This window comes from Anomaloglossus baeobatrachus, chromosome 1 (genome assembly GCF_048569485.1).
Source record: "Anomaloglossus baeobatrachus isolate aAnoBae1 chromosome 1, aAnoBae1.hap1, whole genome shotgun sequence".
Classification (NCBI taxonomy): domain Eukaryota; kingdom Metazoa; phylum Chordata; class Amphibia; order Anura; family Aromobatidae; genus Anomaloglossus; species Anomaloglossus baeobatrachus.
In genome coordinates this window covers 486,491,348-486,563,436 of record NC_134353.1, presented here as the reverse complement: position 1 = coordinate 486,563,436, position 72,089 = coordinate 486,491,348, and the positions used below count along the sequence as shown (strand labels likewise).

Here is a 72,089-nt window from a genome sequence, read left to right as displayed (position 1 = left end):
ATTAGTGTTTTCGGATCCCAGTAACATCAGAGTGCTGATACAATGGGGGAGAGGTTGTATGACCTCAGGATTTTTCCATATCAGAAGTGCTAGTATATATTAGGGTTTTTACGGCTGAAGACAGTTGCTCTTTCCTATCCTTTCCTATAAAGATAGTTTGGGCTTCACCTTTGCTGAAATCTGTCTTTTCTGGCTTTGTATTGTGTTTTCTATATCACCGTAGCCTTTACATGTTAGGGGCTATCTATCTATCTTTGGGGACTACTACGAGGCAGATTAGCTTTCTTAGATTTCTATCTGTGAGAATATTTAGTTCTCCGGCTGTGTCGAGACAATTAGGTCATCGTAGGCTCGCCCCACAGCTAGTGTTAGTTGTGTGTCAGGATTAGGTCTGCAGTCCGTTAAGTTTCCAACCACTCTGTTACCTTTTTGGGATTCCGCATTTTTTGATCCTCCTCAGTCCCTGAATCATAACAGTGAGGAGCTAGGGGGAGTTGGAGCTCCCTGGGAGACGTTAGCTAGGTCGCAGACAGTGACCCGGAGACCCGGTCGCAGGGTATTAGAAAGGGGTGCCAGACTTAGTTTGGGAGAACAGTCGGCAGCGGAAAGTCTAGTAACCGAACCGGTACCAAGCACGGCGGAGTACTGGACCCTAGATCAGGGATTAGCTTCATGCAACCTGGTTACAAAAAGAGGGGGAGGAAGGGCACCGCCTACTGGGATCTCCGGGTATACAATTAAATATGCCAAGAAAGAAAAAGAATATACCCACAGAGGGATCACCAAAAAACAATTGTAAAAATAGAAAATCTTTATTACAAATAGGAAGACATATGGAACTCCATACTGGGAGTGAACACACAATGAACAATTAAAAACATTTAAAACATACACAGATCCCCTAAGCCAAAGCACATATGGGATAAATACTAGATAGATAAATATTGTACCACACCCTTAACAACCAACAATCTTATGGCTTGCTATATCATATACATAATGATGTTAGTCATGAAAAAATGATATACCTTATATCAGCAACACAATAATCAAGGTTGACAGCACTTATAGGCACAAAAAAAAACAAAAAAAAACAAAAAAACAACTTCATAGACATGTGAAGGAATTGTATAGCATCTATAATACAAAGGCAATTCCTATGGATCTTTCAGACCATAGGGACATATAGACAGGAACCCTGAATAAGGCTTGGCTGTATTCGATAAGATGTGTAAGCGAGGTTCAGCATACCACTCCTGCACCGAAAATGATAGTAATAGAGCAAATATGATATATTTGACCAGTACAAAATGCTAAAATAGGACAGAACCCCGCTTAAACAATCATTCCTAAAGGCTAATGCATCTAGTTGGAGCATACACACAGCACATAAGGCATAAGGTAACTAGCACATGCAGAAAATGCACAATGAATACATGCTGTTTGCTGTGTGGGCCGATCAAAGAAAAAAAAAAAAAATTGCCAAACAGCCTCTTCAGCCGCCCAGGTATAATAAGGTCCCAACTCACTGTCCTAGTTTACCACAGAGCAAAAGCCAGGTTGCAAGGAAGGGTGGGATGCTTTGGCAAAGTTACCCCACGCGTATCGCCCCCAAACAGGAGGCTTCCTCAGGGGAAGAAAAATAGACAGTGTGCAGTCCAGAGTGTGTCCTATTTAAGTCACAGAGCAAATTAGATAATCACTCACCAGCCTGCAGCTTTGGGAGGTGCAGTGTTATGGTATACAGCGTTTTGTTTTGTTTTGTTTTTTTCTTTTTTTCTCTTTTCTTTCTTTTTCTCCTTCTTGTGCATGGCGGCCGCCATTTTGGCCGAATCACATGATTCGGCTGCAAATCCCCTCCAAGTCTCTACGGCGCATGCGTCCTCCGGACGGTACTAATCTTAATCAAAACTTATCTTACTTAAGTGTGCAGGTCCTTATAAGTAGAACATGACTGTATATGAATAGAAACTACAGTTTTTTGCAAAGTAAATTAGTTTACATATAAGTATGATGAATCAAATTCGGCGGCGCATGCGCACTAGCAATTTATTGGGACTTAGTGCATAGCTTGTAATGTCACGGCACATCTTCACATCAAGTGCCGGTAGCCACCACCAACAGGACCCCAATAATATAGGGTGTTTGTTAATACTTATTTGGCGGCCCCAATATGCAATAGAGTATTAAACATTAAACCCCACGATATATAGGTAAAGTTAATCCAATTCTGGCCGAGTCACATGATTCGGTCCAGGACCCTCCCCACAACTATATACAGCATGCGTTTACAAGGACGCTATATTCGCAGTCCAGACTCATAATGCTCAAATATACAAGTCCTTGCAGATAGAGCGCAGTGATATACGGATGGAACAATACATTTATTGGGTAAAATGACTTTACAGAGATAAGACATATCACACTCGATGGTGCATGCGTACTAGCAGTATATTCAAACTTAGAATGTGGCTTAAAATGTCACAGTACCCTTGTACTGGAACTGCTAATAGCCATCACCAGGAATCCCTAATGGTACATAAAGCTTGTTAATGCTCATTTTCCAGCCCTACTCCAAGTGTACAGAATATTGTAGGTAACTTCCAAAAATGTGTAAATAGAGTTAATATATTTTAATAGTAGCTGATAAAGCATATCAGGCTCCATAGCGCATGCATGATAATAGACTATTAAAACTTAGAGCATAATTTAGGATGTCACAGTACAACTGTATAAAAGATACCGGTGACCACCACCATAAATCCCCAGTAATGCAAAATACTTATTGATGTTCATTTTACAGCCCCATATCAAATGTATAGGGTATTGGACATAGCACCCAATAATATATAGATAAAGTTGGTATAGTTCTGCTCCAAAAAGGTGCAGTTTATCATCTTGTACATCATATGCGTCATATCATCTTAGTTGAAATTCTGTGCCTAGCTAATAATAACACCGCATGCCGTGTACAGGGGGTGCCAGTTGCCAATCCTGCAAGGACCTAGTCAGAAGGGAGGCTTGTTGTATTGCCCCATTGTACCCCTCAAATAGAACAAATATTTTATGACTCAGTTGCAATCCGATATTGCTCAGAGTATGTTCTAATACAGCACTAGCCATGGCAAAAAAAACCAAAAAAAACCAAACAAACAAGAAATGTTACGCAGTCCACAATGCTAATCTTACATGGTTAATAGAGCATCCAAGGCTCAAGAACACAAGAAATATTGTCAGCTAACCCTGACACAGGCACACAAATGAATATAGCCAAGAGGGAATTCAATTATAATGTCCAGAATAGTATCCCATTGCTGAGGTTCAAGTTTCGGAGTCTAAAGGACCGTACATTAACATCAAGTTGTCCAGAATACACAGGGGCGTGTCCTCTGATATGCTATTCCCCATTCGAGGCTCCAAGGTCCACACTCCTATGACAGGTCCTTCTGTTCCAGCTGTCCTCATTCAGTCCAGAATGCTGGAAAAAGTTCATCTTCACCCTTTCCATGGACAGGAACTAGCTTCTATAGGTATAAATACACGATCAATAGAGTGCTTCCAGGGCCACCAGGTTATTTAGAAGACCTCAGTTACTAAACGGTAAAGAACAAAAAAATTAAGAATTAATATATGGTCCTGGATCACAGATCTTTATAGAAACCAGTATATAACAACTCCTCATTTAGTCCATGTGGAGCCAGACTTCTGAGGTTGTAGATCCAGTTGGACTCCTTCTGTAATAGTTCTTTAGCGGGGTTTCCTCCCCTAATGCCTGTTTTGACTGAATCGACAACCATCACCTTCGCGTTGGTATAACGACCCTCATGATGTGTCAAAAAATGCGAGGCCACTGAGGTAAGTATTTTCCCTTTCTTTAAATCTGCATTAGCTGTATTTATATTGGAGAAATGTTGTTGGATTCTCTTTCTTACCTCTTGGCTTGTCTGGCCTACATACAACTTTGGGCAGTCGCAGATGAGTACATATATCGCATTTCTGGAACGGCAGTTAAAATAGGAGCTGCTGGAAATCCGCCTGGGAAAAATTGATAAAAGAGCATGATCACTTGCTTGCATGTACGGACATACTGAGCATTAGCCACAGGGAAAGGTGCCTCTCAATCTGGTACCCGTTCCCAGGCTCTGTACCGGTCTCTTAAAGTGGCTACTGGAGAGAATGCCTCCCAGATTTCAGGCCCTCCTTGCCACCAGACTCGGTTTTTCTTCCAAGAAAGGGACCAATTTTCTATCACTGCGTAGAATGTCCCAATTAGATTGAAAGAGTCCATACAGGTCCTGCCACTGATTATTAAATGCGGTGATCATACTCACTGTTCCTCCCCTTTGTCGTATTTTTGGTTGTAGTAGAGTCTCCCGTGTTAGGGCCTTGCAGTCCTGCAGGGCACCTGAAACCACGTTCTTTGGGTACCCCCTCTTCCGAAATCTATTGGACAGATCAAGAGCATGTGACTCAAAGTCATTAGGCTTGCTGCAATTCCTTTTAACTCGCATAAATTGGCCCTTCGGAATACCATTTTTTACGTGGGCCGGATGGAAACTGTTGTAATGAAGCAGGCTATTTGTAGCCGTAGGCTTGCGGTATAAAGTAGTACAGATTCTGTCTTCCTCTCTGGACACTCGAAGATCCAAGAATTCAATTGAAACCTGTGAGATGCTCGAGGTCAGCTTGATGTTTAGATTGTTATTGTTCAGGGTGAGTATAAAATCCTCACATTCTTCCACTGTGCCAGACCAGAGGAACAGTATGTCATCAATGTATCTGTACCATCTAATGACATTGGTTTTGAAATTGTCCATAGTATAAACTTGTGTCCCCTCCCACCACCCTAAAAAGATATTAGCATAAGGGGGCGCACAGCATGCCCCCATTGCTGTGCCGGACGTCTGGCGATAGTAGGTCCTATCAAACAAAAAATAATTCTTATCCAAGACTAGATGGAGTAAGTCTAATAGGAAAGAGTCATGCTTTCTGTTGCCGGTTGTCTTTCGATCCAAAAAGAAGGAGACCGCCTGTAAGCCCAGGGTGTGTCGGATTGAGGTGTAAAGTGACTCTACATCCAAGGTGACCAAAAGGGTATTAGGGGGAACACTAAGACTAGCCATCTGCTCTATCAGGTGTGTGGAATCCCTGACATATAAAGGAGAGGATTGCGCCAATGGTTGTAGGTAGAAATCTATATACATGCAAGGTCTTTCAAATAAACCACCTATTCCTGAGACTATCGGCCTACCAGGAGGTTCCGGTCTACCTTTGTGAATTTTAGGTAGCATGTAAAAGGTTGGTGTGACCGGATACCTTGTGGTGAGGAATTTCCTCTCTTTCAGAGATATAATGCCTTGGCCATGGGCTGCAGAGGTAAGTTTATCCAAACTTTTTTTGAAGGTGACTGTGGGGTCTGAGGGCAAGGCTGTGTAACACTCACTATTTGAAAGTTGTCGTTTAGCCTCTCTGACATACATGTCTGTTGACCAAAGGACAACGTTACCTCCCTTGTCCGCTTCTTTTATAAGAAACTCCTTGTTCTCTTTGAGTTTTGTTAGGGTCCGTCTTTCCTCTGATGTTAAATTGTTAGCCCTATTATTGTCTGGACGAAGACCCTCGATCTCTCTGCAGACTTTATTGAAAAAGATATTAATGGCCGGGCATAATGAAAACGGCGGAGTTGCCTGTGACAATAGCCGTCCAGAAAAAGGTATCTTCTTACCTTGCATATTTTCATTCTTTTCCAAGAGGCCCAAAAGATCTTCAAAGACTTGTCTGTCCTCAGGTGGCAGTGTATCCACAAGCTCTGGTTGGCTGTACAGATATTTAAACATGAGCTGCCTACAAAATAAATAGAGGTCCTTCGTTACTGTAAATTTATCAAGCTTGCTCATCGGAGCAAATGACAATCCCTTGGAGAGTAACGTACATTCCACCTTAGATAGTTGATAGCTAGAAAGGTTTACAATCTGCAAATCAAGTTCGTTACCTCCTACCAATTCCGCCTCCTGCTCCTTGTCTCCCTTTGTGGTGGGGTCTGCCATAGCCGATTCCTCCTGCCTCTCCTCCCTGGATTTGGGTTTCCGGCGACCCCTCCTGGTACGCCGTCCACGTCGCTTGAGTCCGTGGATAAAAAATCACTTGATGATGGTTCGGTTTGTCACCTTAGCTATGTTCGAAGCCTGGTTTATTGGTCGGCGTTTATTCCCGCGATGCGTCCACCTGAAGGCCCTATTCTCTGCGTAGTCACCCTTATCACGCTGAAATTTGTTTTTCTTTCCCTTAATAATGTCTTTTTCAAACACGTCAAGGATACTTTTCAGCCTGTTCTGGAAAGGGGTCACTACTGTTACAGTATCCAACTGAAGCAAAATATGCTCCTTGTTCTTAATTTCCTCCTTCAGTTCTATCAGGAGGGAACGGTCATGTTCAATTAACATGTCCATAAGAATAAAGGAACATGTTTGTAGACCCTTCTCCCAGGTAAGTCTGAACTGACCGTCAGTCTCCCAGGCTGGAAATATCTGAATACGTAATCCCCTTGGGGTGATTTTCAACTTCTTATATTCTTCTAGAGTCCTCACATTCCACCATGTCTTAACTACCCTTTTATGTAGATCAATTAATTCCTGCAAAAGCTGCTGGTTCTCATCACGTAAATCTGATGAGACACCTGCTACACTCGTATCTGAGGCTGTACCAAATATGTCCAAAGATTGATTGGACCAATATTGCTCTCTTGCTGCTAAGTCCATATGTTTGCAAAAATTATGCACCAATAAAGCACAATGTTACAAAGCAAAAAATAGTTTTGCTTAGGCGTGCCTCCTTCCAAGAACAGTGACAGAATGCACAAAAGGAACCACTGGTTACAAAAAGAGGGGGAGGAAGGGCACCGCCTACTGGGATCTCCGGGTATACAATTAAATATGCCAAGAAAGAAAAAGAATATACACACAGAGGGATCACCAAAAAACAATTGTAAAAATAGAAAATCTTTATTACAAATAGGAAGACATATGGAACTCCATACTGGGAGTGAACACACAATGAACAATTAAAAACATTTAAAACATACACAGATCCCCTAAGCCAAAGCACATATGGGATAAATACTAGATAGATAAATATTGTACCACACCCTTAACAACCAACAATCTTATGGCTTGCTATATCATATACATAATGATGTTAGTCATGAAAAAATGATATACCTTATATCAGCAACACAATAATCAAGGTTGACAGCACTTATAGGCACAAAAAAACCCAAAAAAAACAAACCAAAAAACAACTTCATAGACATGTGAAGGAATTGTTTAGCATCTATAATACAAAGGCAATTCCTATGGATCTTTCAGACCATAGGGACATATAGACAGGAACCCTGAATAAGGCTTGGCTGTATTCGATAAGATGTGTAAGCGAGGTTCAGCATACCACTCCTGCACCGAAAATGATAGTAATAGAGCAAATATGATATATTTGACTGTTAAAAAATGTACTCTTAAATATATTTTTCGTCAAATACGTAAAAGCGCATGAAAGAAAGAAACTTCAAAAATGTAAAAAATAAATGTATTTTATCTATTTAAAAATGGTTGCCAGGGTTCAGTTACAGAAAAGAAAAATAATATACTCTGATAGCTTATGTAAAAAGAGTTCATTTAGTCCATACTGAACAATGGGAAGTCTTTACCCATCTCTCTTTGGCTCCTGAATGGCAAGGCATGGGATGTCATCTCTTAGGCCGGACAGCGTGTCTTCATCTCTGCAGCCTCGAGTCTTCTCACAGCAGGCAATGTGGAGGAGCGAGCCAATAACCCCCTCCATCGTGTATTATATACCAGCTGCTCAATCCATATAGGGTGTTCTAGTGGAACATAGTTGAATATAGTTCCACATTACGTAACCTTCTGGAAGCTTCGGGAAGCTTCGGGAAGGATTTATATATATCCTTCCATGTCAGTACACAAGTATACTCAATATAGATATTTTAATACTTATCCCTTATAAAAACTTAATTAATAAACTATGCCCTCCAACATAAACAGAACTGTGAATTTATATGTCTTACTATAACATATTTGATAACTAGATGTATTAATTTTAATGCTTTTTAACAAACCCCCCTTGAAGCGGGTGGAGTAACCCCGAAAATTAATTAATACATCATTAAAATAACAAATCTTATTTCCTTATTTGGTGATAATGGATTAATATCAATAATAATGATGAATAATAATTAATTTGCATTATTCATGTTGTAAGTTCAATAATATAATAATGTGGATTCATGTTATGATAGGCCATGACTGATCAATCATATAAAAAAATATATATAACTATACTTCGCTAAACCTAAAAAGAAATGCAAAAACCAAATCCGGTCACCATATGATGTCCTCTGAGTTGATGTCTTCTTATCTCCGATGTAATCCGGCATAAACACAGTCTCTTAGAAATAAATCCTTTGATAAAAATGGATGGTTACCAATTTATACAGTCCCATATTGCGTTTATCATTGTTAGATCAAAGTCCATAAACTTTATTTTTTATTGCAAAGTCCATAGCCAATGTTGATAAACCACAGTTCATGAGTGTAGAAGAAGAATAGCAAAAGTCTTTGATGTCTGTGCAGTGTGATTTACACTAGTCACCTTTCATGCTGCCTGTTGTCAAATAACCCAGGAACAGATGTTAAGACGTTCTTGGTCAGCACGACAGGGGTTAACTTTAACACGTCCTTGCTCTTCTTAGTAACTTGAGGGAGGTCTTAATGCACAGACCATGTGTCATTGTCCATCTTGGAACCATAGGAGCACTATGTTTGAGATGCAAGCACGGTAAGTGTATTTTGCATGTTACACAGTCTTATTTGAGACGTTACCTTTTGGACCTTTTTGCAGAATCCCTTTTAACTTTAGGAAAAATATAAAGTCGTTTTATCTTCTATAATCTTGATTGAAGACTTCATTCCCTACCTAAATACCAAATATGGCAATAACTATCACTAATAAATGTCACAGCGTATCATAACTCTAATACTATAATACCATGTCATTATTATTATCGTAAAAGTATTAATATAATTGATACTCAGAATGATAAAATACTGCATAATGGTATAGACAATAGTATTTTCTTGTAATGACCTTTTTTGTCATTGGTGCATTACCCTTCCAAACCCATAGGTGGCAATGTGTTGAATGTAACCAAAATATAATATAAAATATGAAACAATATAATGTGTACCTATAACATGTATCATATTATAAATATGAAAGGCAACAATGTGGCTTATTAGTTAGATCATTTGTAAATTATAAACCAAAGCAAATAACCTTTTAGAAAAGACTGGATGATACCATCAAAACACAACAATACCCATTATAAATTATTATTGATTAAAAATATAATATATATTATTTGTAAATATAGGAAGGTAAACCTAGATGTACCTTAATCTTCCATCTTTATTACTCTAATTTAATTTATTTGATTTGTCTATTATTTATTAAATAACCTACTATAAGAAAATGTGTAACTATAAGTGATATTTCACCCTTATTGTGTTAACATACTAATATAAAAATAATGTATTACCAGGAAGTAAACAATTGTATATATTGATGAAGGAAGTATCTTTTCTTCCAAAAAAAATGGAACTTTTCCCTTTTAATATGATTCATATTTAATAAAGTAATATTCTTATATTAGATATTACTGAACTAAATATTGAAGTGTTTTCTCAATTGAGATATTTAAAATCTGAAGAAAAAAATAAAATTGTAGAATTAAGATTTTGATTAAAAATGTGAATATTAAATAATAATTAATATAAAAAATAGGAATAAAAAGAAAAATGAAAATCGGAATAAAAATAAAACTTGAAATAAAAATAAGGCCTTCTATGTATATAACACCTATGTCTTTAATAATACATAACCTTAATGTTACCAGATAACCTTATAAAATTACCAAACCTATCAGTAACCAATAAAAATAATTAAGTCATGTAACCTTGCAAATAATACACTTCTCTTAGTATATAAATGCATTCTGATATACTTTATATAAATGCATTATGATATACTTCAAATATACTTTTTTATTCCCAATTCTTCCTTTGTACTTGAAATATTAATTATTAAAGTATCCTGTAAACACATATATTTATCAAATATAAATGTGTGTGATTGAGACCAAACCTCTCCCTTTCAATATCATGAAATATGATATTATAAAAATTAATATGTTTAGATTAAATTAAATTCAAATTTGTGTTGTAAATCTTCAAGACCATTTATAAATATCACTTCCATTTTTGAAAAGAAAAATGATTTCCAATCTATGTACCAATAAAAAAAGTGACTAACACAAAAGACATAAAAAAAAATCAAAACGTTATAACCTTATTCTAGAATGTAACTCTTCAGAATAAACCCTTAATAAAAAATCCTAATATCTCTATACTAAAGAAATATGTCTAAGAATAATATATATATATATATATATTCGGTATAAATTCCTTCATTTATACTTATGTACTATAACTTATTATCTAAAAGTATACATACATATAATATAATATAATATAATATAATATAATATAACCTCGAAGTTAAAACAAAAATTCCCTTTTTTTTTTTTTTTCCTGGATCCAAGTACTCTGACTTTAGCATTTGCAGCTGCTCAGACAATCAATCATTCATAGACACATCTATGCACACAAGACTGTAACATATACTTTCACATAAAAACATTGACGGACACAAATCCCTGTATTCCCAATTATTCTATGCGCATTTCAAAGATTATGTTACTAATTTGAAGTACTTCTTGAAAAATACAAATTCCAATGTATTACATATTGTACATTTGACCATGGAACTGACAGACATTTATTATTAGCTTTAGTACATCAAGTCACATGCTCTAGTACGTGCAAGGAACACCATTCCAAAACAGCAAGCAGTTTTATACCACTCCAAAGCTCAGATTACATTTCTAATAACTCTAAAGAAGATATATATTCATTAAAGAAACATTAAAGTAATAGTTCTCTGGCAATTGGTACCTGAGGAAATAATAATATTAATCGTGCTTTCGCGATTAATCTTACCCAATAAAATATATGTTACCTGATTGAGGACAAGAACATATGTATAAATAAAAAGTTAATACTTCATCAATCTGCTTTACTGATAAATTCTGAGGGAAATAAAAGAATAAAATTATTATCATATTTATGATAAAAATGAAACACTTTGAATCTGTTACTTTCTCCTATTGTTTTATTTTAAATATTATTATTCATATACAGAGATCAAATTATTAATTTATAACATTAAACTATCATTTGACTAAATGAAAATATGACCTTGATTTACTACCACTACCTTTAATATATATATATATATATATATATATATATATATATATATATATATATATATATATATATATATATGTGTGTGCATAGATTCACTGTATATGAATAAACATATTTATCAAACAATAAAATTAATTTACCCAGAAATCCACTTTATTTAACTGAAGACCATACCTAATTTTTTCTTCAAAGATTCGATTTATTAGATTCCCTTTGAACTTATAGGAATCCCTGAACTTATGTAATTCAAGGTTTTCTCTTATTTGAGAGAGAATGTCTCTCTCTGAAAAACCACCCAGCTGTTGCTGGCTATCAAATCCTAACCCAGGGAAAGAATCTGTACAAGACACCTGTTTCTGGTTTTCAAAGCTTTTACTCATCATTTGTCTGGGATCCTCAATCCCAGTGATCGATCCCGTCACTGGTGACAAGGGTTTTTCCTGTGGAAAAAGACTTTTAGATGACAGAAATTGGGGTGGATTGTATGGTTTATAAAACGTATGCATCTTCCTCCGAATTGCATATACCCTGTCACAGAAATATCTGGATCTGGGAGACACTGTTGGTTTTTCACGGAAACTCTCCCTTTTCCGTGTTGGTTTTTCAGAATTAATTAATTTCTGTCTTGATTGACTTTGGCGACTTCTAACAAAATTGATAAATGTCGTACATTCGAATAGGGACTTTTTTTTTAATGCCACTGCACAGGCTGCATTATCAAGGAAATTAAATTTCTTGATGAATAAACGTATCATTCCATCCAATCTGACATTTGGAATGACCGCCCTATACAAACGTTCAAAAACGGACATAAATGAGAACGTACTCTCATTCTGTTCAATTTGTAATTCCTTCAACATCTCATAGTTTGGATCAGATTCATTCCTTGCACAGAAGATGAGATATTTCAGCCTTATGATATCGTTATCATTTGAACAATCAAATGTCTCATTGTCAGAAGACTTTTTTAATGCCAATTGTCTAAAGAAATGCTGAGGTAACCACATACGGAATAACTGATTCGTCTCACTATTGGTTAAATTTAACTTCTCGATGGAACTTTCAAATATCTCTGAATTTCTGCAAACATGTATTTTAGGATTATATGCGGGAATTAATTTGCATATGTCCAATACATTTTTTCTAAGTGTAATCCCTAACTTAGCCTGTTCTATTTTTAGAAACTGATCGTCGCCATTTTCTCTCTCCACGTGTCCTTCTCTGACAGCTTTCTGCCTGTGTCCCATTCTGGCTCCTCCCCCTTCTGGCTTCACTACGTCATTTCCTGCTTCTTTCTCAGTATCTTGAAAGACACCTTGATTAGGTAACACGTGTCTGTCGCCATTATCAAAATTCTGATTTACAAAATTACAGTCTAAATCATCTGACTGATCATTTACAACATTACAGTCAGAATTCACAATATCACTGACTGACATTCCAAGTTCTAAGCAGTCTTTGGATTTCTCTGTCACTAACTCTCCTGACAATTCAGGTTGTCTATTTCCACCATTTTTACACTTTTCTACGATTAACCTGTGAAAATCATAGACTAAATGACAGACATTTCTGATTTTCTGTTTCTCTCTATTAAAAGACCTTACACATTCTATACGTGAATTCTCAAGTTCACACTCCTCATAAAAGCGTAACCAAATCTCTTCTACATTAGAAATATCTGGATAAGTGAACTGAAGTTTACTTTGCTTAACATATGAAGAGATAAAATCCATTTTCTTACCTGAAATGATCAGATGATCTGATGGATGATCCTGTAAGACTTGATTCACCTTGTTCAGCACGTCCAATACTTCTTATGGACTGACTTTATCTTTCTTGCTCAAAAATACGTCAAAAGTTAACTTCTGTAACTTTGTAAAGACTTTAAAGTTCATTAAAAAAACATTCATGCAATCTTGACTTATACGTATTTCCTAGGTTCTGCGTGATTTTTTATAAATTGTCGATTCCTGATCCTTTGCAGGAGATACTGGACTTCGACCCCCCTTATGCAAAGTGAAGGAACAACAAAAACGTAAAAAATTACGAATGGGTGGCTCACCAAAATGTTAAAAAATATACTCTTAAATATATTTTTCGTCAAATACGTAAAAGCGCATGAAAGAAAGAAACTTCAAAAATGTAAAAAATAAATGTATTTTATCTATTTAAAAATGGTTGCCAGGGTTCAGTTACAGAAAGGAAAAATAATATACTCTGATAGCTTATGTAAAAAGAGTTCATTTAGTCCATACTGAACAATGGGAAGTCTTTACCCATCTCTCTTTGGCTCCTGAATGGCAAGGCATGGGATGTCATCTCTTAGGCCGGACAGCGTGTCTTCATCTCTGCAGCCTCGAGTCTTCTCACAGCAGGCAATGTGGAGGAGCGAGCCAATAACCCCCTCCATCGTGTATTATATACCAGCTGCTCAATCCATATAGGGTGTTCTAGTGGAACATAGTTGAATATAGTTCCACATTACGTAACCTTCTGGAAGCTTCGGGAAGCTTCGGGAAGGATTTATATATATCCTTCCATGTCAGTACACAAGTATACTCAATATAGATATTTTAATACTTATCCCTTATAAAAACTTAATTAATAAACTATGCCCTCCAACATAAACAGAACTGTGAATTTATATGTCTTACTATAACATATTTGATAACTAGATGTATTAATTTTAATGCTTTTTAACATTGACCAGTACAAAATGCTAAAATAGGACAGAACCCCGCTTAAACAATCATTCCTAAAGGCTAATGCATCTAGTTGGAGCATACACACAGCACATAAGGCATAAGGTAACTAGCACATGCAGAAAATGCACAATGAATACATGCTGTTTGCTGTGTGGGCCGATCAAAAAAAAAAAAAAAAAAATTGCCAAACAGCCTCTTCAGCCGCCCAGGTATAATAAGGTCCCAACTCACTGTCCTAGTTTACCACAGAGCAAAAGCCAGGTTGCAAGGAAGGGTGGGATGCTTTGGCAAAGTTACCCCACGCGTATCGCCCCCAAACAGGAGGCTTCCTCAGGGGAAGAAAAATAGACAGTGTGCAGTCCAGAGTGTGTCCTATTTAAGTCACAGAGCAAATTAGATAATCACTCACCAGCCTGCAGCTTTGGGAGGTGCAGTGTTATGGTATACAGCGTTTTGTTTTGTTTTGTTTTTTTTCTTTTTTTCTCTTTTCTTTCTTTTTCTCCTTCTTGTGCATGGCGGCCGCCATTTTGGCCGAATCACATGATTCGGCTGCAAATCCCCTCCAAGTCTCTACGGCGCATAAATCCTCCGGACGGTACTAATCTTAATCAAAACTTATCTTACTTAAGTGTGCAGGTCCTTATAAGTAGAACATGACTGTATATGAATAGAAACTACAGTTTTTTGCAAAGTAAAATAGTTTACATATAAGTATGATGAATCAAATTCGGCGGCGCATGCGCACTAGCAAAGTTTTCCACTTTCTTGTTGTTTTTTCTGCTTTAATACTAAGGCTTGATTCCTATTTTGTCTGTGTGGAGTTCTTGGTGGAATGGGATAATTTCCTGCTGGGAGTGTCTGTATACTTAGCTCCTTGATTCTGCAAGGTATTGTTTTGTCATGCTTGGTATTAATTCAGTCCCTTATCTGTATTAGTGTTTTCGGATCCCAGTAACAGCAGAGTGCTGATACAGTGGGGGAGAGGTTGTATGACCTCAGGATTTTTCCATATCAGAAGTGCTAGTATATATTAGGGTTTTTACGGCTGAAGACAGTTGCTCTTTCCTATCCTTTCCTATAAAGATAGTTTGGGCTTCACCTTTGCTGAAATCTGTCTTTTCTGGCTTTGTATTGTGTTTTCTATATCACCGTAGCCTTTACATGTTAGGGGCTATCTATCTATCTTTGGGGACTACTACGAGGCAGATTAGCTTTCTTAGATTTCTATCTGTGAGAATATTTAGTTCTCCGGCTGTGTCGAGACAATTAGGTCATCGTAGGCTCGCCCCACAGCTAGTGTTAGTTGTGTGTCAGGATTAGGTCTGCAGTCCGTTAAGTTTCCAACCACTCTGTTACCTTTTTGGGATTCCGCATTTTTTGATCCTCCTCAGTCCCTGAATCATAACAGTGAGGAGCTAGGGGGAGTTGGAGCTCCCTGGGAGACGTTAGCTAGGTCGCAGACAGTGACCCGGAGACCCGGTCGCAGGGTATTAGAAAGGGGTGCCAGACTTAGTTTGGGAGAACAGTCGGCAGCGGAAAGTCTAGTAACCGAACCGGTACCAAGCACGGCGGAGTACTGGACCCTAGATCAGGGATTAGCTTCATGCAACCTGATAATTAACCTGTGGAGGATAGTCTCTTTATGAACTTTCCCCAAGAACTCAGAGATCAAAGGCATCAACCCAACGAGGGGGAGAGGGCTTTCCAGCTTATGCGGCCCACTGAAATCCCAAGTGTCAGCCATTGAGAGCACAGCTCCTCTATTTAATTATAGGGAGCGGGACCTCGACAGCTTCAGGCCAAGGGGTCACTCAGAACATCTAAATTCTAGTGCATGGAGGCAGGTTACAGACCATCAGCAATACCAACAGGAGCGGACTCCCGGATGAGCTCCCCTGAAGTGGCAGCGGCACCCAGAGACTTGGTTTACTACTGTGTCATAGTCTGCTTTAAGGTCGCATCAACACCAACCCGGCCTGAGTGAGTACACTGCCTTCCCCTACGTCCAACCTGCACTACATTCCACCATCCAAAGTCCCTGGGCCTCCCCTACCCATGGAGGGAACGTCATCTGGCTGCCCGCTCCATCTCCCCCCGGGTACTCCCATCAGCAGCGGCAGTATTCCCCTTACCGCGAACCATGGGTGGCGTCACGAACATTAATCCCCTATAAATAGCCCCCTTTCATTTTCCGATGACCCTGATACCCCGAGTCCGGAGACCCTCGAGCCATGGCAAACTCGGATCCGAGTCTTCAAACTGCTGCAGGGGTGGTACAATTGCACCTGACATAGAGAGCTCCCCGCTGCTTCCAGGAGCGGACTCCCGGACGAGCTCCCCTGAAGTGGCAGCGGCACCCAGAGACTTGGTTTACTACTGTGTCATAGTCTGCTTTATGGTCGCATCAACACCAACCCGGCCTGGGTGAGTACGCTGCCTTCCCCTACGTCCAACCTGCACTACGCTCCCCTACACTCCACCATCCAGAGTCCCTGGGCCTCCCCTACCCATGGAGGGAACGTCATCTGGCTGCCCCGCTCCATCTCCCCCCGGGTACTCCCATCGGCAGCGGCGGTACTCCCCTTACCGCGAACCATGGGTGGCATCATGAACATTAATCCCCTGTAAATAGCCCCCTTTCATTTTCCGATGACCCTGATACCCCGGGTCCGGAGACTGCTGCAGGGGTGGTACAATTGCACCTGACATAGAGAGCTCCCCGCTGCTTCCAGGCATAGCATTGCCCTCCAGTGAGGAGGACAATGCCACTGTGGCTCCCATGACCACTGGAGTGACACATATGACCGCGTGTTCAAGTTTCTGCCAGTATCCAGCAACTTCTCACAGCCATGGACCAACATTCCACAGGCCATAATAAACAACCTGATCAATTCTGTGTTGAGGAGATGCGTAGCACTGCATGAGGCAAATGGTGGTCACACCAGATTCTGACTGGTTTTCTGACCCCTTCAGACCCTCCCAATGTACTGTAAAACTGCACATTTTAGAGTGGCCTTTTATGTGGTCAGCTGAAGGCACACCTGTGCAATGATGATACTGTCTAATCAGCATCTTGATATGCCACACCTGTGAGGTGGATGGATTATCTCGGCAAAGGAGAAGCTCACTAACACAGATTTAGACAAATTTGTGAAAATGATTTTGAAAAAAGGCCCTTTGTGTATAGAGAAAATGTTTTAGATCTTTGAGTTTAGCTAATGAAAAATGGGAACAAAACTAAAAGTGTTGTGTTCATATTTTTGTTTAGTGTATATCATATATTAGAATTATTTTTCTTACACACCATTCCTGAATAATATCCATCATTCAGATCCAATTCTGGGCTAGATTTATAAAGGCAATGCCATAATTTTCAAAGCTTAAAATTCACTGCAGTATCTCATCCAAAATGGCTCATCCTGCAAAACAAAGCAGATTATTATATTTTCTTCAATTAATTATTTTCTGATGAAAGCTGCCAGTACAGCATTAGTCTTTGGCAGAATGAAGGCATATCAATTCTTAGAAAGTGGAAAAATTGGAGAAAGTAATTCAGATAAAGGGGAGAATTCACACAAGCATTTTGTAGCACATTTTTGCATATCTAAATGCTCACCAGCTCTGTAATCTTTTTGGAAAGTGGGCAGAGCTTGACATAATTTACACTACCAAAGTATCTTAAATTTTAACAGAAATGTATGTCAGCTCCTGCCTGGAGTACATTTCTGAATGTGGTATACAACGGTTGAAACTTGCATCAAATCAAATCTTTAAAGAGCAGCACACCTCTTAAAGGGAACCTGTCAGCAGATTTGGGGCCGATAAGCTGCGGCCGGGCTCTTATATACAGCATTCTAACATGCTGTATATAAGAGCCCAGGCCGCTGTGTAGAATGTAAAAAGCACGGTCGCTGCGGTGGAGTTGGGCCATATGGGTGTCTCCGTTCTCCAGTGCCGGCGCTTCCTTTTTTGGCCATCTTTATCCTCCTTCTGAAGCCTGTGTCCATGACGCGTCCTACGTCATACACAGTCGCCGGTCCCGCGCAAGCGTACTACAATACTTTAAACTGCCCTGCTCAGGGCAGATCAAAGTGCACCTGTGCAGGACCTCAATGCTGGCGAGTGTGGATGACGTAGGATGTGTCATGCACCCCGGCTTCAGAAGAAGGACAACAAAGATGGCCGAAAGAGGAGGCGCCGGCACCAGAGAATGAAGACGCCCATCTGACCTAACACCACCGCAGCGACCATTTATGGGAGTATTATAAAGTGATTTTTATGCTCTACACAGCGGCCTTGGCTCTTATATACAGCGTGTTAGAATGCTGTATATAAGAGCCCACTGGTGGTGGCCGCAGCTTATAGGCCCCAAAACTGATGACAGGTTCCCTTTAATGAATTTGGTTCATCTTGCTCCAGCACTCCATAAAGTATAAAACACTAGTCTTAACTTATCTGGACATATGTTTGGTTTTTTTTTCATTTTAATTTTTGTTGGAATACTTGCAGTGCCATAAAAGGTGAAACCATCTCTTTTTAAATGTTCTTGTTTTATATCTTTGTATATAAAGCTTATTTTACTATACTAAACAAACAATACTGGGGGATTTTTTATATGCTAAATATCCCAGAATTAATTTTCGGCAAAAACAGCTTACATGCCTTTCTCTAAATTCATTATTAGTTTTAGCCACTGTGATGGTGGTACTCACTCAACATGCTCGTTGAGGTAGCAGACGAACACTTTCACTTTAGGAGTGCAGCAAATTTTTTTCTTCCATATAAACTGGCTCTCCAACAGAATAACATAGGCCTTCTTGCGGCTTCAAAACTATTAACACGGTATGGTGTTCATTCCTGGTCAGGACAGGTTAAACACCTATCTCAGACATTACTTCCAAAAGGCATAGCAGCGTTCACACACTGACCATGTGTTAAACAAACAAACAAACACACTTAAAAAACATGATACACCCATGGGTGGGAGCTATGTACCCAACTCTCTAGCTATCTGTAAACCTGGCCCTTTCAAGATGCGAAACCAGTAAAGTCTCCAATGGAAACTAACTACCTGAAGGAGATGATCAACCAACAGTATATGCTATCAAATAATGAACAGTACAGATGAGCAATAAGAAAACTGTTATATCTTGCAACTGTCACAAAACCAGATATAGCAGCAGGAGTGGGAATCCTATGTAGAAAAGTATCAATGCCAACTCAGATGGATTGGAATGCTGTAAAGAGGATTATACGCTACCTGAAAGGAACCTTTTATCTTCAATTGAAGATACCAGAAAGTGAAGAATGCAATATGACCAGATATGTTGATGCTGACTGGGCTGGTGACCCTTCTGACAAAATTCACCTGTGGATATTTATTTTTACCTTCAGGCAGAGTCATTAGTTGGGCTAGTAGAAAGCAATCTACTGTAACAATATCATCAACAAAAGCAGAATATGTTGCTGTAGCACAAGCAAGTCAAGAAGTGATATGGCTGAGACAACTATTGAAAGATCTTGGTCAACAGAACCTGCAAACATATTTGAAGACAATCAAGGATGTATTGCACTAGCTCAGATGGAAAGAGTTAACCCAAGAATGAAGCATATGGATGTTAAATTAAACTTTCTGAAGGATCATGAAAAGCAAGGACTTCTGAATTTAGAGTACTGTCCAACTGATGACATGACCACAAATATATTTACAAAGGCTCTAACTGCTGAAAGGCATCAAAGACTGATAAAGAAGTTAGGACTGATCAAATAAGTTTTCGCTGTTGAGAAAGGATGTTGAAATAAATTCAACAAGCTACAGACATTATATGTTGGTGTAGTTACATTGCAGTGTGTCAGTAGATGATGCTGTTCTATTGGTTGATGCTTAATAATATGTAGTGTATCTTGACTGTTTGTTGTTTTGAACTGCTCTCTCTGGTAAAACTACCATCTTAAGATAAGTGGTGTTTTTCCATTGATGATGTGTACTGTTCCTGTATATCTCTAGTAAACTTTGGTTTCTTCCATAAATGTCTTACTGCTGTTACTTCTGCTGAAGCCAAACAAACCTGCAACATAATTATGGGTATCCAGGTAGGGAACTGAGGTGAAGTAGTTAGGAAAGTCCTGAGGGTGCAGATAGTGTGTTTCTATACACTTCCTGATTTACCTATAATTGGTCACAAAAGGGGGGATTGTAAGGCTATGTGTGCACGTAGCATTCTGTCCCTGCAGAAATTTCTGCAGCGATTTGAACAGCACACGTGCACTTCAAATCGCTGCAGAAAGAGTCCGTAATGAAAAAAAAAAAGCCGATTTCATGCGCTCTGAGTGCAGCCCCTCCCAGAGACAGAGTGGGGACTGCATGCAGAGCGCAGGAAAGAAGTGACATGTCACTTCTTAGAACGCGCACTTTGGGCAGCAGCCGAAGCGCTGCGCTCTAATACGCTACGTGCGCACGTCTCCTGCATAATCTTCATAGATTATGCTGGGGACGCAGGACGCATGCAGTTACGCAGCGGTGCAGATCACAGCGTAACTGCATGAAATACACACACGTGCGCACATAGCCTAAGAGAACAGAATCCATTTTGTTATTGTAGTATCCATCTTATAACTGAATGATGTCATGGGATCCAGATAACACTGATGGGCAGGGATGTTTGACATTTTTATACACACCACTACTGCTCTTATTAGTGCATAGTTGAGATGGAACTTTCCTTTGTTTCGATAAACAATATAAACTGTTCACAATGATCTAATAAAGCAGAAATCTCCAGTATACCAGAAAATTGTGTGTGCAATATTGATTTCCTGAGTGCTCGTCAAATAAATCTTAATAATTTGGAGTTCAAATTACAGAGAAGCAGTATATTTCGCTCACCGTGAACATCTGTGATAAGTATGGTGAATTTTAAGACTGGTCAGTTTCCTTGTTTCAATATTCCAGAAGAGAAAGGGTTAATGCCGTGCTGCTACAAGGAATCCAGTTAGTTGATTTAAAAATGCATTGTTTATTCAGTAAAAGCATTTCATAGATTAATGCGGGCTTTACACAAGACTGATCGTGCGATGCATCGTCGGGGTCACGGTTTTCGTGACGCACATTCGGCATCGTACACGATGTCGCCTCGTGTAACACCTCCTAGCGACGCAGTATCGCTCACAAATCGTGAGTCGTGTACTCCTCGCTAGGTTTCATAAAATTGTTTAATTAAAATGGCGGCGGTTGTTCATCGTTTCCGTGGCATCACACGTTGCTCCATGTGACAACACGGGAGCGATGAACAGCAGCTTACCTGCCTCCCACGGCTCCCGCCAGCTATGTGGCAGGAAGGAGGTGGGCGGGATGTTTACATCCCGCTCATCTCCGCCCCTCTGCTTCTATTGGCCGGCTGCCATGTGACGTCGCTGTGACGCCGAACGTCCTTCCCACTCCAGGAATTGGACGTTCGTCGCCCACAGCGAGGTCTTCCGGAAGGTAAGTACGTGTGACGGGGGTTAAACGAGTTTGTGCGCCACGGGCAACTAATTGCCCGTGACGCAAAAATGACGGGGGCGGGTACGATCGATCGTGCTATCGCACAATCGGTCGTCTCGTGTAAAGCAGGCTTAAGTGTCATTCATCAGGACAAAAAAATCAACATTGACTTGACTTTTCTGTGGGGCTGAGGTAGCCATTCTCTTCTATATGTGACACAGTTCTTGTGACTTCTCCCAACCCAAAAAGGTAAGCATTATTTTATTGTGGTCCCCTTGGTTTTACCAGGTAAGACGCTACTGCACTTTCTCTTCTCCAGCTCTTGCAGTTTCAAAGTTTAATAGTTTTTTTTCTTATATGTTGATCCAAAGGAAGACAAAAAACCCAATAAGTCATATGCTAATTGCCCAATATTAGGGGAACAGACCCATCCTGACTCCACAAACAGCAATCAGACTACTTTCCTGGATCAACATCACACCACAGAATTTGGTACCCATCTTGCTGTAAGTAATACTTAATTTTTGGAGGATATTTTCCTCTTTTTGTTGCTATGTTTATACCTCACCATTTTAGGCAACTTGATGTCAGTGAATGAGAACATACAATACGTAAAATAACAGTTGCACTCAAGTAAAGAGGAGAAAAAACAAGTATGTAGATGGTGAACATTGGAATATGGATATGCATTACTGCTAAGAAAACATGAAAAACTTTTTGTAAAATAGGAGTTACTTAGCAAATAAAGGTGGCCAAATTTACTTGTGCTCAGACACCACGTCAAGGTGTAACTCTCATCTGGGTCCTAGTCTAATTGCTATGCCTCTCTTGTCCAAACTGACCTTTTATATGGGCTAAAATAGAACCTGCAAAAGAAAAATGAAAGACACCTGAAATAAGTGGGAGGAGTGCACAGACAAAGGACATGACTCCATATTACAAACTAGAAAAATTGCCGGCACTTCCTAATCTCATAGTCTGAACTGGTGCATACTGGACATTACATACAATATCAGATGAGAGTTACACCTTGACATGGCTTCTGGGCACAAGTGAATTTGGCCACTTTTATTTGCTAAGTAACTCATATTTTAAAAAAAAAATGTTTTCTTGGCAGTAATGCGTATTTATATGCCAATGTTCACCATCTACATACTTGTTTTTTCTCCTCTTTACTTGAGTGCAACTGCTATTTTAGTTATTGTATGTCATGTTCAGTATGCACCAGTTCAGACTATGAGATTAGGGTGCTGGCAATTTTTCTAGTGAATGAGAACAGACCTCTTCAGAAGATTGAAACCCATACGAATAGATTTGCAGTCTCTGAGTGTAGCAAACAACAACGTTACAAATGGTGAGGAAATTGAACAATGGTACTGGTTAAAAAAAGGTTTTCTTATGTGACATGTTTTAGTGTTTTCTTTGATCAGTCATAAAAAACTTTGTCAATCAGAACATATGCAGCCAATAATTGATTGCATATTCCTACAAACAGCATTTAATCTTGGGCCTAGCTTCTATGTGATAGAATAATGTTTGCTAAAAAAATTAGCCTTAGAAAAAAAATTTCACTAGAGGAACAACTTGGGCTACATGCAAGAACATATATTAGTGGTTGCTTTTAGCTAATAAAATTATAATCTTCATTCCTTTTCAGAACAGAACCCCTGTTATGAGGTTTGCAGTCTTATCAAGGTTTAAGAAGATTACTCTATTGTTGTAGTGTTTCTTGTTGTCCATGCTGGTTGTGTTCACTTTTTGTATGAGTTCTGCAGAGTATTTAGTTAGATAAAGAACTAAAGGGTACTTTACACGCTGCGACATCGCTAGCGATTGCTAGCGATGTCGTGCGCGATAACACCCGCCCCTGTCGTTCGTGCGACATTTTGTGCTCGCTGGTGTGGCGAACATTATCGCTACGGCAGCGTCACACGCACATACCTTGTCAGCGACGTCGCTGTGACCGCCGAACAATCCCTCCCTCAAGGGGGAGGTGCGTTTGGCGTCATAGCGACGTCACTGCAGCGTCACTAAGCGGCCGGCCAATAGAAGCGGAGGGGTGGAAATGAGCGGGACGTAACATCCCACCCACCTCCTTCCATCCACATTGCCGGTGGACGCAGGTAAGGAGATGTTTGTCGTTCCTGCGGTGTCACTCATAGCGATGTGTGGTGCCGCAGGAACGACGAACAACATCGTACATGTGGCAGCAATGATATTAAGGAAAAAAGCGACGTGTCAACGATCACAGTTTTTCAATGATTTTTCGATCGTTGATCGTTGCTCCTTGGTGTCACATGCTGCGATGTCGCTACTAGCGCCGGATGTGCGTCACTAACGACGTGACCCCGACGATATATACAGTCATCTGTAGAAGTAAAATGTTAGAAAATTCAGCCTATCAAGCTCAGTTTTTAATATCCTACATAGTTTGGTGTTGTCAGCAAAGACTGACACTTTACTATCAATCCCATCCAGAAGATCATTAATAAAGAGATTAAAGGGAACCTGTCAGTTCATTTATGCTCTTTTAACCCAGCAGCATTCATACCTGTATGCCCAAATTATCTCCCAAACCAGCCCTGTGTAACGCTATTCACTACAATGAATCTTTTAAAAAACTACTTATAAACCTTACTGTCTTTTTGTTAATTAGGTTTGTGACTAGTCACAGGGGCATTAGTTCCTGTGACTAGCTGGCCCTTTTTCCATGTCATCACACCCTTGTGAGCCTGTCAACATGATTTCTACGAGCTGGCGTCACAGCCTTGTCAGTGTGCCTCAGAAGCCTGGTGTACTCTTCCCGGCTTCATTAGGTGCACTGCGCATGACCGGAAGTTCAGAAGATGTGTATGTGAGCCGACTTCTAAACTTCTGGTCATGCGCAGCGCACCTATTGAAGCTGGGAAACGTCCACTATGCTTCTGAGGCGCACTGACAAGGCCAAAATGAGCTGCGCGCATATGCGGGATTTCCGGAAGCTGGCAGTGATGCTGACTCATGGAAATCATGTTATTATGCCCACAGGGGCATTATTACATAGGTAAAGGGCCGACTAGTCAGAGCAACTAACGACCCTGGAACAAACACAGGCCTATTTAGCAAAGGGAAAACAAGGTTTATAAGTTATGTTTTTAGACATTCATATTAGTGAATAGCGTTATACAGGGATGGTTAGGCAGAAAATTTGGGCATACAGCTATGAATACTGCGGGGTAAAGGGCATAGATGACTTGACAGGTTCCCTTTAAAAAGAATCAGTCCTAGCACAGATCCCTGTGGTACCCCACTACTGACTATATCAAATTTAGAAAATGTACCATTTAGGACAACACTGCATTTCTGTGAAATCTGTTCTATTTAGCAAGCCTTGCTTTTGTTATAGCAGATTTCCAGATATTACATAGGATATAACGGTAATACATGTTTCATAATGGTGTTTCTTAGGGAGGCACTACATTATAGAAACACCTAAAGACAATGATGAGGTTTGATATTCCAGGATAATAGAAAACTAGCAATGAATCCTTTTTTTATCACATGGAAATTCCTGTGGTTTAGATGTAAGCCATTAGGCTCTTGTCGGCAGAAACAAAGTCTTTTTACCATATGAGCTAAACCTGGAGACCATCAGAGAATGAAAATGGGAAAATGCTATATGTTTGTCAGAGAAGGTTACTGAAGCTGTAAGGAAAGGAAAGTACTTCCTAATCATTACAAAGGTTGGTTAGCAATCCCTAGCACAGTCAGGCCCGGAATATATTATCACCCATGTGGTATATTGTATGTGTGCCCTGAAACCTCTAATTCCATTTTATAGAAGACAAATGACTTCAATAAAATTAGACTCATAATTTATCTAAGGGATAGTCCGAACTTATCATTTAGTAAGCACTGAGATAACTGACTATGACAATAATTTCCAATGCATACTGCAACTTGACAAATAATCTTGATTTTAAGAATGTTATGTTGCGGGCGGGGGCCTCTGCCGCTTCTCTTGGGGATCTGCTCGGTTCCGGATTCCCTGCTGTGGCTCGAGTGGTGACCGGACCCGGGCTCGCACGGCCGCCCGTCCTCACAACCGTCAGAAAAGGGGATATTTACAATGGAGGTTGTCTGTGACGCCACCCGTGGGTTGCGGTGAAGGATGTTGGCACTGACGCTGCCTGTTGATGCGGCGCCCCGGGGCTGATGGAGCAGGGGGCAGCAAGATGGGCTCCCCTCCACGGGTAGGGGAGGGGTAGTCCCGGGGCCCAGGGGAGACGAACATGGGAGTGATGGCTGCTGGAGGTGGCGCGCCGGACCAGACCGGGGGACAATGGTGTACTCACAGTTCAATAATTTCACACAAGTCCAGTAGTAAACCAAGTTGCCAGTGGCCGGCTGCCTTTGGAGGGTGCATTCGGGTCCCACACCCAGGTTGATGAGCAGATAACCCTTCCTCCTGCACTTTGTGTTTCTTTCTCTTTTGGACGACTTCGCATGGAACGGAGAAGTCCACTCCCTGTTCTATTTGTGTTGGGAGCTGTGGCCCGCGAAAGCTGACCCTTGGGATTTCAGTGGGTTCTTGACGGACACCCTATCCTCCGCGTTGGGCTTCCGTTTCGCTCTATCTGGGCAGTAAATTGGGACAATGTCTGGAACCTTGTCCCCGGCTGGTTAATTGGAGAGGATTTGCAACCTTCCTCGCCCTGGGGTCCAGGCACCCCGACTATGCACGGCCTCCGGACCGGATTCCCGCTGTCGGTAACGGCGGGTTACAACCCTGCCCCAGTCCACTTTAGGTCTCCCGCGACCGGATCTCCATCGCCTGTGGCTCTGCTCACTGTCTGCCACCTACCCAAGTAGTCCAGGGGCCACTACCCCTGACTACACTTCAGTAAACTCTCCACACTTCCACTTCAACTCCAAACTCCTCTCTCCTTGAACTCCAAACTTGAACTGTCTGGTTCCCGCCCCTGACTCCTCAAGACCCCTAGGTGGGCGTTCTCATCCGCCTGATCCCGCCCACTGGTGTGTCTTGGTTATCATGGGGGTGACTAGGGTTTTATCGCTGTGTGTTATGCCTAAGTGTGGGTTGTGATGGTAACAAGGAGGATGTGAACTACTTGTGACTACCTGGTTTTGCCAGGGCGTCACAGTTACAGTATTGCATATGTAGCTTTTGTTATTACTCTATTCAATCTACTACCTTTTCTGTAATATAAAGGTTAGCAAAAATCGCTAAATAAAAATGTGTCACTATGACACTGAACAAAATTATAAAGCCAACACTTTTGTTTTTGCTCCCATTTTTCATGAGCCGAACTCTAACTTTATCTATGTATACACAAGACCTTTTTCTCTTAAATATTGTTCAAAATGTGTCTGAATCTGTGTTAGTGAGCTTCTCCTTTGCCGAGATAATCCCTCCAACTCACAGGTGTGGCATATTAAAATGCTGATTAGACAGCATAAATATTGCACAGGTGTGCCTTAGGCTGGCCACAATAAAAGGCCACTCTAAAATTTACAGTTTTACAGTATTGTGGGGGTCAGAAAAGCAGTAAGTATCTGGTGTGACCACCATTTGCCTCCTGCACAACACATCTCCTTCGCATAGAGTTGATCCATTATTGATTGTGGTGTGTGGAATGTTGGTCCACTCCTCTTTAATAGCTGTACGAAGTTGCTGGATATTGGAAGGAACTTGAACACACTGACATATATACCGATCCAGAGCATTCAAAACATGCTCCATGGGTGACATGTCCGGTAAGTATGCCGGCCATGCAAGAATTGGGATGTTCTCAGCTTCCAGGAATTGTGCACAGATTCTTGCAACATGAGGCCGTGCATTATTATGCTGCAATATGAGGAGATAGTCATAGATAAATGGCACAACAATGGGCCACAGGATTTCGCCACGGTATCTATGTGCTTTGAAATGGCATCAATAAAACGCACGTTTGTTCGCTGTCCATAACATACACCTGCTCATACAATAACTCTCTCAACACCATGGGCCACTCAATTTACAACGTTGACTAAAGCAAATCATTCACCCACATACAACGCCATACACACAGTCTGCCATATGCCCTATGCAATGAAAACTGGGATTCATCCATGAAGAAAACACCATACAACGTGATAGATGACAAAAAATGTGAGCATTTAATCACGCAAGTCGGTTTTGATGACGAACTGCAGTAAGATGGAGGCTCCGATGAGGACGACGAGCATGCAGATGAGCTTCTCTGAGACAGTTTCTGACAGTGTGTGAAGAAATTCTTTGGTTACACAAACCGATTGTTGCAGCAGGTGTCCGGGTGGCTGGTCTCAAACAATCTTGGAGGTGAAGATGCTGTCCTGGGCTGGTGTGGTTACATGTGGTCTCCGGTTGTGAGGCTGGCTGGTTGTACTGCCAAATTCTCAGAAACGGATTTGGGGTTGGCTAATGGTAGAGAAATGAAACTTCACAGGCATCAGCTCTGATGGACATTCCTGCAGTCAGAATGCCAATTGTACACTCCCTCAAAACTGGCGACATCTATAGCTTTGTGCTGTAGGATAAAACTGCACATTTTAGAGTGGTCTTTTATTGTGGCCAGCCTAAGGCACACCTGTACAATATTCATGCTGTCTAATCTGCATCTTGATATGCCACACCTGTGAGGAGGATGTATTATCAACAAAGGGGAAGTTCTCACCAACACAGATTTAAACAAATTCGTGACTATTTGAGAGAAAGAGGCCTTCTGTGTACATAAAAAAGTCTTAGATCTTAGAGTTCAGCTCATGAAAAATGGGAGCAAAAACAAAACTGTTGTGTTCTATATTTTTGTCCAGTGTAGATTAGTATGATGCTCTCGTGTAATGTCCTAGACTAGTTAAACTACTAAGTAAAATTTCCCACTAAACTGCATCCCATTAAGAGTTCATAGGGGGACTGAAGAGAAGGCATGTCCTGGGTTAGTAGAGAACATGTATAACTGATAATTGGTTGTTACCGTCCCCTAGTCAAAAGGAAGCATTCATTGTCTATTCAGTATCGATTCTGATTGTGTAGGGAAATAACATATTGACAATGAACATGAGATAATCAACAGTGAGGCTGCGGCTGCCACACACTTCCTGTGATTACTCATTTGGTCCAAAGGCATGGCAAAAGAAGTCAGCGGTGATTGGACGAGGTTCTCGTGTGACGTCACAATGTCACGTGAGCTTTGAATCACGACTACCAATAGAGTTGGAAAGGTGCCAACTGGAATCAGAAGGGGTTGTCCTAGTAGTGGAAAAACCACTGAAAAAAAGAAAAAAGAAGAAGTAATGGAGAAACCAACAAAAGGGAGAGAAAAATAACATTACAAGAAAACACAACTAATTAAGTCCTCTTGATACATACTAGCAACTCTGAAAAGCCAGAGAGTTTTAGAGCAGGATCCATGGACACCATGTCTTCTGAATCATTTGCTTACACCATTGAGTTCAGCGGTAAAGTCTTCCATTGCATAGTTTGGTCATCACTTGAAACCATTCCCACAGTGCGGGGGGCTCAGAGGTTTTGCAATGTCGTTGAATAATTGTGTAAGCTCCTCCAAGGCAGAATCTACAAGCTTGGTATCACTTTATTTACACTGATCTGAAGAATCATATTACCGGGTAATTTTTACCATTCAATTGAGGCCTCTTTCACACGCACGTACCTCCGGTACGTATATGGACAGTTTTCTCACGTACCGGAGACACGGGCACACGTTGACATATGTTTGCCTATAGTTTCGGGCACACGTAAGTATTTTTGCTCCACACGCCGACGTGTCCATTTTCTCCGGCATCACAGGTGTCACACAAAACGCAAACATGTCACACGTAACACACACGGACCACACGGATGTGTTCCGTGTGACATGCACCGGAGAAAAGACATGTGTTTATTAAAAAAACCCAAACCTTTACTCACCTTCTCCTGCCCTGCAGTCTCTGCCGCTGCTGTTACTTGCTGCCGACCGCCGCTCATTATGCTCATTTAATATTCACTTCACTGCGGCCGGAAGCAGCAGCAGCGGGGAGTTGGCAGGACCGGAGCCCGAAGATCAGCACCACGGACAGCGACACCAGGGACAGGTGAGTAGAAAGTTCCCATTCTCCGTGTGTTATCACGAATAACACACGGAGAACACATGTGTGCCATACACACAGCTCACCGAGGGCAATACGCATCTTTGACACGTCCATGAAGCATGTGCGTGATTTCCACGGGCGTGTGAAAGAGGCCTAACATTGTAAAAAGAAAACTCCCAAAACAAAGATGGAATTACATCTTTTTAACATTTCATCCAACTTGGAATTTTTTCCTCATTTTGCAGTACACTAAATGGTAAAATAAAGATGTCATTCGGGGCGTGGCCTGCACGCTGATGGCGATGGCTGCTTGAAAGGAGAGCTCTGTGCTGACACAGGATAAACTGGCTCTTATCAGCTCACAGATAACAGGATTACCAGCTACAGGAGGTGTGAGTAACCCCAGCCCCCAGCTATGCCTAAGGGGAGACCTAAAAAAACTGGCACTCCAGCCAAACTGACAGACTTCTACCCCCGGGATAGGGATCTCTCCTCACCAAGCAAGATGGCGCTGGCTTCCCACTCAGCTTCTTCCCACTCCTCACAAGGAGATACAGGCTGCTTGAGAGGCTGCACAGGCATTCCTCTGACAGAGGAAACAATGCAATCTCTGCTGAAAACGCTGAGGGCTTCCCTGCAGGCTGATCTCAGAGAAATAGTAAGAGAGCTGAAGGAAGAGATCAGGTCTCTGGGTGATCGCACAGAGCATGTAGAAACTAAAATGGCTGAATTTGCAACATCACATAACAATCTGATAGATGCTAACACAGCTTTGGAAAAGGAGGTGGAGGCACTAAAACTTAAAATCAGTGATATAGAGGACAGATCCCGAAGAAATAACCTAAAAATCAGAGGGATTCCCTCATCAGTAGCAGATAAAGACCTCCAGGAATACTTCCACAAGTTTCTGCAGCTTATACTCCCTGGATGGGACACCAGAGACCTGATAGTGGACAGGATTCATAGAGTCCCTAAATCCAAAGGCATAGATCCACCTCTGCCTAAAGATGTCCTGGCTAGACTTCATTTCTATAAAACAAAAGAAGCTGTGCTGCACACACTGAGGGGAAATTCAGCCCTGCCAGACACTTTCATGGGACTAAAAATCTTCCCAGATCTTTCTGCTGCAACTCTTAATAAAAGAAGAGAATTTGCCCACCTTTCTAAACTCCTTAGAGATCAAGACATCAAGTACAAGTGGGGTTTTCCGGTGAAGATGATAATTTTCAAAGATGGAGGCACTCACATATGTCATACTCCTTCTCAGCTGGGCAAATTGCTGGATGACTGGAGAATAGCCCACCCACCAAACCCTGGTGAGTGGGAGAATCAAAGAGGCCCTCCAGAGAGGATTAACCCTGAATGGTCAGTAGCTTAGCTGGGACTCCTTCCTGCTTATGGCACCTGCTGTCTCTGCTCCTGTGACACGGGATGTCACGTAGCCCCCCTGATGTTCTCGCCTATGGCGAGCGGTTATACACCGGGCACCCTACTCGGGGAAAACCGGTGTTGTTGGAATTTTTTTGTTTTTGTTCCTCTTCTCACAAATGTTCCTTAATTTTTTTTGGAAATTTCTCTCAATTACTTGCTGGTCTAGCCCCTCTCATCCCTGATGGCGTTCCTGGGAATTCAAACCCCCCTGCGGCTCCAATATGAGAATTAAGATATTGTCTATTAATGTGAACGGACTCAACTCCCCAGCAAAAAGGTCAATGATGTGGAGAGAGGTGAAGGCATCTGACTGTGATATAGCGTGCATTCAGGAGACCCACCTTCTTTCCACAGATAATAAACGGCTACTTCATCCAAGGTTCCAACACACCTTTTTTGCTAATGACTCAAAAAAAAGAGGAGGAGTGGCCATTTTAATAAAGAACTCAGTGGCCTTTAAATTGATAAATGTCAGTTATGGAGCGGATGGAAGATATATTATTTTGTCTTGTTATATCAACAGCGTCCCTTATACCTTGGCAACGGTCTACTCCCCAAATACATCACAATTAACCTTTGCTAGGAAATTTTTCCAAGCATTCAAAGATACTGCCACAGGGGCGGAAATCATCTGTGGAGACTTTAATATACCTGTAATACGCTCCATGGACTGCTCCAACACCAGCATCCCACATGCTAAGGAACTTAAGCATCTCATCAATGAATTCCATTTTCATGACATCTGGAGATATTTGCACGCATCAGAAAGAGACTATACATTCTTCTCTTCCAGGCATCGCTCATACAGTAGAATTGATTTTTTTTTGGTCGACAGCAAATCTATAAGTAATTGTGTGGCAGCTGATATTGGTTTAATTACTTGGACAGATCATGCGCCGATCTCTTTGTCTGTTCAGGGTAGCTTTAATGTTCAAAATTCCCCTAGGTGGAGACTGAATACCAGCTTGCTTGGTAGGCAGAAGGTACATGATGAAGTAGAGTCAGTGTTAACAGAATATTTTAAACTTAATAATAATGGGGAAATTTCTGACGAGACCCTGTGGGCTGCTCATAAAGCAGTAGTCAGAGGGCAGCTCATAAAAATAGCTTCCATCCAAAAAAGGCAAAAAGACGCAGATATTAAATATATATTAACCCGTATTCATCACCTTGAATCCCTGAATAAAGCCAAAGCAACCCCTAACTTGACTAAAGAAATTGTAACCCATAGATTCCAACTAAGATCCCTACTCCTGCAAAAATACGAACATAATCTTAAAAAAAATAGATCGACATTTTATGCTATGGGGGATAGAGCGGGGTCCTTATTGGCAAGAAGGACGAAAAAACGTGAGATTCAATCTAAAATAGAATTCCTGAGGGACCCAAACGGAACAATCACTAGACATTCCATTGAAATAGCAGAAGCATTTGCGAAATACTATGAGGCCCTGTATAATCTAAAATATGATTCCAATATGTCACAGCCGACTCAAGTGGATATACAGGGTTTCCTAGACACCCTGGATCTTCCCCGGGTCTCAGATGAGCAATTAGAGGAACTTAATCTTCCCTTTACTACACATGAAATCCTAGGTGCCATCAAAATGACTAAGTCTAACTCCGCCCCGGGCCCCGATGGGCTGCCATACGAATATTACAAACAATTTACATCCACTCTGTCCCCCTTTATGTCAAAAACCTTCAATTTTTGGCAAAATAAAGGGTCAATTTCCCCAGATAACTTAGAAACGATTATTATCACGCTACCCAAGCCAGGGAAACCTGCAGACACCCCGGGTTATTTTAGGCCCATTTCACTCCTAAATTGTGATGTTAAAATTTATGCCAAACTAGTGGCAGATAGACTTCATAAAGTGATCCCGACCTTAGTGGCTCCAGACCAAGTTGGGCTTGTGACAGGGAGGCAATCTAAGGATGGCACCAGACGGATGCTTGACTTGATTGGACTGGTGGAGATATCGGGTGAACCCAGTGCATTCCTGTCTCTTGATGCTGAAAAAGCCTTTGACAGGGTGCACTGGGGATACCTGGAGAGAGTTCTAACAAAACTCGGGTTCTTGGGGAAAATCAAGTCATCCATTCTAGCCCTCTACTCTTACCCAAATGCGTCAGTGTTGGCATCAGGGTTTCTGTCATCTAAATTTCAAATAAGTAATGGCACCCGCCAGGGGTGTCCATTGTCTCCCGCTATTTTTGCTTTAGTGGTAGAACCTCTGGCGGAAGCTATACGAAAAAACATAGCCATTTCTGGTATAAGAGTTGGGGAATTTGAACATAAACTTGGTTTATACGCAGACAATGTGATAATTTCCTGTTCTAACCTTGCAGTGTCGATTCCAGCAGTGGTGAACACATTATCGAACTTTTCTAAAGTGTCGTATTATAGGCTTAATGCGGCAAAGTCTTTGATACTGCCGTTTAATGTACCGGTGAAGGACAGGAGTGCGCTGGAGGGGGCCTTTCAATTCAAATGGTGCGACAGGGGGATACCTTATTTGGGTATTAAGCTGACACCATCGCAGATGTTAATTAAAGAAAATTTGGAACCTCTGATCCAAAATTTAGAAAAGGAATTGGGAAGGTATGAAAAAATATCATTGTCCTGGATGGCCAGGATACAGTCCTTTAAAATGGTTTTCTTACCCAAAATATTGTATGTGCTCAGATGCCTTCCCATCAAAATTTCTCACAAAACCCTGATGAAACTTCAATCGTTGACTAACAAATTTGTCTGGGGTAATAAAAGGGCTAGGGTCACAGGTAAAGTGTTATACCCCCCATATGACTTAGGGGGATTGGGCACCCCAAACATATCGGCATATTATAAAGCCTAACTAATTGAATCACTAAAGGAATGGTGGCGTCCAGGTAATTCACATAGATGGGCTCAGATTGAAAATTTCCTGTCCCGCCAGGGCTCGGTCAGAAGAATGATGGAAGCAGAATATTTGAGCCGTTCACGGTTCTCCCCGTGTGTTCCCACCATGTCAGCCTCCCTGGAGGTCTGGCGAAATGACTTGATTCATAAGATTCAGATTCCTCTTTCAGAGATTTCCCTCAAGTCGTTGGAATCTCAAATCCCCTTTTTGAATCTGGCCAGGTGGGAGGGAACGGGCATTACAGTGCTGGCGGATCTATACTCTGATTTGGGTGTTAACCCCTTTAATGAAATAGTACGGGAACACCCCTCTTTAAAGGGCTGTTTCTATCAACACATCCAAATTAGTCATTTTCTGGCCTCTAAATTTCCTCCAAAGTCGAATCCTCTGTTACCTACAACAAAGGCTTTGGTATTTAAAAAGATAATTAAATCCAAAGGTATATCCTCGACATACAAATGGCTCAATAACCCCCCCGAATAGCAAAAATCTCCTTATATGAATAAATGGGACGTGGAGTTGAGTGTCTCTACCTCTCCTTCAAACTGGCACACGGCATCAGCAAATATCCAAAAATATTCCAAGTGTATAAATCATCTGGAGCAACTGAAAAAAGTACACCTGCGATGGTATCGGTCCCCAGCCAACTTAGCACAGTTCCTCCCAAATTATTCGCCACATTGTCGGAAGGGCTGCCTCCAAAGGGGTACTCTTAATCACTGCTGGTGGGCTTGTCCCAAGGTTTTCTCGTTCTGGTTGGAGGTGTTTGGCCTGATGGGTGAGCTGACAGGCAATCCTATTAATCCGAATCCAGGTCTGGCAGTGCTAAACGTGGGTATAGAGGAGTTCTCTTGGGAATCCAGGGGTTTATTAGTTCACATTCTAGTAGCTGCCAGATACTGCATAAGTTTGCACTGGAAATCCCCAAAGACGCCTACATTAGTTGAACTATATAACCGAATTAATCTCCAATGCCAATACGAGTTCTGTCTGGCTCACTCCATCCGCGCCAAAAACAAAATACTTCAGATTTGGAACACGTGGCTAAACTCTGTATATGCATCCCCTGTCAGGCATCTGTCTCCAGGGCAAGCTGTTGATAATTAAAAATGGGTCAAAGAGAGTGTTACGCAGGGAGTTCACCCATACCACATGTCAATATTCAAGGTGTTTAATCTCTGTTGTTGTTACTGCTCGGGCTACCCCGAAACGCCATCCAATTCCCTCCCTCCCCCCTCCCCCTCCCTGGTTGCTTCCTTGCAACCATCCATGGTTCTCCCCCTCTCCCCCACCTCTCTCTCCCCTCCCCTTTCTTATCTTCCTTTCTTACTCTCTGGTTCTGGTTGTTTGGATCCCTCGTTTTGAGGATTAAAGAGTAAATTGGTAGGTTGACTCTATACGTATTGGGTATTGATTAACCTAAAAAAAAAAAAAAAAAAGTTGCAACTTGCATCAGACATGATTGTTGGTGGTGTGACAGGAAATGTGAATCATAATCAAAGGTGATACTACCACATGTTACAGCGTTGTTTTCTTTGTGTATTATTGCCAATGATACCTGAATTTCTCCTTTTTGTAATGTAACTTCCTATAATAAAAAATTGATTGGATAAAAAAAAGATGTCATTCAAAACAACACCTTGTCAACTAACAAAGACAGGAAATAGTGAAAGTGTAAAAATGAAAAATCCTAAGTTTTTTTGAAAAGATAGTCTGTCACCGACTCAAAAGTGGGAAGTTGCTGCCATTAAGTCCCACTGTGTCCCTTGGTATGCCTTTTTTTTTAATCCACTGTACAGATGTAGAGCTATGATCCTTTTTTCAGTGTTGATATTTTATGGCCATTAACAAGGGGGAGTGGTTCTGAAGATCCCCTAGGGACGTGCCTTTAGGCTGCCCTGTATTATTACCCTGTGGGGAACTTTGCCTTGGTAAAGACCATAAAAATTAGAACTGGATTTAAATCACATATCTCTTAAACCGTATGGTGGATTAAAAAAAAAAAAAAAAAGGGGGAGAGTAAAGTAAGAGCAAACTCTGGCCACTTTGTCACTGACAGATCAGCTTTGAGGTTCTTAAATGGTTGAAAGTGGAAAATGCTTGTAAAAACAATTTAAGAATGCTTCTCTGGAAATAAGAAGATTGCATGGCTGTGTTCTCACTGTTCCCCCAACTCCAGTGTAATGATTATGCCATAGTGACGTTGTGACAGTGTCATGTAACATGCCCGTATTGTGCGGCTGTAAGCTGTGATAGTGTGGCGCTCCTGAGGCTCTGGTCGCCACAGGGTACTGCACCCCAATTAGGGTGCGTTATCTATCTCAGGTAAGGAGGAGGTTAATCACTGGTGTTCCACATTCATACACTACATACAGCTTAGGAACCTTCACACACAGTGTGTTGGCTCAGGGTAGGCAGGAGGGTGGCCATATGGACATGGACTTCCCTGTTACTGAAGCCAGCCACCTGGGGGGCGGGTTCCACTTGGGGTATAAATAGGCACTACATACGCACATCATGGCCAGTCAGACCCGTCAGGACCATAATTCTGGCAACAAATCTCTGGAGAACTTGGACTTCACAGGGCCCAGGAGCTTGGAGAGGGAGCTCAGTCGGGGTACCTAACTGTGGAGGAGGACACCCTAGAAATAGGACTCTCACTCCTTCTCTTTCAAAACACCAGGGGTGACCCCTTTACCGGATCTGAAATTGCCCTGAACCCATCACGGCAGTGACCAAGTGACCGGGCTGGCAGCTGAAGTTGTGAGTAAACTATACCCTGAACTAGCAGAGATTGTGTTGGCTTGTCCTTACCGGTGTACCGCCCTGAAAGGGGCCCGGCCGCTCCGCGGCTCGGGCCAAGCCGCTCGAGGTCCGGGCTCGGGTTGTCGGTGGCACGAGCACCTCCGGACCGGGGGCCACGTCGCTCTGTTAAGGGGAGGCAGTGGGGTGGTGGTGTGGGACGAGGTCTGCAGCCGGGGGCCGCGTTGTCGTCGTACGTGTCGTGACGCCACCCACGGGTCGTGGTGACGGGATGCACCACCGCTGCGGCTGGAGGTGGAGGGTATTCCCGGGATCAGTGTTGCGGCCACAGCCTAGATGTTAGCCCCTCCGTGGGTAGGGGCGGTGTGTCCCGGGACCCGGTTGGTAGGGACTGGCGACGGTGTTGTTGTCGGGGTACAGGGTGCCGTGCTGCGGTGCAGTGTCGTGCCCGGATGGCACTGGTGTACTCACGATTAATTCACACTCAGAGTCACTGGTAAACCAAAGTTCGGGTCTGGTCGGGTCCCGCAGCCGGCTGCTTGTGTCCCTTGTGAGGCTGATGGTGGCCCCTTTCCCTTGCACCTCTTGTTTGACTATTGGCTTCCCTGCCTGGACAGTGGTAGCCCGCTCCCCGGTGTTTAGCTGCCGGAGGAGCCCTCGGTTGCCCGCAGGCGCTGGCCCGTTGGATGTTTGGCCCTTGGCGGTGGCTCTCACCCGGTATCGGTGGGCTTTTGCCTTCTTTCGGGACTTTGGGTGAGGATGAACCCGTGAGGTCCAGACTGCAATCAGTTAATTTGCCTATACTCAGTGGCTTCTAAGCTAGGACGGGGTCTGAGTACCCGGTTTCTAGTGCTCCGGTAAACGGTTGACTCCCCGGTTCAGGGCCGGCGGGCTCCAACCCTGGCCCGGTCCCTATGGTTCCGCCGGTTGCTATACCGGTACTCCTGCAGGCGGTCACCACCGTCTGCCTGCCTGACGTTACGGGGATCCCAGGCTCCAACCCGGGTCCCTGACAGCGCTGCTCCTCTACACCTCCTGTTACTGTCACTGTACAACTTAATCTGTTTGTATTTCCTGCCTCAGGACAGTAGTCTCCTCGGTGGGCATGTCTTTCCACCTGACTCCACCCACCTGGTGTGCCCTACTCGCCCTGAGGGAGGCATCAGGTCTCCCTTTCGGGTGACTGGTGTGTCCTCACAAAGGATGGGGGGGTGTGTGTAATGTGGTATGTGTTGTTACCTGTGACCCCTGGGGTCCAGGGCATCACACCGGCATCGCCACCCAGCGCTTAGGCGCCAATGGCCATTACTACCCTCATCATCCACCCAGGGCCTGCTCCGCCTGTGGGGAGCGATACCATCCCGGCTGCCATAACACCTGTCCTGGAGAGGAACCCAGCAGCGGCGGCTATTCCCTGGCCACATACTAGAGGTGGCGTCACGACAAACTCTTTTCCAAATACCCCGCTTCCCTCCCCCACCATTTAACTGTATGCCTCGGGGCAATGGAACCGGGCAAGGCCAGCCCATAACAACACCTGACCTGACCCGAAATGGCCCGGTGACGAGTAGGTTTAACCGCCTGCCCCGTGGGGCGCTACAATAGCATTAAGGTATATTATTATAGATGTGTTGTCAATTTTATTAAGAAATATTTATTTTAGATTTTTGTTTCTTATTTTTTTTTTTTTTATAGAAAAAAGAAAGTATTTAGATTCCAATGAACTTTTTCCAAGAACTGGTTCAGCAGTAACAGTGACTACAGCTTCCCTTATTGGACTTCTCTATACTATAGGGGGACAGTAGATGTTTATAGAAAGTTTTCCTTGTCTGCAGTACATAAAATTGGAATAACAGCAGTTTTCAGACTTCCAATATTCCTAAAGAATAATGAGTTATGTGAAAGTGTACATTTCAGGAGTCCTCCTTTGTTTTGTGTCTTGAAATCCTTAATAATGTGTCCTCCTTCTGAGCCAGGGAAGCGTCCTGTGCTGTGTTAGGGGCACTTTGGTGCAGTCTGCCCCTGCAGTGGAGCAATGCAGGATGTGAGAGGTACAGTACTGCAGTACTGAGCTATGGGACATGGAGCTGGAAGCTATTCTCCCCCCTCCATCCCAGCACAGGCTCTGCAAGAGGAGGAAGGAGGGAAGGGGTGTCTCTGTTTTGGTGCAGTTCACCTTATGCTGGATGCAGGAACAGGCTGAAATATCTCTGGGACTCCTAAATTCCCAAGGTCAATGTTAACAGGAGCCTCAAGGTAAATTTAGATGATTTCTTTTAGCATCTTGTCCTATACATATTTTTAGTTCTCAGCACTTTTCATCAGGATAGCTTTATTCGCTTTTCCCTCTATTAACCTCTTGTGTATAATATACTATGGCTGTCTAACTGTGCTGTGTGCTGTTATCTCTATCTTTTTATAGATTTGTTACATAATAGTCAACTTTTTTTGTGGCTTAATATATTTTAGCTATACTACTGCTATTACTGCAATTCTGTATATGATGTAGACCTGCAGTGTGTATACCCTATGCAGTGTGTATAGCCCTCCAACTTGCTGACCCTGATCTACTTGGTGACCTTTCTGTCTCCCTCTTTCTCAGATGGCCCGAGGATTTCTATCGTTCTCTTATGTCTTTTGTGGTCTGTACCTGGCTGTCCTCCATTCAGCATTACCTGCAGACAGGAACAGGGGACAGAGAAAAATAGTCCATGTCCAAGGTTAGATACTACTGCAAGTGTGGTCTTCTGGGTCCAAGAGTGGGAGACAGTCAGACATATATATTATTGAGTCCATATATTGTTTGGATATATACACAGGTTTGATGTATGGAAACAATTCCATTCCCCAGGTCAATGTTCCCAATCAAAGAATACTGTGCATACTAATAGATGGATTGAAAGTAGCAAAAATCATCTTTGATGGGTCACTGTTTAGGAATGGTGGCAACTACCCACAACTGCTAATACTGAACAGAGAGGGTCTTTATTTATTTTATTCACAAAAATGGCACAGTGCTTAGCAAACATCATCATCATCACTGTACCCATTGGGGCTCACAATCTAAATTGCCTATCTGTATGTTTTTGGAGCGTGGGAGGAAACTAAATTACCCGGAGGAAACCCACACAAGCACAGGAGAACATACAAACTCCTTGCAGATGTTGTCCTTGGTGGGATTTCAACTCAGGACCTCAGGACTGCAAGATGGCAGTGTTAACCACTCAACCAGTGTTGAACTGGTGGAGGAAGGTTGAACTAGATGGACCTAGGTCTTTTTTCAACCTAAGTAACTATGTAACTATGTAACCACTGAGCCACCTTGCTGCCCACTACTTCCTTAATTACACCTTTCCCATATGCCACTGGTGATTTTTTGTGCCATTTAAGTTGTTATTTATAATAATAATAATTTTATTCATTTATACAGCGCTATTAATTCCACAGCGCTTTACATATATTGGCAACACTGTCCCCATTGGAGCTCACAATCTTATATCTTATCTCCAAAATGACCTGGCTACATATTTAGAATATACTGTCTCTCTTTATCACATGACTAATGCTCATGAATAAAAATATACTATATACATATCTCTCTCTCTCTCTATATATATATATATACACATATATAAATACTGATCCACAGGTACAGGTAAAGATATATAATCGGATAATGATCAATTGCTTGAATCAGAATTTTAGAATTTTATGTTAAATGTATCTTTAAGAATTTTTTATCTTTTTGTTTCATTTTTCCTATCACTATTTATAGAAAAAATAATCAGATACAGTATTTTGAATTTTTTATACTATTCAATGAACTTTATGCTAAACTCATACTTCCTGTACAGACCTTTCAGCAGTCTCATAATTATGACAGACAGGATTACAATATAAGGTAACACCTCTATATACAATATAAGGTAACACAATATATAACACAAAATCTATCATTCGTCTTGGTCACTGCTCAATCTAAGGCGGGCTTTGCACGTTGCGACATCGCAAGCCAATGCTGCGATGTCGCACGCGATAGTCCCCGCCCCAGTCGCAGCAGCAATATCTTGTGATTCCTGGCGTAGCGAACATTATCGCTACGCCAGCTTCACATGCACTCACCTGTCCTGCGACGTCGCTCTGGCCGACGAACCGCCTCCTTCCTAAGGGGGCGGGTCGTACAACGTCAGAGCGACGGCAGGCAGCCAATCAAAGCGGAGGGGCGGAGATGAGCAGGATGTAAACATCCCGCCCACCTTCTTCCTTCCGTATAGCCGCCGGTGGCAGGTAAGGTGATGTTCCTCGCTCCTGCGGCTTCATACGCAGCGATGTGTGCTGCCGCAGGAACGAGGAACAACATCGTACCTGTCGCGGCAGTGTAATTTTGAAAAAGTCAGAGCCTACACCGATGATACGATAACGACGCTTTTGCGCTCGTTAATCGTATCATCTAGGATTTACACACTACGATATCGAAAATGACACTGGATGTGCGTCACTTTCAATTTGACGCCACCGACATCACACGTGCGATGTTGCAACGTGCAAAGCCGCCCTAACACTTATTCACAACAAACATAAGCCCAATAAAGAGCATACTCAAATAATGTTTTTACACAAATAATTAAGGCTGGATTCTATTGTCCATATCAAGTACAAGAAATAAGAGTCAAATATTAGACCTAGCGTACAGTGTGAAAATTGCAACACTTAATTAGTTAGATCAAAAATAAATAAACATTAAAGAAAATAGTACCCTTAAGAAAAATAGGTCATTTTCTGACAACACATTCTATTGAATCAGCCAGGAATCACAAACCTAAGTAATCCCCTTTCGGTCAGTTTTTTTTAGGATTTTAGTAATATGCTAAAGCTTATATTTGGCCAGACTTTTCTCTGCATTCCAAGTATCAATTTAGTAACACATCAGCTGAATCCTTGGAATTTAGCCAAAAATATTATTCTTAAATTATCTGTGACATTGGTACTCAGCTGTAAATTATTTTTCCATTGAGAATCTATTAGTTATATTAACATTCGAAGATATAATAAACCACTACAGCCAACAGATATGACACATCGCTGCCCTTTGGCACACGGTAAGAGGGGGTGCTCTAACCCACAAATCTTTTGGGCCTTCCAAAAAAGCCTCCTGATTATTTTCAGTTTAGACATAGGCTGGCATTCCTCTTCAGCACTGCAAAATAGCAAGAACATAGAAAATGACTAGAGATGAGCGAGTTCCGAAATATTTGTAATCGCTATACTCGTAACGAGTACCTTGTAATACTTGCGTATTCGATCCGAATAGCGAGTACATTGCAAGTCAATGGGGAATGTGAGTAATATTCTGCTGGACCCAACCAAAGAGGTCTCTGTCTCTCCTGCAAAATTGCGGCGGAGGGGCTTTTATAGACGGCCAACGAAACAACGAAAATGGCTGCAGCATTACTGTGATTGGTTACGAAGCCCAGTATGTTTGGTGGCTGCAAATAAGGCGCCAAACCTGCTGGGCGGAGCATATGAATATAGCGAGGCGAGTACACAAAAACTCGCAATATAACCAGTGACACGACTACCATACTATCCGTGCGAATAGCGAATAGTAACGATTACACTCACTCATCACTAAAAATGACCTAAACTGTTTACTTCTTCATTTTATAAGCAAATTTTAATCTATTGTTATTTCTTCCTCTCTAAAAAATTACTAATTTCAGAGGGTGAGACTGGTGAAGTAATTGTGCAGACAGCTCCAGGTATAGTGACCACACACAGAGGTGGCTCCATTATTCTTCCATGTCGCTACCACTATGAACATACTGGAGAAGATCCCGCACCAGTGCGCATTAAGTGGTCCAAGATCAGTGATCCTTCATCCTTTATTGATGTGTTTGTAGCTCTTGGGAGGGAAAGTAGAGGATTTGGATCCTTTAAGAACCGTGTGTCTCTTCAAGAACATGACCCAGGCGATGCTTCATTGATCATCCACAATATTACTTTAGATGACTATGGAAGGTATGAATGTGAAGTGACCAATGAGTTAGAAGATGACACAGGGACGGTAAAACTGGATTTAGAAGGTAAAATAATTCTCAACAAAACATCTACATTTCTAAGAAACCTATACCATGTGTTCAATATTCTAACTTTCTTCTCCATCTAAACTCAAAGCTCTTTATCCTTCATTTTAGGTGTGATCTTCCCTTACTACCCACGACTGGGACGATACAAAATGAACTTTCATGATGCAGAACAGGCATGTAAGCAGCAGGATGGAATCCTTGCTTCGTATGACCAGCTTCATGATGCCTGGCTTAATGGACTTGACTGGTGCAATGCAGGATGGCTACATGATGGCTCAGTGCAGTATCCAATCTCCAAGCCTCGTGAAGAATGTGGAAAAAGAGACACCCCTACTGGAGTTAGAAACTATGGCTACAGACACAAAGATGATGAGCGCTATGATGCCTTCTGCTTTACATCTAATCTTCATGGTAACATTTTCTGTTAGATCCTTATTACCTTCTGTAAACTAGAGAAATATTAGGAATCACAGAAATTTTACAAATCTTTGACATCTATAAGTCTAAAGGACAAAATGCTTTTGTATGGATAACAGAATTTCAATTTGACCATTAATAATTGAGTATACATACCTTAAAGGCCCTTTAAGGCCTTATGCCCTGATTTTTCGGTGTGACGGACCCACTATTCTGCCTGACGCAGTAATATTTCAAAGGATAGTACCATCTCAGACATGTATGTCATAGCCAAAATATTTACTAAAAATATCTGAGTGCTGGTTTGATTTCCTCGACTCCAACCTTTTTCTTCCTTGCTCGCACTCCTAACCATAAGATCATAAGAGGCCATGCATGCATATGACACTTTCCATTGTAGCTTATGTGAGTTGCTGAAAATGCCAAGTGTGTTACTACTTTAATAAAACTACCATGAAGATTGCCATATACATGAACTGCCATACTTCCATTTTGTTGGCGGAGCACACAGAGTTCTAGAAACCCACATTCTGATAGTGCCACTCACTACACTATTTGTACATACCTGTCCATGCTCGCACACTATGTGGCATATGTTTGGAGATAGAATTTATATATATATATATATATAATATACACATCAATGATCTTCAATAGGTGTCTTGTGACCCCCAGTTGTGTATATTGCTGTGTTTACGTCTTATTTTTCCATATTTGATGTCTTTCTTCTATAAAGGGTCTATATACAGACCTGCAATATAACAACCTACTGTGAAATAGCTTTATTCCCCTGTGTTTTACAGCTATGTCATTCTTAGAATTCCTAATGAATGTAAATCAAAGAATATTGGAGTATTTATGCAATGTACTATATATGATGGTCAATATAATTTTATTTATTCTATATTATTGCTATACTAAGCATTTCATGCCGCTGCCTGCATCTGCCTTATCATGCATTAGTTGTTTGGAGAATGATGTATCTAATAAGCTTTGTAGAATGTCGAGTCATGAAACTTTGGAGAACAATAATTCAGATAACTCTGCATAGTTCTTCTGCCATAGCACAGTGTATTCTGAAACGTATGCAGGTATGACAATTTCAGTAACTGAATACAAAAAGGGAAACACATATATTATATAGAGTCATTACAAAGAGTGATCTATTTCATATGTTTATTTCTGGTAATGTTGCTGGTTATGGCTTACAGTCAAAGAAAACCCAAAAGTCTTTATCTCAGAAAATTAGAATAGTATATAAGACCAACTGAGAAAATGATTTTAAACTCAGAAATGTTGGTCTACTGAAAGCATGTACAGTAAATGCACTCAATACTTGGTCGGGGCTCCTTTTGCATGAATTACTGCATCATTGCGTGGCATGGAGGCTATCAGCCTGTGGCACTGCTGAGGTGTTATGGAAGCCCAGGTTGCTTTGATAGCAGCCTTCCGCTCGTCTGCATTGTTGGGTCTAGTGTCTCTTATCTTCCTCTAGACAATACCTCATAGATTCTCAATGGGGTTTAGGTCAGGCGAGTTTGCTGGCTAATCAAGCACAGTGATACTGTGGTTATTGTGATGGTGGAATATGGGGGGGTTGTGTATAATTTTGTCTATGTTCATATTTTAAGAGCGTTGCTCCATTCATTCTGTGTATTCCTTGTCCTGTCTGCAGGTTAATTAACTTAGCTCAGTTACCATTTGCTTTCCTTTTGTAAAACCCCAAAGACATTTCCTGACTGTCCGGTCTTTAATCCCCAGCTTTCCAAATACTGGGAATCACCCCCTTTAGAGCCTCCGTCTCTAGATCTGGGGCTGGGGGCTTGAAAGCCCCTACCTGTCTGCTTACCCAGGAATTTAGACATTCTGGCTGAGAAAGATAAGAGAGACTAAGTAAGATTGATCCTCTGCGGAAGAAGCTGACACTGCAGAGAGACTGTGAAAAACCCAGATTTTCCTGGAAAAGGACTGCTGGAGGATTGTGACTAACCTCCCGGGACATTTATGTGATTACTGGACTGCTTTACCCTCTCTGTGGTGGATTATTTTATGGATCTTCGTATTTGCATGGAAGAAAGGATCTTTGGGTTGTTCACTCATCTCCCGCTCTGTTGATTGTGTGATATCGGAGAAGGACCCTGGGACAGTTATTAAACCAGGGATTGGTATTTTTAGTAGTGTGGACAAATGCCAAATCCTGCTGGAAAATTAAATTTCCATCTTCAAAAAGCTTGTCAGCAGAGGGAAGCCTGAAGTGCTCTAAAATTTCTTGGTAGACAGCTGCACTGACTTTGGTCTTGATAATACACAGTAGATCTACGACAGCAGATGACATGACTCCCCAAACCATCATTGACTGTGGAAATTTCACACTAGACCTCAAGCAGCTTGGATTGAGGCCTTTCCACTCTTCATCCGGACTCTGGGACCTTGATTTCCAAATGAAATGCAAAATTTATTTCCATCTGAAAATAACACCATGGATCATTGAGCAACAGTCCAGTTCTTTTTCTCCTTGGCCCAGATAAAACGCTTCTGGCATTGTCTATTGGTCATGAGTGACTTGACTGAAGGAATGTGACAGTTGTAGCCTGGATACATCTGTGTGTGGTGGCTCTTGAAGCACTGACTCCAGCAGCAGTCCACGCCTTGTGAATCTCCCCAAAATTTGAATGGCCTTTTTTTAACAATCATATCAAGCTGGAGGTTATCCCGCTTGCTTGTGCACCTTCTTCTACCACACTTTTTCCTTTCACTCAACTTTCCATTAATATACTTGGATACAGCACTCTGTGAACAACCAGCTTCTTTAGCAATGACCTTTTGTGGCTTACCCTCCTTGTGGAATGTGGCAATGTGCCTTCTGGACATCTATTAAGTCAGCAGTATTCCTCATGGTTGTGTAGCCTACTAAACCAGACTAAGGGACCATTTTAAACCCTTAGGAAGAATTTGCATGTGTTTTGTGGTAATTATTCTAATTTTCTGACATAATGACCTTTGGGTTTTCATTGACTGTAAACCATAGTAATCAACATCAACAGAAATATACACTTGAAATAGATCACTCTGTTTTGAATGACTATATAATATTTGCGTTTCCCTTTTTGTATTGAATTACTGAAATAAATGAACTTTTTGATGAAACCAAACGTTTACATACACTGTTTAAAAAGACACATATACAAGTTTGTTTCACTATCTGACGTGAAATCAGTATAAACCTTAACCATTTTAGGTAAATTAGGAACCAAAATTATTTATATTTGCCAAATGCCAGAATAATGAGAGAATGTTTTAAGGGATTTTTTTTTACTTTCTGAAAACTCAAACGTTTACATACACTAAGAGCACTTTGGCTTTAAACAATATGGGACAGCCCATATGATAATGTCATATCTTTGGAAGCTTATGATAGGATAATTGGCAAACTGAGTTAATTTGAGATACTGTAAACCTGTGGATGAACTTTAATGTGCACCTGAAACACACTGCTTCTTTGTGTAGCATCATGCAAATTCAAACAAAATCCAAGATACAAGATCTCATGAAGAGAATTGTGGACTTGCACTCACGTCTGGTTCATCATTGGGTGCAATTTCCAGATACCTGAAGGTATCTTGTTCATCTGTAGAAACAATTATACGCAAGTACAAACAAGATGGGAATGTCCAGCCATCATATCTCTCTGGAAGGAGATGGGTTCTGTGTACCACAAATGAACGTGCTTTGGTCAGACATGTGCATATCAACCCAGGAACAAAAGCAAAAGACCGTGGGAAGATGCTGGCGGAAACTGGTAAGATTGTGTCATTATCCACAGTGAAACGAGTACTGTATCAACATGGGCTGAAAGGTCACTCTGCCAGGAAGAAGCCATTACTCCAAAAGAAACATTAAAAAGCCAGATTAATGTTTGCAAATGCACACAGGAACAAAGACCTTATATTTTGGAGACATGTCCTGTGGTCTGACGAAACTAAAATTGAACTGATTGGCCATAATGACCATTATTACATTTGGAGGAAAAAGGGAGAAGCTTTGAAGCCTAAGAACACCATCCCAACTCTGAATCACAGGGGTGGCAGCATCATGTTCTGGGGTTGTTTTTCTGCAGGAGGGACTGGTGCACTTCACAAAATAGATGGTATAATCTGGAAAGAAGATTATGTGGCAATTCTGAAGCAACACCTCAAGACATCAGCCAAGAACTAAAGCTTGGGTGGAAATGGGTCTTCCAAATGGACAATGACCTAAAGCATACTGCCAAACCGGTTACAAAGTGGCTTAAGGAAAACAAAGTCAATGTTTTGGAGTGGCCATCAGAAAGCCCTGATCTCAATCCTATTGAAAATTTATGGGCAATGCTGGAAAGGCAGGTGGAATGAATGCAATTTACAAATATGGCTCAGTTACATCAGTTCTGTCAGGAGGAATGGGCCCAAATTCCTACTGACTATTGTGAGAAACTTGTGGATAGATATTCAAAACATTTGACCCAAGTCATACAGTTTAAAGGGTACCTGTAAGTTCCCATATGCGTTCTAACCTAGAAGCAGGGTGATGTGTGGCCTAGTAACCCCTTCCTACTCATCCATGTGTTATAATAGTGTGTAATATGAATAAATAAAAATATGTTTTCTAACTTATGTGTACCCTATGTAAATGAGCAGAGGCTCTAGCCCCCTGGGCGTCGCTTCGCCCTGTGGCCGTTTGCATGGCTTCCATGGTATCACACCTCTGTGGGCGTGATACTATGGATTTATATGAGCGACACACCACCGCTCCTTAAGATCCTGCGCGCGCTTACCATTCCCGCAGCCTTGCTATCCGGGTGCTTGCTTCTCGTCTTTAGGCTCTGCACATGGTCGGAACTGCAGGAGTCTTTGAGCATGTGCAGTGTGCGTCTGAAGCTGAGAAGCAAGCACCCAGATAACAAGGCTGCAGGAATGGTAAGCGCACAAGCGCGGGATCTCAAGGAGCGACGGGCATAATAACACAGAAACCATGCAAACGCCCACAGGATGAAGTGACGCTCAGGGGACTAGAGTCTCTGATCATTTACATAGGGAACATGTAAGTTATAAAGTATATTTTTAGACATTTATATTACACACTATTACAATACAGGGATGGGTAGGAAGGGGTTACTAGGCCACACATCACCCTGCTTTTAGGTTAGAACGCATAAGGGACCTGACAGGTTCTCTTTAAGTGCAATGCCACCAAATGCTAACAAAATGTATCTAAACTTTTGCCTTTGCAGAAAGTAATAAAAATGCCTTAAAACATTCTTTCTCTCTCTCATTATTCTGGCATTTGGAAAATATAAATAATTTTGGTTCCTAATTGACCTAAAACGGGAAAGGTTTATTCTGATTTCATGTCAGACAATGAGAAAAACATGCAGATATGTCTTTGTAGAGAGTGTCTGTAAACTTCTGGTTTCAACTGTACATATTTATACACAGTGTTCATCATAGATGAGTACATGCCCTTGGAAAAGTAAGATTTTAATTAATAGGTCATTGTATAGCTTGCTGTATACAAGAGCAATTTCCCAAATTTTTGAAAACACAAAATTGAAGAAAACATTTTTCTAACCCATAACCTAAAAGTAACGTTAACAATATAACTTTCATTACAAAATCTTCAGACATGACTTTTCTAATGTCCAGTGATCCAAAACACACCTGTTCATTTTTGTAGAGGAACATGGGGACAGTGATTCAGTCTACTGATCTGAATCCAACCGAACATTATAGGACAATGAGCATTTATCACCAATAATCTGCAGAATATTCTGAAATGCAGTATGTTATGATACAAAGTAATGTGAAGAAGACTGAAAAGACAATAGGCGCTAATAGGGTACCAACGTTGAAAAAATGTTTGAAGGAAATATCAGATGTGCTCACCTGATGCAGTTGTGAAAGTAGTCACAACTGCTTTGGAGAGCGTGTAGATTATGCCGGCAGCAGGCACCATGAGGAGGTGGCATCAAAAGATCAAATAGAAGTGGACTCCCGCGCTGTTGTAAGAAGATGGTCAGCAGTAATGGTTAAGTCATGATTTTATTGCGCGGGAGTCCACTTCTATTTGATCTTATGATGCAAAGTAATTAGTGAAAACATTTCAGTTTACTTCATTGATATATTTATATATTATCTTTATTATAGGAAAAGTGTATTTCCTGAAGACATTTTACAAGATGAGTTTTTTGGAGGCAGCTAAAGCCTGTGAGAAGAATGGCGATATATTAGCAAAAGTTGGTCAACTGTATGCCGCCTGGAAACTACAGCTTTTGGACAGATGTGAAGCCGGATGGCTCGGCGATGGCAGTGTTCGGTACCCCATTGTAAATCCTCGACAAAAGTGTGGAGGAACTGAGCCTGGGGTGAGGAACCTTGGGTTTCCCAGTAAAAAGTATAAATTATTCGGGGTGTACTGCTTTAAAGGAAAAGTTGGAGCAGAAGAAAACGAAGAAAAAGAAAAGATTAAGGATGGAATCATGCAATGGAAATCTAACCATGTGTAGAGTGTGTGATGGAGTCTCCTGGACACTGCTGATCTGAAATGAATACCCACATATACATATACATCAACGCACGCTGCAAGCTTGTGTCTTATCAATGTGGAACAACCTTAAATTGCTTGCAAATGGGTCAGTATATATACCACATCAAATCTTGTAATACGGATATCAGACTGAAGAGGAAGCAAAGCAATCCAGAAAGGACTGATGAGGAAAACCATAATACAGTATATTCCAATGTCAAATCTTTTGGAAGTCAAGCGAAGAAATTAATAAAATGGATTAAGTTTGGATCATATACTTATGCTAAATCTCATTTACTGGATGAATGACAATGTCCATAGTGCAACCATGCTGCATTGTAACTGAATAAACCCTTTATGTTAGAGAAAATGAGCATGAAATGTATATAATCAATGGCGAGAACTGCAACTAATTATATGGGAATCATGAACTCTTATGAAGGGGATATATGCCATAAAAAAGGTCATATTATTGGAACACACAAAAAGACGATGAATATGCGGATTTTATCATCTTGAGACCATTGTGGTCCATTTGCATAATTATATTAGTAAGAAAGTTATGTTGCTTCATGGGGTAATAGGGTATAAGGTGATTGGAGAAATACCTGGAGGTTCTTGTCATTCATGAAGTTATTCCCCATTTGCAGATAGTTTTAGAATATTGTTGGACCATCCCATTATATTTGGTTAGTGGCGGCAGAACGGGTACAAGGTGACCTTGTATTTTTACTAGAAATGCTATTATAGTGATTTTATCCCAACCGACCCTGCATTTATTCCACCTGATCGCGGAAAGGGATGTACAGGAAAAAATGATCAGATTCACTGCCAGCCTTTCCTTTTTGATACATGGCAGCACTATTTTGTGATGGTAGAAAATTAAAGCAAACATGATACTGCCTCCGCCTATTGTCCAAGATTATGTTTTAGTGGATGTGCTGTGAATAGGAAGGTCTCCTACAGTGTTGCGGTCATTTTTGATGAAGGTCTAAAGCATAATTTGTTGCTCCATGGATGAACGAGAACTGTACTGCACATGATGAGACTAAAAAGAGGAGAAAGCTGCCATTTAGGTAATATGGAATTAGGCTGCAATGTATTACGGCAGAGTTTGGACGGTATATTTGAGAAAATAGAATACTACGATGGAGGGTTAAGTATATAACTACTGCTCTGCTTGTACTATGTCTCTTATGATTTGAAAGATTACATATCCCTATTTAAGAAAACTTCTGATGCTGTATTATATATTCTATCATTTTACTAATCAAATTTATATAGTATTCTGGGTATCACGGATGTTTCCTAAAATGGTTTTCAGTTTTTTTTTGGGGGGGTAAATCAGGTTAAATGTAAAGTTAATCACTGTTGTAATGCAAAGTTATACAACTTTCTAACATACCGTACTTTTAAAATGTTTCCACTATATGTGGACTGGTCTGGAATTCTCAAAACTAGTAAAAATTTAAAGGAAATATTTCACCAGGTTTTCACTATCTCATCTAAGAACAGTATTATGTAGAGACAGAGACCCTAGTTCCAAGCATGTATCATTTACTGGTTTCCATACTGCATATTTTATAAAAATATCTGTTTTATCTGCTGTAGATCTAACAGTTCTCTGAATGCTGAGCTCCGTCCTCATTTGATGATTGACGTAGATGATGCCTCTGGCGCCATCCACATAGCCGGGAAAAATCTTGCGCTTGTGCAGAGACATTGCCGGCTTGCACAGGCGTTCGTCGCTCTACCCTATTCCAGGTAGAGCCAAAAACATTTGTGCAAACCTACAAATGACTTAAGTACATCTATAATGCTAAATAAATGTCTAAATAGACAAATATATTCAAAAACATTGATGTACCTGCGCGAGCCAGCAATGACTCTGCACAGGCGGGAGATTTTGCCCTTCTATGTGGGTGACACAGGTGATGTCATCTACCTTGCACCTGTGCATAAACATAAACCTTTATAGAATACAGTGTAGGTGCTGCTTAAGGTACTAGTTTTGGTTTAGAACGCAAAAAACTGGTGACAGGTTCCCTTTAAATTAGGCAACTTGGATGTTATTCACTTAAAACAAGTTATGTTCATAACCATTTCTATGACAATTAGCATCATTCTAACAATAGTCTCTGCAAGGCAGCATTGATGACAGCAAAAGGAGACACTAGGGCTCAACCCATCCTTAAGCTTAAAGAGGTTTTCTACTATTAATGTGACCATTTTCTTTTATCCTAACTCTTCCTAACTAACACTTTGCTAATATACTTCTGCTCTCTATTTTGTTCCTATAAGCTTATCTCTAAGAACTTCGTAAATACCTTTATTGTTGATGCTTTGATTCTTCCAGCTGCACACTGTAATCAGAACAACTGAGAAGGGCACATCACTAGTAGGGGCAGGGCTACCTCTCTGTGAGTAACAGCAGTCACGGCCGCATGCCCAGATCACAATTCATTCTCATCTCTGCCTCCACCAGTACCCTGCTCAGTTGATCCTATCCAGGTCTATAGCCGGAAGGATCAAAGCTACAACAACAATAAAGGTATTTATGAACCTCTTAGAGATGAGCTTACAGGAGCAGAGTAGGTAGCAGAAGTATATTAGGAAAGTGTTAGGAAAAGTTAGGATAAAAGAAAGGAGATCAGATTAGTGGTGGAAAACCTCTTTAACGTCATGCTCAAGATTCCTCATTCTAAAAATGTGTATGCCTTTCCTCTCCAAATAGGTATAACCTGTAATCTTATGGAACTCCTTTAAGTAGCAGTTACTCCGTAAGGCCTCTTTCACACGTACGTCCCTCCGGTATGTGTTTGGCAGTTTTCTCATGTACCGGAGACACGTACACACATAGACCTAGGTATTCCTATGGTTTTGGACACACGTAAGTATTTGCGAATGGAATGTGTGTCTGTTCCGTACTTACGTGTGTCCGTGTGTTTCTCACGCCGACATGTCCGTTTTCTCTCCGGCATCACGGGTGTTACACGGAACGCAAACGTGTCATACGTAATGCAAACGGACCACACGGATGTGTTCCGTGTGACACGCACCGGAGAAAAGACATGTTTCTGTGAGAAAAAAAAACAAAACTTTACTCACCTTCTCCAGCCCTGCAGTCTCTGCCGCTGCTGTCACTTGCTGCCGACCGCCGCTCATTATGCTCAATGAATATTCACTTCACTGTGGCCGGAAGCAGCAGCAGCGGGGATTCGGCAGGACCGTCGACCGAAGATCAGTACCACGGACAGCGACACCAGGGACAGATGAGCAGAAAGTTCCCGTTCTTCGTGTGTTATCATCACAGATACCACACGGAGAACACACGTAGCCCATAAACACGGCTCACGGAGGGCAACACGCACCTCTGACACGTCCGTGAAAAACGTGCATGGTTTTTCACGAACGTGTGAAAGAGGACTAACAGTGTAGACGTAACGCATCCTAAGACTGCCCATATCTTTTTAATAAGAAAAAAGTGCCTTCCTTATAGCACCAGGAATTATATATATCTGATCCTATAATGTCTTGATGATATTTGCAACATAATGTCAGTTGGTCGTCACTTGTTCCATTACAGTAGATGATAAACTGCCAGAATTTTGCAGACATGATGGTGGTATTTAGTTGTTTGCTAAGTAGCAAGTTAGAACAGATAGCAGAAATGTAAATGGCAAATTTTAGTGAGAATGGATCTGCAATGTGAAAATGTCTGACTCTCTCGTAATAACTTAATTATCTGACTTGAACAGATGAATTAACCGAAAATAGATAGTGAAAAAGGCTTTCTCCAGAAACAATTACCGTAAGTGGTGATTATATATTTCTAACTGCACAAATATTTCTTGTTGTATGCATACACACCTAGCAACACAGGGATTCCATTTTTCTCTCCTACTGCACAGTAATTTTGAAAAATAAATGGAGGGAAAGGCTTTGTGGAAGAATGGGAAATAATTGTACATAAAATGCAGGCAGTGAGCCTGCCATCCATTAGCGTTGAATCATGCAGACTTCTCATATATAATCTACATTAAAAGGACATAATTATCCTGTATGACATCTTTCATTTGAATTGGAGCTTTCTGGCTTTCTTTTGCCAACCAAATTAAGTGCGTTTTATACTTTTTTTTGTCTCTTTTTCCATCTTCCAACTTCTGTTAAAAAAGCTAAACTATGGATTAAACAAATGTTCACAAACACCATAAAATTCAATAGGAGGTTACGTTCACACGTCTGTATTTTCGGTCTTAAGGCTACTTTACACACTGCGATATCGGTACCGATATCGCTAGTGTGGGTACCCGCCCCCATCTGTTGCGCGACACGGGCAAATCGCTGCCCGTGCCGCACAACAGCCGTCACACATACTTACCTGTCCGGCGACGTCGCTGTGACGGGCGAACCGCCTCCTTTCTAAGGGGGCGGTCCGTGCGGCGTCACAGCGACGTCACTGAAGCGTCACTGAACCGCCGCCCAATAGAAGCGGAGGGGCGGAGATGAGCGGGACGTAACATCCCGCCCACCTCCTTCCTTCTGCATTGTGGCCGGGAGGCAGGTAAGGGGAGGTTCCTCGTTCCTGCGGCGTCACACGCAGCGATGTGTGCTGCCGCAGGAACGAGGAACAACTTCGTTACTGCTGCAGTAACGATTTTTAAGAATGGACCCCCATGTCGCCGATTAGTGATTTTGCACGTTTTTGCAACAATGCAAAATCGCTTTTCGGTGTCACACGCAACGGCATCGCTAATGCGGCCGGATGTGCGTCACAAAATCCGTGACCCCAACGACTCCGCATTAGCGATGTCGCAGCGTGTAAAGCCCGCTTTAGTGTAGATGACCGTTTTTTACATGGACATTAAGAAAACATCCTAACAGGCATTAGTCTGTTCTACATTTCAGATGAGGCTCGCTTATTTAAAGCTTATGGGTGCGCAAATGAAAGTCTTTAACATAGGAAACTATCTGTTCTGTTAAACTGTAGAAATTGCTCCTGCATATAAATGGATGTCATATAAATGACAATAGATTTTTTTCTAGGTGTGTGAACTTAGTCTAACTATAAGGGGTACTTTGCACGTTGCAACATCGCTACTGCGATCTCGTCGGGGTCAAATCGAAAGTGACGCACATCCGGCGCCAGTAACGACGTCGCAACGTGTAAAGCCTAGAAGCACCGATAAACGAATGTCAAAGCGTCGAAAATCGGTGATCTGTGTAGTGTCGGTCATTTCCATAATTTCGCTGCAGCGACAGGTACGATGTTGTTCCTCGTTCCTGCGGCAGCACACATCGCTGTGAATGAAGTCGCAGGAGCGAGGAACATCTCCTTACCTGCGTCCTGCGTGCAATGAGGAAGGAAGGAGGTGGGCGGGATGTTTACGTCCCGCTCATCTCCACCCCTCCTCTTCTATTGGCCGCCTGCTGTGTGACGTTGCTGTGACGCCGCACGACCCGCCCCCTTAGGAAGGAGGCGGGTCACCGGCCAGAGCGATGTCGCGGGGCACAGGTAAGTGCATGTGAAGCTGCCGTAGCAATAATGTTCGCTACGGCAGCTATCACAAGATATCACATCTGCGACGGGGGCGGGGACTATCGCGCTCGGCATCGCTACAATCAGCTAGCGTGCAAAGTACCCCTAAGGGTTTATAACGTTCCTGGGTGACCAATATCCAAAAACAGTAGATTAAAATATCAACCACTGGCAAGTCACAAAAATCTCCACTCCCTAACTTATCAATGTTAACATTCTAGTCATTGCCGAATTAAAAAAGAAAAACCCCAAAACAAAAATAAACTGTTTTATATATTATTATAGTTTAATGATAGCTGAAATAAGATTGGCATCATTATAGGCCCAACCAAACAAACAAAGGGACCATGGTATGCAGTTACCAGCTCATCATCATCCAAATTTGGATCCAGGCAGGTCCATTTATGGGATTGCAGTGGCCCCACACTGTAATAAAAATGCTAGTTTTAGATCTTGCAGAATAAGACTTTGTTTACATTAGGTTTCTACCCTAAGCTTATCATATATGTCTGGAAAAGCTCCTGGAATATCTGAAAAACATCCACGGGTCTCAAGGTTCTTGACTAATGTATAGTGCAAGGGTGGGGAACCTTTTTTTCTACCTGGAGCCATTTAGAAAGTTCTCTCAACCCTTGGGAGCCGCAAAAAAAATATATATCATAGGAGGGGCTGGGGACATATCTAGACACATCACATGAGGGGCTGGGTACATATACACATCACAGGAGGGGCTGGGGCTATGACATTACTGGGAGGGCATGGACAGTACTACCGGTCATGGACACTACTGGGGGTGGCACTGCAGCACAAGACGGGCACAAGCAGGACTGGTGGACATGGACAGGACTGAGGGAGCACAGACATCACCATGGGGGCACATACAGCATTGGGGGGGAACATCACTGGGTTGGTGGCAGACAGCACTGGGTTGATGGCACACAGCACTGGGTTGGTGACACACAGCACTGGGTTAGTGACACACAGCACTAGGGGGTACAAAGCACTAGGTGGAGGGCTCACAGCAGCGGGAGGTAGGGGGCTCACAGCAATGGGAGCCAGGAGGCTTACAGCAGTGGGAGGCAGGAGGCTCACAGCAGCGGGAGGCAGGAAGCTCACAGCAGCAGGAGGAAGGTACAGTACAGCAGAAGGCTCACAGCAGTGAGACAGGGAGGCAGGAGGCTCACAGCAATGAGAGGCAGGTACAATAGGAGGCTCACTACAGCAGGAGACAAGAGGCTCACAACAGCAGAAGGCAGGTAAATCAGGGAGGCAGAAGGCTCACAGCAATGGGAGGCAGGTACAGCAGGGTGTTAGGAGGCTCACAGCGGGGAGGCAGGAGGCTTACAGCAGTGGGAGGCAGATACAGCAGGGAGGCAGGAAACACAACAGCAGGAGACAGATACAGCAGGGAGGCAGGAGGCTCACTGCAGCAGGAGGCAGATAGAGCAGGGAGGCCAGTAAACCTGCTGCTCCTGTTCTTCTGTGGGACGGGAGCGCAACACTTCTCGCTCTTACCCTGCCCACCACGCCTGTGCCAGCTTGCTGAGCACTTAATGTTATGAGCAGCACATATTATGATTTAAAGGGCAGTTGACAACCTCGGCTCCCGCCCAAGTGCCGCTCAAGTACTGCGGTTCTGGGAATGTGCCTAGGGGCCGCATAAAAATAGGACAGCATGGGATCATAGCTGATTATTTTTGTCAGATAAAACATTTCCCTGCCTGTTTATAAAAAAAAAATATCTTAAAGAAATAACTTGCGATCCTGTGCTATAATGTTTGTATACTTTTTTTTACTTCATCCCCGTCCCAGGAGATGTGGCATGATCAGACCGTGTCCTTATACGGTCAGACACAGCCATTACACAGTACATAGCAGGGACACATATATAACATTATCTCAGCACAGGAACATTTTATATAAACACATCCAATTGTATAAATAGTATTCCAAGATCTCTTGATTAAAATTAACTTTGTTTGTGGAACAACCCCTTTAAGTATTAGGTTTTTGGACAGCCCCTTTAACACTTATTTAAATTGTAGTTTGTTTTCTTGGTCACTATGTATGCATAGTAACTTAGTGACAGAGATGACAGTGAAAATAAAGAGGTGGTGAGTGCTTCGCTTACCAGGGAAAGGATGCACCGCACTTTACACCAAGGAAGAAGCAGAGCTCACAGGAATCACCAGCTTGCCGATTTGCTAGTGATCCTCTTTGTATTAATCAGCCTCAAGCAGCCTCCTTTCCTGCCACCTTTACTGGGTACACCTATGTTGACCACAACTTTTCAGTGTGAAGGCAGTCAATAAAAAAAACATACATTGCACACTAAATATTTTTAAAAGAGCACATGCTACTGTTTCCCTCTGCTAGGTCAAATGTTGAAGCCTTCTGTCAGAGCTTGATGTAAACAATGCCTAAAAAAAGGTCAACCCTAGAGTTGAGCGAGAACCTAACTATTCGTACTCGCCATACTCATAATGAATACTGTCTAATACTCGCGTATTTATTCCGAATAGCATGTGCACTGCAAGTCAATGGGGAAAACTCGCAACGTAACGAGTAGCCTGAATTCCACACTATTAGTGCGAGTAGCGAATAGTACGGCATTCGGGTTACTCGTTACTTTGTGAGCTTTTCCCCATTGACTTGCATTGCACACGCTATTCAGAATGAATATGCGAGTGTTAGACACTACAGTACTCGATATGAGAATAGCAAGTACGAACAGTTAGGTACTCGCTCAACTCTAGTCATCCCTAATTTAGCTTTCAGTCTCCTGTCCTTAAACATTTGTATGATCCTAGAATTACGATTCAAAGAATCTTCTGAATTCTTATCAATAGCAGTTCCTAATGAATCCAGTTGCCTCCAAATCGCTTATAAAATACATGTATGTATGTGGCATGCAAATGACCATAATGAAGCAGTTTTGTACTATGCAGAGCCAAAATCTGAGCTCTACCAATATTCTGTATATGTTCCTGAAGGAGTATTTAAAAAATAAAAAACTATGGTATAAGCTTGTGTTTGAGGACATGGTTTTCTTATCTTGTGCAACCTATTTATGCTATTACAGTACGACATGCTGTTTTATGGAAGTACACATTTCCTAAATCATTAATTTGTTTGTGCAAGGCTGATATGGGAGGTGTACATGAAGAAGTATTTCCCCAAGTATTCTTCTAGCAGAAAACTCGCCCCTAGAGAAATAGCCATTAACCTGTTTTGCTATCCTTGAGCAACAGAGATGTTTGACTTATTCAATTTAGTATCCTAGACCACCATAGATGCTATCATTGCCACTTCCCCAACGCACAAGGGATATTAGCATTAACCTCTCCACTGCTGTACATTACCATGGATGTTACCATTAATTTCTTCACCTACCCTAGATCAGCAGACATGGTATAATTACTAAATATGTTAAGGTTTTACCATCAAAGGAAGGTTGGAATTAACCTTTTCCTCTATACAGTTGGGTACAGCCCTCCTCCCCATTATTAGATATTAGCTTTTCAATAAATTATTTAAGTAAGCATTGCAATATTGTAACACCCGGAGTCGATAGGTTTTCACCCGACTCATCGCCGGGCCGAGGTTGTGTGGCGCCCCTGACCTGGTCAGGCACCACTGAGTACTGCACCCATGCTGGGGACAGTACAATACAGGTAATCCAGAAGGCTGACCGAGGTGTGACTTCACAGGCGCATAGTGATCAGGTCTCACACATGTACCTATGAGAGGACCCCTGGGGATCCCAGGAGGGGGAAAAGCCTTCACCTCCACTGGAATAGTGGAGGGGGCCAAAAGCCTCCATCTCCTCTCAAGGGGTGTGGTAAGAGAGCCTGGTTGCTAGGTGGCGTAGGCAGGCACAAGAGGGAAGAGAAGGAGGAGTAAACAGTCTGCAGCAGAGTGTGGAGGAGTGAGGAGCATGAAGTGGAGCTCAGACAGGAGGAGAAGTGCAGGTCCCTCAAGTGAGCCGGTTCAGTGCAGAGTCCAGGGAGCTCCGAGGAGAGCTGACCCCTTCCCCTGGAGCTGTTGCAGTCTGACAGCGTCCGCGCAGTGACTACCGACGGGGGAGAACGGTCACCTAGGAGTGCTACCCGAAACCCATCTCCAGCTAGAGAGAGAGCACAGAGTGGGAAGTAAGGAGACTGCTAGGGAGTACCAGGCCCAAACGGGCGGCAGATCCCGGAGCGGGGATAGATCCACCTTTCCCTGCTAAACCTGCCGGTGTGGGGCCCTCAAAGCCCACACCACAACACCACAAAAGCCGCAGCCACGTAGCCACAGTTAGGGCCCATAGTTCGCAGGAGGCAAGCAGCTGGAGTGATCTGGCCCAGGCAACAAGCAAACGGCAAACGAAGGGGAGTGAGGCTTCAGCAACTTCCCTGGGTGACCCCCATAGGGACTAAAAGTCGGGGTTACCCCAAACCACTAAGGGCTAAGGAAGGCGAGTCGGTAGTCACCATCAGAAGTCAGCCTGAAGGATACCTGGTTCCAGCCTGGTTCATCCCAGCTACGCCCGGGTTACTCACCCTGCCATCTGAAGTGAGTAAAACCCCTGAAAGACATTCTGCGTGTGTGGAGTTATTCTGCGCCTTGTGGTACTACGCACCTACACAGGGCCCTGGGGCTTGCCTCACTCTCAGGAGGCTATTCCAACTAACTGCACTCACCATCAGCCCCAGGCGTCCCTCAACCTGCAGTGGCGGTCCCCACTGACCGCAATACTGAGAGTGGCGTCACGACAAATAGAAGATTCCCTACCAGTGACGAGATCCAGCCGAGTGGAGTCCCTGAAGGTAATGCACCGACACAACACCTGTGGGGCTTCACATCTGGCGTCACGAACAGGATAAGGACTAGACCTGTTCAGACAGGTGACCATGTGCCTGGGCGGTCCGCTTGAAAAATTGGAAGGGCCGCCATATTGCCACCATGAAAAGCGCGCTGAAAAACAACAGCAGCCCGCGCTGGGAGAAGTTACCGCCCACGAAGAGGTGTGGCTACCCAGAGATCCCCTGCAGAGTTCTGACCTCGCTTGTGAAGAGAGCGGAAGCGTCCAGAGACGGCGGAACGGAAAAGAAGCCAGAAGTCTGCTGCTAGAGAAAATGGCGTCTGAACACCGAGACCCAGAGCCAGGCTCCGCTGCCTGGTGGTGTCGGGAGCTCGCCGAGTTCTGCGATCAACTGGAGGCCAGGGTCGGAAGGCTGATCAGAGAGGGACGGACGGAGTTTCTGTGGATGACCGCGGCGGTTCAGGCCTATGAGGGGAGAGCTGCGCGCCGAGTGCCAGACCGGGCGGTGATGACTCAGACCCCGATGCTGCCACCGATGGGTGAGTCCAGTGATGCCCCTGCCAGCGCGAGTGCCCCGACCCCTTCTGCCACGCCCGCAGTCCCTGAGGAGGCGTCCGGCGCGGCGACGCTGAAGCAGGCCGCAGCCACGCCAGGTGCAGCCCGCCAAGCTCAGGCCGCCGCAGCGATGCCCTGCTCGGCCCACCAAGACCCGGTCCCTGCAGCAACGCCCAGTCCGGCCCGCAAAGAACCGGCTGCCACCGCGACCCTCATCCGCGCCGCAAGTGAGGTGCTGAACCAGGCCGCAGCCCCGTCAGGTGCGGCCCGCCAAGCCCAGATCGCTGCAGCGACGCCCAGCCCAGCCTGCAAAGACCCCATCGCAGCTGCGACGCCGATCCAAGCTGCGTCAGAAGTGCCCATCCAGGCCGCCGCCATGCCGGGCGCGGCCCGCCAAGACCAGGCCGCCGCCATGCCAGGCGCGGCCCGCCAAGACCAGGCCGCCGCCATATCGGGCGCGGCCCGCCAAGATAAGATTGCATCACCATTTACCCCGGCCTGCAAGGCCAGAGCAGACACCGCTCCCCAGTCCAAGGAGGTCCCTGCTAGGAAGCCCACGCTGGGGGAGGACCCCGCATACTGGCAGCTGAAGGCTGACATGGAGGCCAAGTTCCCACAGGAGATGGTGGATCAATACATGCTCCCTCCGCACACCCCCAAGAGGATTCCGGCAACCCCTGCAGCAACTACGCCAAAGAGTCCCCCGCCTGGGCCTGCTGAAGAAAGTCCATCCCCAGCACTGCCACCAAAGGAGTGCTCAGAAGAACTAAGGGGGAGGGGAGGCCAGGAAGCTGAGGAGCTGACTCAGGAGCCACCAGCAGTGGATCCATGCCCAGAGCCAGAGATGTTGCCATACTCTCGCTGGGATGAAGAAGACCTAACACCGTCTGCGGAAGAAGATTTGCCTAAAAGCCTCACCTGGGAGCTTGTAAGCTGTACCTCGCAGAATCCAGTCCGCAAGACACGGCGCCGTAGCAGAACCCAGTCTTTCCCTGCACCGCCATCCCCAGAGCAGAGAGAAGCCACGGCCAGAGACCTAGAGGAGAAACGGTTCCTGAGAAGAGCCAAAGCCCAGGTCAGAGGACCCCTTTGTAGAGGAATTGTGGAAGACTTTAGCCTGAAGTCAGGATACGGATTCATCGTTGCACCTGGTATAAAGGAAGGTATCTTCGTCAATAGAAGAGACGTCAGAGCCCACTTGCCCAGAGGACATCCTGGAAGAAACTTAAAGATGGGAGACTCCGTACAATTTACCATGCATCAAGGAGAAAGAGGCTGGTACGCGCTAGATGTAGCACCATGTCCTAAAGGAGAAGAAAGGAAAGACAGCGATAAAGAAAGAAAAGACAAAGGACCTACTGATGAGACTACCACAGATGAAGAAAAAGGTCAAGGAAGCAACAGGTGCCGCAGCCCTACAGGCCCAAGCCCTGGTGAGGAGGAATCTGCATAAAGTTCATGTAAAGTAAAGCAAGTTACCAGTTTGAAAAAGTTTGTTTTGCAACGTTTTACAAGTTCAAGAATGTGCCCACATAAACTCATGTGAGAAATGAACCTTAAGGCTATGAACTGGCTATAGCCACCAACTCTCGCAGTGTAAATAGTTACACCAGAGGGCCCCACCACCACCAGAGTCAGCCTGTTTAGGGGCTTTGCTCGTCTGCAACCAGGGAGCACGTCCGTATATAGGGCCTTGGCTTACCTGCAACCAGAGAGCATGCCTGTTTATGGGGCCTGGCTCTCCACCACAAAGAGGGTACCTGGTCAGCACCAACTGTGGAGGCCGCCTCTACATCCTGCCAGAAGAGGCTGAAGGCGCGGATCCACCAGGCCAGGTATACCCTGAAGACCACCAGCCCATGTAAGCCGCCTCTACATCCTGCCAGAAGTGGCTGAAGGCGCGGCCAACGTGAGAGGGTTTTGGGTGGGTTAACGGACTTGTGGGTGGAGGGTGGTGATGTATGGTACCTGGTGCTTTTAAAAATGTTTTACATGTTTTAATGTTTTATGCATTTTAAAATGTTGTCTTGCAGCCCGAGGACGTGCTGGTGATAACTAAGGGGGAATGTGGCGCCCCTGACCTGGTCAGGCACCACTGAGTACTGCACCCATGCTGGGGACAGTACAATACAGGTAATCCAGAAGGCTGACCGAGGTGTGACTTCACAGGCGCATAGTGATCAGGTCTCACACATGTACCTATGAGAGGACCCCTGGGGATCCCAGGAGGGGGAAAAGCCTTCACCTCCACTGGAATAGTGGAGGGGGCCAAAAGCCTCCATCTCCTCTCAAGGGGTGTGGTAAGAGAGCCTGGTTGCTAGGTGGCGTAGGCAGGCACAAGAGGGAAGAGAAGGAGGAGTAAACAGTCTGCAGCAGAGTGTGGAGGAGTGAGGAGCATGAAGTGGAGCTCAGACAGGAGGAGAAGTGCAGGTCCCTCAAGTGAGCCGGTTCAGTGCAGAGTCCAGGGAGCTCCGAGGAGAGCTAACCCCTTCCCCTGGAGCTGTTGCAGTCTGACAGCGTCCGCGCAGTGACTACCGACGGGGGAGAACGGTCACCTAGGAGTGCTACCCGAAACCCATCTCCAGCTAGAGAGAGAGCACAGAGTGGGAAGTAAGGAGACTGCTAGGGAGTACCAGGCCCAAACGGGCGGCAGATCCCGGAGCGGGGATAGATCCACCTTTCCCTGCTAAACCTGCCGGTGTGGGGCCCTCAAAGCCCACACCACAACACCACAAAAGCCGCAGCCACGTAGCCACAGTTAGGGCCCATAGTTCGCAGGAGGCAAGCAGCTGGAGTGATCTGGCCCAGGCAACAAGCAAACGGCAAACGAAGGGGAGTGAGGCTTCAGCAACTTCCCTGGGTGACCCCCATAGGGACTAAAAGTCGGGGTTACCCCAAACCACTAAGGGCTAAGGAAGGCGAGTCGGTAGTCACCATCAGAAGTCAGCCTGAAGGATACCTGGTTCCAGCCTGGTTCATCCCAGCTACGCCCGGGTTACTCACCCTGCCATCTGAAGTGAGTAAAACCCCTGAAAGACATTCTGCGTGTGTGGAGTTATTCTGCGCCTTGTGGTACTACGCACCTACACAGGGCCCTGGGGCTTGCCTCACTCTCAGGAGGCTATTCCAACTAACTGCACTCACCATCAGCCCCAGGCGTCCCTCAACCTGCAGTGGCGGTCCCCACTGACCGCAATACTGAGAGTGGCGTCACGACAAATAGAAGATTCCCTACCAGTGACGAGATCCAGCCGAGTGGAGTCCCTGAAGGTAATGCACCGACACAACACCTGTGGGGCTTCACAGTTGCAGATCCTCTGCGTCGTCACGGCTGACCTGACCCGGTTTCGTGACCCCCGAGGCGCACAGAAGGGCTGGGAAGGCGGTGGATGGGAGGAAGGACAGAGGGAGAGGGTGGTAGTGACAGTGACGAAGGTCTTTTTAGATCTTGATGCCACCTGTGGTCCGCGGCCAGGGATGGGCCGCCACTGCGAGTGTTGCTCTCCGGGGCTGATGGTGAAGGTCACAGCGGGGATGGTGTCGCTCCCCACAGGCGGAGCGGTGTTACCCCGGGGAGGATGACTGAGGACAGAAGGGTGTGGTGGTAGTCCTCGTTGGCGCCGCAGCGCTGGGCGATGACTCCGGTAAAGAACAGGCAAAGACAGGTGCTGCGGTTCCAGCTCTTTTACTCACTGATAGTTCAGAGTACCGTTCTCTGCCATGATGGGCTCCAGCCGATCGCGGTTAGTCGGCAGTCACTGCTGTTGCCTGTGGAAGTCTTTCTAGTGAAGTGTCCCCTGTGTGCTATCCGGAACCCGGGCCGAGCCTCCAGCTCCAAGCCATGGGTCCCACGAAGGAAGAGAAACACTCAACCCCTACTGTCTGTGTGAGATGTTATCCCAGGTTGTGACTGGGAAAGTCTGCTCTAGTGAGATGGTGGCACCTACTCCTTACCCCAAGTGGTGCCGCCCCCAGTGGTTGTCCTAGCGACCGAGGAAGTCCCATGCTTCGTGATGGCTAACTCCCCTGTCTGCCCTAGTCCATCCCACTGTGGGAAAGCACCTTATTGTTTTATGTGTGTGGTTTTGTGAAGGCACTGGCAGTTAACTCCCTCTTAACCCGGGATGGATATTACCCCTTAAAGGAGGTGTACTACCCTGTGGTGCCTGAAGCCTCAGGGGCACTACAATATATTCTAGAAAAACTGTAATATTCAAATGTTAACTAAGATGACCGGTTTAAAGAAACCCAAACTCTAATAACCTACAGATCTAAAGTTAATCTGAAGGATGGTAGTGTTACAGTGCTGTTCAGCTGCCGTACTGAAAACTAGGAGAAAATGAACTTAATTTTTCCCAGGAGCTGCTGGCTTTCAGTCATAGAAGTGTGCACAGAGTGGCGACAGTCACCACTGAGTACACAGTGAGCTGCAGCTGTAAACACTCTCTGGCACTTTGATTTTCAACTCACTCTGTACATATGCGCTGCTAGGTGAGCTGACAAAGTGCCAGGGCTTGCTCACAGCCACCACACACTGTTAACTGATTGTTGTCTGTAGCCACTCCATGCACACTTCTATGACTGAAAGACGATACCTCCTTGGAGGAATATTCTACCAACACTTTCAGTAAGACAGCATTGTAACATCCTATAGATTAATCCTTTATCTGCAGTTTAGTAGTTTTTGTGGACAAGACAGGTTCCCTTTAAAATAACCTCTTGCATATATTGTATTAGGACATATGGTTGGAATATGACCCCCTATATTAACTACTGAGAAGGTTGGGAGCTAATCACAGTGGTGTGACCTTGAAAATTAAACAAATGGTATATATGACCTTCTATATACAGCAGGAGCCCCCACATAGCCTCATATATACAGCATGAACCTCCACACATTCTCCCATTTACAGTATGAGCCTCCACACATCCTCCTATAGACAGCATGAGCTTGGGGATAATCACAGTTTGAAACTTTTTAAAACAAAACAAATGGTAACGTTTTATAAAAGATAAATAAGCTTGAATGAGATTTATAGACAATCTTTTAAAATATTAAAATTAGGGATGATCGAATACCAAAATATCCGCTTCGACGAATATCCGACGAATAGGTCGCTGCTATTCGCGTATTCACGAATCTCCGACGACCAATGTAAGTCTATGGGAAACCCCAATAATTTCATGTTGGACCTAACGGCGAGCTGTGGTGACTGAGGAAAAGGCTGAAATGGATGGAAAAAGGCAGAAACAGTATGGGCACAGCCTGTAGAAGGTGTCTGACTGCATTTCTGCTCCCTTGACCCCCAACCCCCTCCCGATCATCCAAGATGGCAGCGCGCACACCACCGCGCCGCCCGCATTCACCCTCTTCCTCTGCCATGACACATGCGACAGAAAACTCCTTCAGCTAAGTCCGCCCCCATACCCCCCGGTGTTCCTCGGTGTTCCCGGTGTCTCTGTACCTGGCGCAGCATTGATCCCCCGCGATCCCTCCTCCTTCACAATAAAGTTTCCTTTCCCATGCTTTACACTTCATCTCTGCTCATTCATGTTTCCTTTCCCGTGCTTTACACTGCAGCTCTGCTCATTCACGTTTCCTTTCCCATGCTTTTTCACTGCAGCTCTGCTCATTTACATTTCCTTTCCCGTGCTTTACACTGCAGCTCTGCTTATTCACGTTTCCTTTCCCGTGCTTTACACTGCAGCTCTGCTCATTCACGTTTCCTTTCCCATGCTTTACACTGCAGCTCTGCTCAATCACGTTTCCTTTCTCATGCTTTACACTGCAGCTCTGCTCGTTCACGTTTCCTTTCCCATGCTTTACACTGTAGCTCTGCTCAATCACATTTCCTTCCTCATGCTTTACACTGCAGCTCTGCTCATTCACGTTTCCTTTCCCATGCTTTACACTACAGCTCTGCTCATTCACGTTTCCTTTCCCATGCTTTACACTGCAGCTCTGCTCATTCACGTTTCCTTTCCCATGCTTTACACTTCAGCTCTGCTCATTCACATTTCCTTTCCCATGCTTTACACTTCAGCACTGCTCATTCACGTTTCCTTTCCCGTGCTTTACACTGCAGCTCTGCTCATTAACGTTTCCTTTCCTCTGCTTTACACTGCAGCTCTGCTCATTCACGTTTCCTTTTTCCTGCGTTGCACTGCAGCTCTGCTCATTCACGTTTCCTTTCCTATTCTTTACACTGCAGCTCTGCTCATTCACGTTTCCTTTCCCATGCTTTACACTGCAGCTCTCCTCATTCACATTTCCTTTCCCATCCTTTACACTGCAGCTCTGCTCATTCACATTTCATTTCCCATGCTTTACACTGCAGCTCTGCTCATTCACATTTCCTTTCCTATTCTTTACACTGCAGCTCTGCTCATTCACATTTCCTTTCCCATGCTTTACACTGCAGCTCTGCTCATTCACATTTCCTTTCCCATCCTTTACACTGCAGCTCTGCTCATTCACATTTCATTTCCCATGCTTTACACTGCAGCTCTGCTCATTCACATTCCCTTCCTCATAATTTACACTGCATGTTTTGGATGCATTTTGAATGCATTTTGGGATGCATTTTTGACAGTGCTGTCCCACTCCACTCAGCTCTGCTACATCCCCATAGAAGCATGGCTGGCTGCAAGAGAGAGCCGCACAATCAGAAAGAACTTGGATGAACTTCACCTGACTTCATTGTCATCGCACGGCTCTGTCTGTGTGACGCGGCCTGATTTGCGATCACAGGTGAAGGACTCACCAGAGACCAAATATCGCCTGAGTGACTGAAGTGAGTTGCGCTGTCAGTGGTGCCGTCACTCAGGTCACCCGCGGCCAGCTGGAGTCCTCCACTCGAGAGCTGTGGCCACGGATAACCTGAGTGACGTCACCGCTGACAGCATGACTCACTTCAGTTGCTCTATGGAGCTCACAGAGAGTGGTCATGGTCTGTGGCTGCTCCTGTCAGCTTCATGTAGAAGAGCTGGATGCATCATGGGACCTCGTGTGGATTACGCCAGACCTGGAGAGGTATTTGGAGATTTTAATAAAGTGGTGAAAGAGGGTGGTTTTTTTTCGTCTTTTATTCCAAATAAAAGGATTTTTTTTGGTGTATGTGTTTATTTACTTTGACTTACAGGTTAATCATGGGGGGTGTCTCATAGACACCTGCCATGATTAACCTAGGACATAGTAGCAGCTATCGGCTGCCATTAACTCCTTTTTACTCCGATTGCCACCGCACCAGGGCAATTCGGGATGAGTGTGGGGGAGCGTCTGAATGCAACCAATCATAGGCGCCGGTGGGTGGGGGAAGCAGTGAATACAAGATGGAATAATGAGCTTCTGGCATTTTCAAAAGCTGGAGAAGCCGCCAGAGCAGTATGACAGCCGTGCAGCGCCGTGCTGGTGATCGGTGAGTATGAAAGAGAGAGAGACCGACCGACCAAAATGGTCACTGGCTTATATAGCCCCTATGACGCTGTGCGGCCAAGCCAATCACAGTAACACCACAACAAAGATGGCTGCGGCATTACTGTGAGGGCAAGCAACATCAGATGTGTTCATTGGTTCAAAAAAGGCGCCAGGAAGTCAGAAATTAAAATGAAAGTATCAGAGCGGATACTGTTTTATTCATCGGATAGCGAATAGTGCGAATACCCCATTATCCGTCGGATACAGAATAGTGGCGAATACATTCGCTCATCCCTAATTAAAATATGTATGTTTGGGCATAATATAAATAACAATGATCTCTCAATTAATAATGATCCCTGATTTGTCCGGGTTCCCTTGCTTCATCTGTAGTGAGATAAAACACAGACTCCTGCTGTTGCATTTAGTATGTCTTCCTTTCTCGCTCTCTCTAACTGTGCTCCCTCCTCCTCTCTCCGTATACTTCATTCTGTATCCTGATCCATCAGTGAGCTAGCTGGTCCATATTGTTTTGTCTAAGGCCTGCGCCACACATCCGTGCCTCCGGCACGTGTTTGTCATTTTTTACACGTACCGGCGGCACGGAGACATGTACAGCAATGCTACCCTATGGTAGCAGGCACACACACGTAAAACCACACGGAACGTGTGTCCGTGTGCGTTTGTACGTGTGTGCGATTTTCAAAGCGCTGACATGTCAGTGTTTTCTCCGGCAGCACGGGTGTCACACGGCCCGCACCCGTACCACACGGGTGTAGTGTGGATGCGGTCCCGTGTGACACGCGCCGGAGTAAACACACATGTCAGGGAAAAAAATAAAAAACATTAACTCACCTTCTCCAGCCCTCCTGTCTCTGCCGCTGCTGCCTCTTGCTGCCGACCGCCGCTCATTATTCTCATTGAATATTCACTTCACTGCCTGGCAGCAGCAGCAGCGGGGAGACGGGAGGGCTGGAGACCGAGGATCAGCACCACGGACAGCAGCGCGGACATCAGGAAGGACCAGGTGAGTATAATAATTACCGGTTCTACGTGTGCTATCGCGGATAGCACACGTAGAACACACGTGTCACGCACGTACCAGAGACACGTACTTACCTGCACGCAACACGCAGGGAAAATACGTGTCTCTCGGCACGTGCGTGAATTTCACGTGAGTGTGGCAGAGGCCTAAGATAGATATTAGCCATATGTCAAACTAAATGATGAGTTTGGAGGCAGGAGTAGGAGAGAAATAGTGTCTGATAAGCAAATAAAGAAGCATATGTCTCTGATATATTATAAAGTCTCATATATTCTCTTGTACTGTTGATTCATGGCACAAGGAATAATCCAGATCCATGGAATTAAACTTATATTTTTTTGGAGAATGAATTCAAGTCCAAAATCCGAAAGGGAAGGTTAAATTGTTGATAAAGGGTGTATTACACCTGAAACACATTGATTGCCGATCTTTTAGCGGCTTTGGTCACAAATCCCACCAAGGACACCATCTGCAAGGAGTTTGTATGTTCTCCCTGTGTTTGCGTGGTTTTCCTCCGGGGTCTCTGGTTTCCTCCCACACTCCAAAGACATACAGATAGGGACTCTAGAGTGTGAGCCCCAATGGGGACAGTGTTGCCAATGTATGTAAAGCGCTGTGGAATTAATAGCGCTATATAAATGAATAAAATTATTATTATTATTATCATTTTTGAATATGACACCAGCACCCATTTTGTCTCTTGCATGATGTTTTCCTATACATAGTGGAATTTTTCTGTTCGTGATTTGAGCACAATGGGTTTATGATAAAAAGTTCTAATAAGATATATTTCCTACATGCACTGACCTTTAAGCTAACACACTATCTAAATTTTTCCTTAGCAAGGAATGCAATGTTTTTTTTTATAAATAAAGAGATGTCCGCACATACACCGCCTCACATGGCATTATGACTATACTATATTAATCAAAGGAATGAAATGACCTATTAAAACAATAGTTAAAATCAATATCCAATTATATAGAAGATTGAAGTACAACCAATCAATTGTAAAATGCTAATGCAACGAATAAGATGCTTAGATTTTGTATATTATATCTTTGTTACGCTCTAGATTTGGACTGTATAAAATACAGTGCCTCCTCCTAATAAAAGAGGAGTTTTTATTAAACTCAGAGCTGCCGGTGTGTGTGTGTCCTTATTCCCTCTGTCAACAGCTTTCATCTCTGACACAAGGCTTATCCCAGAACAGCATTGGTCCCCATATGTTGCCATGAAATTTTTGTCGTGAAATTTTTGAGCAGGCTAGGACATCCACAGTAAGTAACCCATTGTGTTACTGTCTTCCTCCTGTAGATCTGTCCATAACTCAGTAGTCCGGTCACGTGATGTGATACCTGCATTGTATCTTAGTAAATGAAAAATATGTTTTTATCTTCCTACATGTGGTATATGTGCCTTACAGTCTACTTAGGTGTAGGATTCTGAGTGGGTGTGTGAGTGGTTGAGATATGGGAATTCAGAGATACTTGGCAAAGGATAAGATGGCCAAATGTGTATACAGGCAGCAAGAAATCTATAAAGAACACAGAAAGCCTATGAGCTCAAATGGAGGCAGCTGACAAGGAAGCATAGAAGAGGCCTAGAGTTGAGAGTCTTTTACTGATGCAGACCGGGACCTCAGTGGAATCTGTCACCATGGCCGGCTTTAGGCATGTGCGACTTGTGCGGTCGCACAGGGCGCCGACGGCCATGCTTCAGGGGGGGCGCAGCAGAGAGGCAAGAAGTTGTACATTTCCTGGCTCCTCCGGTCCCAGCACAGCGTTTTTACTGTAACCGCCGCTGGTGATTGCGCGGCATCCGGCAGGGAGAGGTAGGCGCTCTATGAGCTGAAGATTGCTGGGGGTGGTGGGGGAGCCGCTGACTCCAGTCGTGGGGAGGCCGCTGACTCCAGCCGCGGGGGGCGGGGGGGGGCCACTGACTCCAGCCGCGGGGGGCCGCTAACTACAGCCACGGGGGTGGGGGGGCCGCAGACTCCAGCCGTGGGTGGTAAGGGGGCCGCTGACTCCAGCCGCGAGGGGCGGGGGGCGCTGACTCCAGCTGGGGGAAGGGCCGCTGACTCCAGCCGCAGGGGGCGGGGGGGGCGCTGACTACAGCTGCGGGTGCTAAGGGGGCCTCTGACTACAGCCGCAGGTGATAAGGGGGCCGCTGACTACAGCCGCGGGGGGAGGCGCTGACTGCAGCCGCATGGGAAGCCATTGACTACAGCCAAGGGGGGGGCGCTGACTACAGCCACGGGGGAGAGGTCGCTGACTACAGCCGGGAGGGCGGGATGGGGGGCGCTGACTCGGGGGGCGCGCTGACTCCAGGGGCGGGGGGCGCTGACTACAGCTGCGGGTGGTGGGGGGCCGCTGACTCCAGCCGCGGGGGGTGGGGGGGTGCTGACTCCAGCCGCGGGTGGTGGGGGGGCCGCTGTCCCAGCACCGGGTTGTGGGGGCGTCCGCTGACTGCAGCCCCTGCCTTGCTTTAGCTGGATGTGTGAAGGGCACACATCCAGTTGAAATGCATCGCTGCTCAGAGAGGACGCTGCAGGATGTGGGAGCCAGGGAGGGTGAGTAAAATGTTTGTTTTTTTTCTTTTTGCAGTAGACAAATATACGAGGAGAGACCCAGGAAAGGCACATATACACAAGAAGGTGGAGATATATACTAGGAAGGGGACAAAAACAAGGATGGAGACATATATACCAGAATGTGCCCAGGAGGGGAATATATATACATCAGGAGGAGCCTAGGATGTGTATATATATATATATATATATATATATATTTGCTGGGAAGGGACAAATAAACCAGGATGGGAACATATATACCAGGAGGAGGACATATATACCAAGAGGGAGACAGAAACA

The 72,089-nt window shown here is 43.6% G+C and overlaps 1 protein-coding gene across 1 annotated transcript; it reads left to right on the top strand.

Moving 5' to 3' along the window:
- The first annotated feature begins 38,661 nt into the window (after positions 1–38,661).
- On the top strand, positions 38,662–57,902 carry HAPLN4 (hyaluronan and proteoglycan link protein 4). Its single transcript, XM_075315372.1, has 5 exons — positions 38,662–39,049; positions 39,396–39,513; positions 42,514–42,876; positions 42,988–43,290; positions 49,476–57,902. Exons 2-5 carry the CDS (start codon positions 39,396–39,398, stop codon positions 49,832–49,834), a joined length of 1,143 nt encoding a protein of 380 aa, XP_075171487.1. The 5' UTR covers positions 38,662–39,049; the 3' UTR covers positions 49,835–57,902.
- Positions 57,903–72,089: the final 14,187 nt, after the last annotated feature.

What these genes read in the sequence shown, in the direction of transcription:
- HAPLN4 (XM_075315372.1), top strand. Translation starts at nt 39,396, where the DNA reads ATGGCCCGAGGATTTCTATCGTTCTCTTATGTCTTTTGTGGTCTGTAC. An exon ending in GGTAAAACTGGATTTAGAAG is followed by an intron (nt 42,877 to 42,987) that starts GTAAAATAATTC and finishes CCTTCATTTTAG; the next exon opens with GTGTGATCTTCCCTTACTAC. An exon ending in CTTTACATCTAATCTTCATG is followed by an intron (nt 43,291 to 49,475) that starts GTAACATTTTCT and finishes TCTTTATTATAG; the next exon opens with GAAAAGTGTATTTCCTGAAG.